Genomic DNA, 71,241 nt, shown 5'->3' with positions numbered 1-71,241 from the left:
ACACATATTTATCCATTTATATCTATTTCATTAAATAACTTTTATTTTAAGACCATTATACCCTTTTTCAACACCTAAAACTCCTGTCACTTTCCAATCCCAATAAAATCAAAATTCACAATTCATTTTGTTTCATTCGATCTCTTCATCATCATAATCAACAACAACAAAACCATTTGAGTTTAATCCTCTTTCATTGTCATAATCGTCAATATAAATAGCAATAAAAACAATTTAGTTGAATTCACCTAGACACTTTTTTTTTTTTACAAAACCCACCAATCTTTGCAACAATCATATCCTCCTCCGCATGCGGTTGTTCAATACCCGACACTACTACTCCGTTGCTGCTTCGGGCTGCGAGAAGAGAGACGACCAGCTCTCGTTGGTGAAAAAAGCGAGGTAGATATAGAATATAGGGATAATTGCATATATACCCAATTTCACCATCTAAATTACAAAAATCCTCAAGTAAAAATCTAAATTGCAAATATACCCAATAGTTTCTTTTAAACACACATATTTACCCATTTATATCTATTCCATTAAATAACTTTAAAGCTATAGTTTTAAATGGTTTTTCTTTTACACTGAACCTTACCAAATAATTTTAAACACACATTATCATTTCAAATGGTTTTTCTTTTAAACACACATATTAAATAACTTTAAAGCTATAGTTTCAAATGGTTTTCTTTTACACCCAACTTCCAAATAATTTCACTTTATTATCATTTTCACTTCCAAGAAAAAAAATCACTCCCTGCATCTTTCTTCCATCACTCCAAAAACATACCAAAAGAAAGATGCATCCATTTCAGGTGACTTACATATTTGAATTTTGAAAAGACACCGCAACCGGAAACGACATAACAGCCGTCATCTCGATCCGGCGACTTACATACCGGCATACATAGCAACTGCGGGATCCCAACCATCTCTTCATCATCATCTTTATCACAAATAGTCCATCATCTTCTTCACCTGGATTTTCTAACTGGAGTAGTAGCGGGAATGCGGACGGAAAAATTGTCGGCAGTGTGTGAGTTTTAGGGAAAGGGGGTTACTGTACAAATTGGATCAATTTTTTTAAAATTAAAAGAGAAAAAAATACGTGAAATTATGTTTACGCTTACAGAATCAGGATTTCTAAATAAATCTTGAATTTACCTTTTCCGTTCATATATGTCATCGTTGTTTACCTTTATCATCGTCGTTGGAAATGAGATGATGGTTGATAAATGATGCGATGGTGCTAGACTTCTGAGAATTTGGTGATGATGATGATGATTTACCCTTTAATTTTATTTTATCTATATAATTATTAAAACAGTAGGAATCCGAATGATTTCAGAGGGTCTAAAAACTAAAACCTATTTTATAAAATTGCCAGATAGGATTATAATCTATGTGGCATCCTCTTACTTTTTCTGATTATATTTATCTTATTTATTCATATTTAAGGAAAATATTACAATGAAAACTTTAAATAATTTTTAAGTTCGGCAATCTATATTGTCTTTGCGATATATATGCCAAAAAATTTAGTTTCATATTTTATCATCTTATTTCAAATCTTTCTTGAATAATAACACAATATTTAATTATTTATTTGATTTACAACATGACGAAGTATTCAAACACAAGCCATCTCTTTGGCAAATACATACCATCATGACTTATTTCATCATTTAATAAACATTAAATTAAATATACTATTGTGGTATCTATTTTCTTTTCATTCTGAATGAATCTTAAATCTCCCTTCCAAAAATTTTTTTTAGGCCTCTTATATTATCTCCTGATGACAGACCTATTCTCTGTACTATCAATAGGATCAATTATAACAAGTCACAGTATAGCTTTTGTGGATTTGTCAATGTTTGGTTATCAACATAATAGTGATAACTGATGATATTGTTGACATTTTGATTAAAGATACGTTTCATAGTTAGTTTATGTTGATGTTGATAAGATATAATATAAATTAAGTCAAAATAATAGTGATTCTTAATGAGATATTAGAAGAGTGTCCGCGCGTTGCAGCAGCAACGGTTTATAACGCGTGAGATGCCGTAATGGTAGTACAAGCTGTTTAGGTTACTTTCATGAAATGCGACAATAATGCGTCTAACCGTAGTTATCTATCTAAATATAAGTCGAGGATTGGATGCAAAAAGTAATTAGGTGAAAAAATTGACAATTTTAAATATATTTGTTAGGGTTATTTAGAGGTAGTTTGGAGATATTGAAAAAAGTAATGAATTTCCTAAAATAGGAAAACCAATTTGTTTTATAAGGGATTATTGATATGTTTCATTTTTAATTTATGTAAATATTGGTGATAAAATGTAATATAATGTAATTTAAAGTAATACTGATCTAGGAATTGAACATGAACTACATATCAATATTTACATAATAATAAACTTATAGAATAATTCATTAAACAGATATTGGGAACCTATATATGTATATATAACTTTTTTTTCCCAAACAAACCTTTTCTATGTATTAAATAATTTTTTTAATTGCCGCACATCGTGCGGGTAAGATACCTAGTATGTATATATAACATTAAACTTCACCAGCCATGTAAGCACAGATGATGAGTCAGCTCCCACATATGTTTGGCAAAAGTAGTTGTAGCTTGTAGATGTAGCTTTTAGTTGGAGTTGTAAGCTGTAGCTTTAAAGCAAAGCTGTTAGCTATAACTTTTATTTTATAGAATTGTTTGGTATGGTAGCTGTAGCTGCAGCTTTAAAGTGTATTTGTGTACTTTTAATGACTAAAAGCTTCATCGAAAAGCTAAAGCTCTTGAAACGAGAAACGTTTCATTTTGAAGCTTTTTCTTTTAAATAAAAGCTAAAGGTAATTGCATCCAAACAAAACTTTTAACACAACAGGAGCTTTTTGTTAAAACTTAAAAGCTAAAAGCTTCCCAAAAGCTCTTTAAAAGCTCTTGCCAAACATAAATTGAAAAAAAAGGGTTATTAACCGGTTACCTATTTACCCGGTCACCCACTACATTTTTTTTTTTTAAATTTCATTCACAACTCACCTTGGCAAATCACCGACGGTGTATATTTACAATATTTACAAAGAACATTAGGAAACCTTAAATTTACACCAATCGTCCCACGAAATTCCTTTGTGTCTCGACCTAGTCTTGAACCACAAATAGCCCATCGATTTAATGCCTTGTAATAAGTTATTGATCTTGAAAGGAACATTGCCAAACTTGATATCGTTTCTTGCTTTCCAAATACTCCAACATCCGATGATAATTATGCCTTTTATTGTCTCCTTTTCCTGATTACTATTGCCTGAGTACTCATGCATTGCCATGAGGTCTTTCAAGTCAAAGACGAAAAAAGGTGCAGTCCTACACCAATTATGTACCATGTTCCAAACTTTCGCTGCTACCGCGCAACTACAAAAGAGGTGGTCGACAGTCTCCACGGATTCGTCACAAAACACACCGCTCAACTCATTAAAATCTCCATGCACACAATTACGATCCATAAGTGCCTTCATAGTAGGGATTCAATTCAATAAAGCTCTCCATATGAATAAGTTGCATTTACGCGGTACCCATTTACACCAATATTCAAAAACCAGTCTGCCCCTAAAGTCGGTGTCTCTTAATAAGAAATCCTTCACTGTATAGATCGTTAAATCAACATAACATAGACTTTTTAACATAGTTCACTAAATTCAGAGGTCATTATCCTTTTTTTTATATTAAATAAAAAAAAACTTGAAATCTACGGCTTTCGAAGATTTTCAATACTCATGTCTCTTGATGCGACACTTTATTTCATTGTGCAAACTTACTACTTTTTTGGATGTGCTCTCTCCTGTTCTTCACTAGTCAAGCAAAGGGTTTAGGGTTGCAACCCTTGATTTTAATCAAGGTTTTAAAATTTATTGATTAATTTAAATCATGTATTTTGATTTTAATTTAAAAGTTAATATTTTTTAACTTAAATGCTTCTTTAGGAAATAACTCTTTGCTAAGCTTTAAGTTGTTTCCTAGACTTTTTAACATTAAATACACATACATTAGAAGTGTAGCTGCTAAAACACATAAATTAATGAGTTTGGGAGGTGGGTATAACTAATATGTTTAACAAAATTTGTTGCTATGTGAGTTTTGTTCAATATGTGAAACAAGCCTCTCATAATATCTGAAATGGCGGGTGGTTGATATTTGATATTGTGCTTTTTAAAAATTATGTTTTTTTCAATGTTATTTGTGGTTAATGTATGCTATGAAAACACAACTTATGAATAAAAGAAAACAATATATTTAGTTTTGTTTTACATGTGTTCAAGTCTCATTTTACTTTATAATGTTGAACTTCAACCTTGATAGTTGAATGTCTAAAAATTTAAAAATTTATTTATCTTAGTCGACACAATTTTAAAAAAAAATAGTATTAATGAAAGATCATATATATTTAAACAATATAAAGCCACTTAACAAGTAAAGTATATTTATATATTTTAACCATACTTCAATACCAGATCAATTTTATTCATAAATTTAAAGTTCTCATAATGTTTTGGTGTTCCTATTAGGTTGAAGTTCAGCAAATTTATCCCAAAAGTGCTTAAAATATCATATTCCCTTTATTACTTGAAACTTTTATAAGCAATTGATTCAAAATATTTTCACCAATGTCTCATCTACAAAATAACTTGTTGGAAATATTTTGTCAAAACATTCATGAGGCGGGGTCGCGTTTGTTTTACCGAATTTGATGGAATTTAATGGAATTGAAATTGAATTTCATTCCTTAGTGCGTTTGGTTGTTCAAAAAAGGAGGAATCTCATTCCGTAGGATTGTAAACATTCCATCATTTGATGCAATCTCCATTCCTTGGGGATGGAGGAAGGAATTTCATTCCTTCCGTCACTTGAATTCTCAAAAAATCAAAAACATTCTGTCAAATTCCATTCTTTCATATTCTAATTTCTTATAAAGATTCTATTCTTTCTAAAAACATTTTGTGAACCAAAAGCACCATATGCTACAGAGACAGAGCTAAAAATTTTTTTTACGAGGGGACAATTTTAAAAGTTGTTTGTCATATTTATAGTAGTCGTATCCGAACATGTAAAAAAAGTTAGGCCCTAGCTCGAGAATAGAAAATGGACCTTCAATAAAAGTTTGTTCCCCACAACAGGTGTAACACTCATATTTTCACAAACAACTACATTATTAATGTACTACACATTTACATATTCAAACAAAGAAAGCTTTTTATTAACCTTTTTTCATTCTTTCTACCAAAAAAAAACACTAAAGGGTTTTATTGATCTTACTCAAAATCAATGCTTCGATGACCAATGAATTATAAAAAATAAGCTTATGATAACGAAGATAACATTTGTATTAATTTCCCATTTATTTTTTAAATAAAAATTACAAATATATTCATTTAAATTTTAAAGAATTACATAAGTATTAAAATTGAAGTGGGGGCAACTGACCCCACTGCCCCATAGTAACTCCGTCCCAGATGCTAACACGTGTCGTATAAAATTTGCCAATGCACACGTTAAAACAATTTAATGCCTAGATAAAATCCGGTGTCCTCTCTTTATCTACCAATATATATATATATAACAAGGTGATAAATTCATTCCTAAACAAACAAGAACCTTTGGATGGATTTCATCTTTGATTTAGAGCCATTAGATCAAATTTAATTATTTTATCTTTCTTAAATGACAATATTAATACTTATACTTTTATGATTATACAAAAAATACCCCTTTAAATTTAATTTACACTTTTTGATTTTCCATCATAAATTTACACTTTTTACCCAATAATTTTAATCAAGAAATCAAAAATAATAGTTAACATATATATATATATACCCCTTTAACTTTAATTTATACTTTTTTGGTTTTCCATCACAAACTTACACCTTTTATCCAATAATTTTAATCAAGAAATAAAAAATAGTAGCTAATATTTATATATCTAATAGAATAATTGTTAATATTATTATTTTAATATATTATTATATTATATATAATTAATGACAATTTAAATTTTTATAATATCATAAGTTGACAAATTTTAACCAGGTACGAATTAAAGCACTAGAAAACATAAAGTTATATTAGCCGTCGATTAGATTCCTCTTTACAGTGACCAGACACTTTTGTAATAAACCTTAGTCATTGTTTCTCATATATATTTATGTGTTATTTAACCACACTTTTGAAAAAAGGGATACATCATCTATCAGAGGTCTCGCTAAGTAAAATTTTCCTTTTTTTTGGATAACTTCTATTCATCCGGATATGTCTGCATTGTCACTGCACTTGTGTTTTAACGTTTTGCTCGAATAGTTTAGTTATACACTAAAATTTCTAAGCAATTTAATTGTCAATCTATATATTTCAATAAAATAATAGTCAACATATTTTAATTGAAATATTTGAGATATGTTTCATTCAAAATATATAGATCAACTTTCTATAAAAATAGTAAGCTACTCCCCCTGTCCCATCAAAAGTGTCCACTTTTGAATTTTTAAAGTCTTTGTCTCGCAACTTTGACCTTAAATATTTTTATTTACAATGTATAATATTTGATGAAAGTTATATGAGTTGATAGAGATTTCAATATGTTTTCATTGAGTATAACTTATCAAATATTATATAATGCAATAAAAAATATTTGTAGTCAAAGATACAAAAGAAAGACTTTGACAAAATAAAAGTGGACACTTTTAATGGGATGGAGGAAGTATATTTTAAACCATGAAAAGGTAAAATTGAATATTAATAATGTTGTCACACCCTGTATCTACAATATTATATTATATTATATTATATATATATAATGTCTGGTTTAGTCAAATTATCAACGGCAATGTTTAGAAGGCCGAGTTTAACTTAGGTGAGTGACAACTTTGAGAACATCAACTTTTAACATTGATCTGCAATTTTGGAGCATGTGGTGACAGAGAAGTTGCACTCTATTAAACAAAATAAAATAAATTATCGAAATTAATGATATATAATTTAGCTTGTAAATATGCGTGACTATTATGATTAATATTATAAAAGAATTTGAAAAAAAATATAACGTTTTTATATACAACTATATCATCAATGTACTGTACATTCACCCAAACAAAAAAAAAAAATTCCAACCTGTTTTTTTTTTCTATTCTATTAAAAATCAAAACAACTTAAAAATTTTGTTCTACCAATAGAGAGGTTTATCTCAAGACTATTGTTTCCAACCAAGTGATGTACTACTTTAAAGAAGAGACTTATGACAACAAAGTCAACGTTTGTATGTATTCTTTATTTATTAATATTTTGCAGGAACAAAATTACAAATATACTCTTAAAAAGTTTACATTGTACAAAAATTGGAGTCGGACTACATCCATGGTTATATTTCATAAATTTTGCAAAGTTATTATACAATAAAATCTAAACTCAATACTAATGCGTTGTCTATGATGGATTCTAACTCGGCAATTCAAAACATTTATGATATATTATTTTTCTTTATTTCGATTGATAAAGATCACAATTTCATTTTTTTTTTGTGTGGAAGGGGTAAGGGAGGAGGGGGAGGGGGGGTCGAACTCGGAAAATGAAATGTAATGGATCTACTGGAAGACAATTGTCAGGTTAAAAAGGGAGTGGTTTAGGTTTTGGTGGTCTAGATACTCTTAATTTAGCATTGATATGTACAAATTGATATATGATATGTGGTTCAAAATCTGAATTACGTTAGGTTTAAAATCATCAATGTCATTCATAGTTCTGAGAGTCTGCGTTCTTGTATAAAACAAATGGTAATAATATATGGGCAAATATATGTTCCTCATTCTCTGAGGCACACTCAATTGCTAGCCCCCTTAAGATGTTATTAAAAAATAGTTGGGAGTGAAAATAAGACAAGATTCACCAAGTTGGAGTGGGACTCCATCCAAGGTTATATTTCAAAAATTTTGCAAAGTTATTATAGAATAAAATCTAAACTCAATACTAATGCGTTGTCTATGATATATTCTAACTTGATAATTCAAAGTATTTAGGATATATTATTTTTCTCTCTTTCTATTGATAAAGATCACAACTTCATTTTTTTGGTGGAAGGGGTAAGGGAGGAGGGGGGGGGTCGAACTCGGAAAAGGTAATGGATCTACTAGAAGACAATTGTCAGGTAAAAAAGTGGGTGGTTTAGGTTTTGGTGGTCTGGACACTCTCAATTTAGCATTGATATGTACAAATGAATATGACATGTGGTTTAAAATCTGAATTACGTGAGGTTTAAAATCATCAATGTGATTCGATGTTCTGAGTCTGCGTTCCCGTGTAAACAAATGGTAATAATATATGGAAAAATATATGTTCCTCATTCTCTGAGACACACCCGATTGCTAGCCCTCTTAGGATGTTATTAAAGAGCGGTTGGGAGTGAAAATAAAATAAGATTTTGGAATGTTCATTGGCTTGAAGGTGGCAATCATGCAACTCGGTTTAGAAGATTGTATGCCTTGGCACCATATAAAGAATGTGTCATGTGTGATATTTTTTATGATTTGAAATGAAACTTCGAATGACATTGAGATATTTGTGATGACATGGATAAACAATAACTTTTGGCATTGAATAATTTATTTAATCAGTAAGACTTAATGAGCAACACAATAAGTGTTTGTGAAATTATCAAGGTAAAAAAAAATGTTAATAAAGTGAAATTGAATATTTTAATTTGTTAACTATTAATTAAGAAAATAATATTTTACATATATATAAGTATAAAAATATATTTACTCGCGTATTACGCGGAACAATAATCTAGTTTAACAAGACAATTGAGGAACAAAATGTCTTGTTGGTCGAAATAAGACTAACAATCTCATGATGGGGCATATCAAACTTGTTCGTTAAACATCTAAAAAAGCATTTCATGTTTTATTGATATTTTTATATCGGATGTCAAAAAAAGGTTCTACTAACTTGTTGGTTGAAACATATGTACGATATAGTCATATAGATGTATTTGTAGATGAAAAAGGTGTAAAGTTTTATTAGAAATACACATGCTCCTCCACGTTTTTGAAAAAATGGTCAAACGCACGCTATTCAACACGCCCCAATGTCTCTTTTAATCGACATGGGGATGGAGTTAATGACCAAAATGGTGTATTTGGAAAACTTAATTACCAAAATGGTGTATTTTTAAAAGTATTTATCAAAGTGGTATTCTTTATAAGAGAATGTCTATAAAAATGGTGTCTTGTTTATTTTTTTTAAACTTCTCTTTCTTTCCATCAATTTCAAAATATATTGCAAACGTGATTAGTATAAGCGAAAAAAAATATTACATGAGTAAAACAGCAATATATTTGTTATTGTTAACATATATGTAGTTTTAAATATTCTTAGCATAAACTAAGAATTTATCAAAATGAAACCACAAACCTTCATGGCTATCATTTCATTGTGTAATATATCTTAGTAAAACAGCAATATATCTGTAAAAATGGTGTTTTTTTTCTTTGAAGGCATAAGCTTTTCTATGACGAAATTGATTTTGTTATAACGTACTGATTGGTTTAAATTAATTCGTTATTTACTATTGACTATTCACGGATATTTTGCCCTTAGCCAAACAAAGTTCTAGCCCAAACATCATTACTTTTGTCGACATTGATCATTACTTGAAAGTCGTTAGTATATTATAGAGTGCAATGATATGAGCCACTATAAAATCATAAGTGTGTACTACAAAAAGGAATTCAAACCCTAATTTATGATCATATTCTTCTCTTTTGATCTTTTCAATCTTATTATAGATTTTAAAGAGGAATATTGCAACGTAAGTACTAGGCTGGTTGGCTTGCTAGGAAATTTACAAGGATGATTATTGAACAACATAGGATACAAGCAGAGGCGGTATCAGGAAAAAATTTCAAAGGGGGCAAACTTAGAAAACTTATGAAAAATAAATCTAAAAGAGGTAAAATGTTAAAAACTTATAGAAAATTTTTAAAATTTTATGAAAAATTTAAAAATACATGACAAAATTTAAATTTAGAGGAGGGCATTGGACCCCCTTGCCCCCCTTTAGTACCGCCTCTGGATACAAGTAATCACGAGAATTGATATTTTTATTAAAAAATGACCAAAAAACTTTTTTTAGCCATATTTTTGTTTCATAAAGATACAGAAAAAATATAGTTTATGCTAAAAATATTCAAAACTACATATATGTTAACAATAACAAATATATTGTTGTTTTACTCATGTAATATTTTTTTTGCTTGTACTAATCACGTTTGCAATATATTTTGAAAATGATGAAAAGAAAGAGAAGTTTAAAAAAAATAGACAAAGACACCATTTTTATAAATATTTTCTTATAAAGAACACCACTTTGGTAAATACTTTTGAGAATACACCATTTTGGTAATTAAGTTTTCCAAATACACCATTTTAGTCATTAACTCGATGGGGATGCAGATTTTCCAAACAGATGCCGCAAGCCCAAGTTGCCTATTCTTAAAGGGTCGGAATGGCGAATGTCAATTTGTTGTACCAATAACTCGATAAGTGAATAGTGATGTGGATCACATCTTTCACTCTTAGTTAGCTTTTGTTTATTGTAGTGTTGTAGAGGTTTTTAATGTGGTTTTTATTTAATCCTCGTTTAGCATGTACTCACCCTTTTGCCATCAATAAACAATGCAAAACGACAAAGAAGGGTTAAACGACAACATTTTGATGACAATTGAGAGTAGTTAAATGAAATATCCAACCATCTTGGTGGGATGTATCATGTGATCCTTGTTCTTCAACGATTCAAATTTCAACAACCTTTTTACATGTATTAGAGTGGAGGAAGTGGGACTCAGGTAGGGATTGAGTTGGGTACTTCCGGTACACCGCCGTCACCAAATCGGGTAAGGTGGTCGGGTAAGGAATTAGGTAAGTAAACCAAGTTGGTGATGGTAAGTAAATCTATTATAGTTCTATATATTAAGGTTATATTTTTCTCATGCTCCTTGGATTTGGTGAGCACCTCATTTCTTCAAGAGGGGAAGTTTGGATGTAGGTTTTTAAAGTTACTACTGTATTACAATTTCAAGAAAGAGAGAAAAATACTATGTAATACTTTGTATGTGGAGTTCCTACTTGGTTTGATAATTTTAGTTCATTATAGCAGTTCAAGTTCCACAAATAAAGTTCCGAGTCAATCCTAACAGAGTGATTAGAAAAACACAGACAGTAAGTTCATACAGTTTCAAAGAGCAAATCATCAATATCATCATGTAACGACATATTAATTACGAGTAACTTCCAATATACATACATATATCCAATATGTAATACAATATAAGAAATACACTAATCAATCTTTTAGACCAAAAGAGACCCTTCCATGATTGTAGTGGCTTTACCTCGAAGAAGTACTCTTTGATTCTTCTTATCAAGATGAACATGCAAGGTGCCACTTCTAGGTGATGCCTAAGTAAAGTCAAAACACACAAATAACATAAGAGAAAAACACAGTTCGTCATGGGCCAAATACACTGACATCAAATGTAAATACTGTAGAATTTTAACCAGAAAGGTTTGCAGAGCATACAACGAGCTCATGAAAGCGTCTTAATGGACCACTTGCATGAGCAAAATAGTTTTATCGAATTACCCAGGTGTCCAGCCCAAATTCTGGCCCATGGACCTAATCTGGAATTGCCCCAACACTTCAAGAATTTGTAATGTTCACTTTATTCTATTTCTAAGGTAAATTGCAGGAGTTATTTACACCCATACTATGATTTAATAGTTGGGATTCACAATATATGGGTTAACTTTGTACTTCGAATTTTTGGATGAACCTCCCAAATTAGCAATGTCATATATATGGTATTGTTATTGTTATTTGTTATATCCAACGAAAAGCATTATGAAATATAATGATAGCTTCCTTTAAATTTGTTTTTATAAGTTTGTAATAGAATGTAGTTCTTTCTGTCTCGCAATAATGGTATCTGTGTGTATCAGGCAATGCCTGAGCCCAGTCCTAGGCCCAACACGAGCACAGTCCAAAAAAGTCTGCCCTGATAAGGCCCGGACCCTCACCTTGCCCGTCCCAACCTTAAATCAGTCCATTATCTGGTTCTAAGACTAGTTCAAATCTGGGCCAAAAGCCGTACCGGTCTAGCCCAACCTGGTCCTCAGCCCGGTCAAGGAACAGTGCTTCTTATAAGCTTCTATCATTCTGCCTCCTTATGAATTTTTGCATGTAGAGGTCTTGCTAGTTAATATGATCTTACTTTACTACATATTATGTTGCTGCATTTCTTGGATTTAGTTTTCTCCTTATTTCTTTGATACGCTATTATATCCTAGTATCCTACAGTTAGTGCCTCTTAAACAAGGAAAGTCAAACTCGAATATTAATAAATTCAGTAATTGGTCAAAGCACAAAATGAAAGAAGTAGTTATAAGTTTTACAAATCTAGAAGACGGACAGGAACAAGATCAGCTCAGGCCAAATCGGACAGAGACCGGGGTAGGCCTAAAAAGCCTGATAAACACTGGTTAAATCCCAGACCAAACTAAGCCAGGCTTTGTAAAAGACCAGACTTTAGAAGGGCTGGACCGGGGAAAAGAACAGGAATAGGACCGGGCCGGGCCATGCTTGGCTTTACCATCTCTTTATGTGGGTGGGAAAGAAGAAAATAGAGCTACAGACTGACTGACTGGGAGAGTGAGAAACAATACCTGATATGCAAGAAACTCACATTTCCCCAACTTCTCATACCAATAAGATGCTAAGGCGCAATGTACAGATCCAGTAACAGGATCCTAAAAGAGAAATAAACATAGTGATAGTCAAATTTGTTATTACTAACCCCAGTCTAGCAAATCAAATACGGGCAATTGTTATGATTTCTACTTCTTAATATCATTGTGTCAGATTATTTATGAATGGTAGCTCTAAATATTTATGATCGAGTCTGCTATTCTTAGTTTCTAGGATACTTGTGGTGGTGAGTGGTAAGTTAGTGAGGACTAAATTGAGCAACTAGCAAAAAAGAAATTATGAACAACTTAGGAGCATAAATGGGTAAACCGAGGGATTCCCCTGTTCCAGTTATCCAGGGAGGACAAGTTTTAGCTCAGATGTATGCAGCCCAAACGGGGCATCTCCATGACCATTTCCGAACTATTTCCCTGGCTACCTTCAAGATATTTTACTTAGGGATGTTCAAACATGAGACCTTTTGTAAGAGGCATTTGGACGCCTAACCACTCAGACACCTTGGTGGTTCTGAATGTGCACCAGGTCTAATTCCATCATTTGGGGTTCAAGTTTCCTATACATATGTAGCATTCATATCTTACAAGGACTACCTAAAATTACACTCGATTTTATGCTACAAACATTTGGGGCGTACCATCATCTATTAAAGCTACATTGTATCCTTCAAATGTGTTTTAGCAAAGAAAATCATTTCAGATAAGTTACCTCATTAATACCAATTTTAGGACCAAAGAAACGACTATAAAAGTCAAACCCTGACCCATTAGGTGCAAGTGCCGTAATTATTATTCCTGTGCCTGGTGCTTCTTTGATCTTATTAATTTGTGGTTCAAACTCCACAACTTCTTTTGCTGATGGAAGCACCACCTACATAAAAGAAGACACACAATATATAACTTTTAACTACTCTAATAACAATTCTTTATTTCCAAAGAAGCAAAAATACCATACTTACAAATATGTCATCAGATGCAGTCTTCTTTACATCAACAACAGAAACGCCATTTAGTATTTCAGAAACTTCTGAAATCGCCAGATCATTGAAATCTAAAACAGGCACGACAGGGAAATTCAATTCAATGTAGAAACTGTTTGGTCTTTCAACATTTGGTGAGTCATTGATCTTGCTAGCGGGAACTTTTTTGGCCGTCAAAATTCCAGAAAGGGTTGAGAATTCTATTGTGTTAGCATTCACCAGGCCAGACTCGAAAAGAAAGTGGGAGGCTGCTAAAGTTGCATGACCGCAAAGTTCAACCTATCGACAGAACAGATTAGTTTAACATTAATACAAATATCTTTATATCAATTATATACAATTTCAGAAACCATGATTAATGATCAGGCATCATCTTATGATAAATCAAGATATAATGTTGTCCTTTAACATGGAACTAAGAAAAGTAACCAACTTAACAATATATAGCGTACTAACTCATTAAAACACCAAACCCCTCTATCTCATTATTCAAACAACAAAAGCAAATCAGATCTACCTGTAATTAAGAACTTAAACTAAGAACTTATGGGTGTTTCAAAATTGTAAGTATTTCTAGTTTACCTGTAATTAGATTCATTCCCCGTTCTATGCAGCTCAAAGATGCAGAACAATTGTAACTAAAACAAAACACTTTCCTGCCAATTCAGGACCATACAATAATACTACTACACAAAATCTTTATTCTTCTCTCATCTCCTAACATGCATATTCATATCTCTCCAAAATCAGGAATAAAGTTTTCTAATCAACTTTTTCAAATACTTCCGCTTCTACATGAGACACTCATTACGTCAAAACAACCAAATTTGAATTAACAAAGAGGTCAAAAGTTTTACTTCATCATCTTTTTTCTCGAAACTCATAACAAACTAATGACTCAATTTTCGACTTCTCGAGAGAGACTTGAGCTCACACTAATCTATATATGATGACAAGTTGACAACTACTTATACGGTAAGGTCCCAAAGGGCCAAAGGTCACTTGCTTTTATTAAAAAAAATTTTAAAAAACGGGTTCTGTAAAATCATGTTTGCAAAAAGCTCGTCTCAAAAACTTTTTCAAAATGCGTTTTCTCTCTTAACACATCATCTACCAAACACACGTTCCTGATAATTTAAGCTTTGAAACCAAGATAATCAAATAATCTCCCCAGAAAACTTAATCTAAAGAGAGTTACACGTATAAATGGTAAAAAGGATGAGCTTTTTCCAGATCAAGTTACCAACGGAGGGCGAGTTATTTAACTCAAATGTATACATCCTAACCGGGGTATCCAAATGACAGTTTCCAAACCCTTCCCTAAAACCCTGCAATGTTTACATGTCCGAACCTCAGACCTCTTGTAAGGAGATTCGACAACCGGACCACAATCTCAAACGCGTGTATATCCTCTAAAATAAATATATAGAAACATTAATTCACTTTCACAATGTATAATACTATTTACCCTTAGTATCAGTACTAAACCTAAATGAAACTCTTTCAGTCTTTCTCAAGCAAACATGCGATGTAACTAATTAAAAACTTCAAACAAATTTTCTGTAAATATTGACAGATACGGAATATCCTAATCGGAATATCCCCATTCCCCGTGACAATTTTCAAACCCTTTCCTAGAACCCCCTAAAATGTTTACATGTCCAAACCCCGGACCTCTTGTAAGGACACAAGGACATATAAATAAAACTCGAAAACATATATATAGAAACATATACTCATTCACATTCACAATATATACTATCTTTCCCTTAATATTAGTACTAATCCTAAATGAAAATCTTTCTCAAGTAGACTTGTAACTACGTAAAATCTTCAAACAAATTATATATAATATATATATTTATATATATATAATATGAAATGAAAACAACCTCGGCAACAGGAGTGAACCATCTGAGGTGGAACCTAGGAGGAGGATTGTCGGAATGTTGACCAGCAACAAGAATTGGAGTCAAATAACATGTTTCTGAGATGTTAAATTCAGCAGCAACTGATTGCAACCACTCATCGTCTTTCTTTATGTCGTCGCCTAACCAACACACTGCTGCTGGGTTTCCTTTGAATGCCGCGTCACTAAATGCATCCACCTGACACAGTTTTTGTTTTCACATATTTTATTTTCATTTCATTTTATTTACTTATAAAGCAGTTTATATAAATATATGTTTACGGAACTTACAACTGAGTATTTGACCAGCTTCTTCACCATTTTTGTTTCCCTTTTTTTTTTAAACAGATTGTTGTTTCAGACCAACTCCCACCACTCTCCGCTTAAGTCAGAGTCAACATCTGTGTTTTCCGGTTTCACCCTTTACTTTAGTACGAGAGCAAGTACCCGCGAGTTACGGCGATGAGATGATTGGGGTGATAGGTTATAGAGTGTAGGTCATAGGAGCTAATAAATCATAGAGTGTGATAGGCTAATGCCTTAGCCGTATGGGCTACACCCTTGGATTTAAAAATTCGTCGAAAGTATATCGAATGACATCTTTAATGAAAGAGTATGAAATTTTGAGAACACCCATATAACTTTTTATAATTTATCCATATACGGTTTTTGAGATAAAAGATTTTGAATGAATTGGAGGAATAAATGATTTATGAAGGAGAAAGAAAACAAAATAATGGGTTGACATTTGATAAGAGGGTAAGGGTAATATAATTATTTTAGTTAAATATAAAATTGATAGAGAGACAATTTGATTAAGTAAATGTTAAAACTTAAAATTTAGACAGAAACTTTTTGCTTTATAATATACGAGAACGGTACCCGCGCGTTGCGGCGGTAATAGAGGTGATAACGGGGTGGTGATGTAAGGGCATCGACAGCGATGGCGATGATGGTATGACCTACATGACGGGCCTCGCCCTTAGCCGTATTGGCTTCGTCCTCAGATTTAAAAGTTCGTCAAAAGCATATCGAATGACCACTCTAATGAAAAAGCATGAAATTTTAAGAACACTCATATAATTTTTATAATTTTTTAATGTACCGTGTTTGAGATAAAAGATTTTGAATGAATTAGAAGAATATAATGATTATGGAGGAGAAAAAAAAAATGATTGATTGAGATTTGATGAGAGAGAAATGATATTATAATTATTTTAGGTAAATATAGAATAGATAGAAGGAACATTTTGGAGAACTACTTAAAATCAATATTGAAAATTTAAATTCAATGTTGAAAATTTAAGGAAAATCTGCTTTATAATATAATATAAATATAGATACTTTAGGATATGTGTACTTATGTCCGAATGTACAAGGAAAATTTAACAAAATAACTTAAGTACACACAAACAAACGAAAACACATGAGTCAAAAATACATCGAGTCGTATTTTTATAGAAGCATGATAAACTTTTAAGGATCTTGTATTTTTTTCGTCCAAGTGCAACAAAGTTTTTAAATGAATTAGATTATTTTTTATTTATTTTAATAACAGGAAGAAATGTGTGATTCAAGATTTTATTTTTTTTTCTTTTGAAAGAGGTGTTCTCAATCTAATTTTTACCTTATATCACTACAACAAAAATCGTTTTTAGGGAGGACAGTTATTAAGTAATATAGCAGAAAAAAGAAATACAAAATAGTTATTGGGAGGGCAGTCCTCGCAATACAGAAAATACATTTTTTTATATATAAATATATTTAAATGTATAAATATATGTATTTATATTGTTATACCGTATAAATAATAATACTTTGTATTAAACTACAGTAATCGTATTTAGCATTCGCGAGAACTGTCCTTGCAGGATAAATTTTGTCCTTTATTTGAAGGTGTCCTAGCAATATGTTTTAGCGAGGAGTCGAGGACAGTCTTCCCTATATATATATATATATATATATATATATATTTTATTTTTTTTGGCCATTTTCGACATGAATCTGCTGTGCAGCTTCAACTTTATATAATTCTCGGATCTCAACGAACCTTTCAAAATCATATGAGCATAGGCGTACTTTACACCTACCAATAGATCGATGTTGTAATCAATTCTATTGCCATCATTAATTACTAACTTTATATTTCTTCATTGCTTTCCGCAAGTGAGTTAGTTTTTTAGAGACTCGTGACTTCTGGTCTATGAAACTTACGTACGTTTTGCATTCAACCGGTTTACATTACATAAATTCAAACTCCATATCAAGTAATCAAACTAAAATGCCTTATTGCAAAAAATATATATAAAAAACCCAAACAAGAACTTTTGAATGTATACATTTGGGAAATCCGTGAAGGATTCACTTCGTAACGAGGAGATCTTCCACTATGTTTAACAAATTAAAGAGAAGGCTTGATCATTCCAATGAATATGAAGCGAAGCCTTGATCACTACACGTCCTTTTAGGTGTTAAGGTTTGTAGTGTGTTTATCTTAGACCAAAAGAGACCCTTCCATGACTGTAGTGGCTTTACCTCGAAGAAGTACTCGTTGATTCTTCTTATCAAGATGAACATGCAAGGTGCCACTTCTAGGTGAGGCCTAAGTAAAGTCAAAATACACAAATAAACATAAGTGAGCAATGCAGGTCGTAATGGGCCAAATACTCTAATATAGGGGAACAAATGTAGGAGTTAAACAAGACATTTATTATCATGGGGAACATGGCAATGCAGTTGAAAAATACAGGAACATCAAATGTGAGTAATATTTTGTCCAAAAAGGGGTGCAGCACCCACACTAATACATTATGATTTAAGGATGGATTATGGTTAACTTTGTACTTCAAACTTTTGGACGAACCTCCCATGATTAGCAACGTCACACATATAGTACTGTTATTTGTTAGATCCATAGAAGAGCATTATGAAATATATTGATAGTTTCTTTTAAATTTGTTTTTATCAATTTATGCTAGGATGTAGTTCTTTCTGTCTTGTAATATGGTGCCTGTGTGACTGTGTCAGGTGAATCCCGAGCCCAGTCCAAGGCTTGACACAAGCACGGTACAAAAAAAGTTTGGCCTTACAATGCCTGGAACCTCCCCTTGCCTAGCCCAACCTTAATTCAGTTCAATATATGGTTCTATGACCAGTTCAAATCTGGGCCAAAAGACAACCTGGTCTAGCCCAACCCGGTCAAGGAACAATGCTCCTTGCCTCCTTATAAGCTTCTATCATTCTACTTCCTAAAAAGTTTTGCATGTACAGGTTTTGCTAGTTTGTACTTACAACATTTAAAGGCAGCACCAGGTAGGTCACTTGGTCAAACATTTTCTGCTTAAACTTTATGAGGTATCTATTACTGTATTACCTTAAGTTTGGTGTGGGGGAGGATAAGGAAAGATACCCAGTTATCGTTCATGATTATCAAATCAATTTCTATTGCTCTACTGAAGCCTAAAGAGCCTGATAAACACTAGTTAAATCCCAGACCAAAACAGGTGATGCTTTGTAAAAGGCCAGACTAATAGAAGGGCTGGACGCAAAAAGAAAAAACAGGAAAAGGACTGGGCCGGGCCATGCTTGTTTTTGCCCATCACTCAGGAAATAGAGAGACAGAGAGAGTGAGAGCGAATACCTGATATGCAAGAAAATCACATTTCCCCAACTTGTCATGCCAATAAGATGCTAAGGCGCAATGTGCAGTCCCGGTAACAGGGTCCTAAATGACATAAACATAGTGAAAAGTCAAACAACTTTGCTATTACTAACCACAGTCAAACAAATAGAATCTCGGACGGTTAATAATTGAGTCCGCTATGCTTAGGTTCTATGATACGTGTGGCAGTGAGTGGTAAGTTAATGAGGACTTAATTGAACATTTGGCAAAAGAAAATTATTGAACACTGTAAGAGCATAAACAGGTAATTGTAGGGGTTTCCCTGTTCCAATTACCCAGGGAGGACAAGTTTTGACTCACATGTAAGCGGCCCAAACGGGTATCTTCATGACCATTTCTGAACTATTTCCATGGCCACCTTCAAGATATTTTACCTAGGGATGTTCGAACATGAGACCTCTTATGAGAGCATTTGGACGCCTGACCACTCCGCCACCTTGGTTGTGGCTTTGAATGTGCACCAGGCCTGATTCCATCCTTTGGGGTCTAAGTTTCCTATACATTTCTAGCTTTTTATATCTTATGTTTTATAAAAATCACTTTAAATCGAGGACTACCTAAAATAATAGTCGATCTGAGCAGCTATAAAAGTTTGTGGCGTAACATCAACTGATTCATCTATTAAAAGCTACATTATGTCCTTCAAATGTGGTTTAGCAAAGAAAATTAATTCAGAATAGTTACCTCATTAACACCAATCTTAGGATCAAAGACACGACTATAAAAGTCAAACTCTGACCCATCAGGTGCAAGTGCTGTAATTATTATAGCTCTTCCCGGGGCTTCTTTGATCTTACTAAATTGAGGCTTAAATTCCACAACTTCTTTTGCTGATGGAAGCACCAACTGTAAGAAAGAATAAAGAAAAGATAACTTTCTTAAATTTTACTCAGACAAAAACAATAACTTCCAGAACGGGGTATGGGGGATGTGACATACCCAAACGGTGGATAGAGGATGACCTCTGACAAGAGTGTGCGGTTGTGCGTGTGTGTGTGTGTGCTTTTGTGTGCATGCACTGAGTGTGTACGCTTGTGTAGATGAGGGTATATGACTACATTACAATATATGACAATAAGGATTAAATCAATATAGGCATAAGCTAAAGAAGCATATATAAGAATATAAGGGCATATAAATTTTAAGCAAACAGTTGAACCAAAATAAGCGATAGTATAGGAATCTGTAATACATACAAAAATGTCATTGGATGTCTTCTTTAGCTCAACAACAGAAACACCGTTTAATAAATCAGAAATTGCCAAAACCTCGTGATCATCAAGATCATAAAGTGGCTCGGCAGGAAATTCCAATTCAATGTAGAAGCTGTCTTGTGCTACACCATTTGATGAGTAGTCTACATTGCCAGCGGAAACTTTTTTCACAGTCACACTTCCAGAATGTGTTGAGTATTCAATTGTGGTAGAATTCACCAAGCCAGACTCGAAAAGAAAGTGTGTGACTGCTAAAGTTCCATGACCACAAAGTTTCACCTATCGTAAAAAAATAATAAGTTAATATAAATATTTGTATAAAGTGAATACAAACTCGGAATGATAACTGGCAATCTACCATAGTCATTTTCAATGGCGAATAACAAATTTTATCCACCTTGGGACTAAGAACCTACAAACTCTTGATATTATGGGTCACTGCAAAAAACAAAAGCTAGCCTAAGGCCCTTTGGTTACCATCGTCTTTAAAATGAATCAAGATGCACAATGTAACAAATCATGGTAGCATTGAAGATACAAACTTTACGCTGATCGGTGAGAAACATCAATTAACAGCAACAACAATACTCAATCCGATCAAGGGCAGGGTATGAGACTGATCGGTGAGAAACTACCATATTATTCACTTGTCTTGATATTCATACAAGAAACAAGGACAGTTTTGGAAGATGTATTTTTTTTCCTACATATTTAAAAGTGGAAATGATTAGAGAAGACGTAATGAACATGATAACCTATGTAACAAAATATGCAATATGAATATAAAGGAGATAATATACAATATATATACATAAAGTTTAGGTTTGTACATAGTTGTACCATATACTGCTTATTAACCTGTATATACCCAAACTTTCAAATTTTGTATATGTACAGTACTTTTGACCAGACTCCGAGAATTATTAATGAAAAAATGTACCCGGAAAATAGATAATTATTTTCCGGAAAAGTCATATTGATTTTATCAAAAGTACCATACTTGTACAAAATTTAAAAGTTCGGGTAGATTTATAGGTCCATAAAGTACATACCGAAAAGTTTGGTTGTCATCTTTTTTGTTGCCTTAAACCCAGATAAAGAAAAAAAAAAGGAGGTCAGATTAGTATAACAACCTCAACAGTAGGAGTGAACCATCTAAGGTGGAACCTAGGTGGATGATCCGAATTACCATGACTATCATCAACAATGGGAGACAAGTAACAAGTGATAGCAATATTAAATTCAGAAGCAACTGATTGTAACCATTTATCATCTTTCTTTATGTCACCTAACCAACACACTGCTGCTGAATTCCCTTTAAAAGCTGTGTCACTGAATGCATCCACCTGCACTTTCATTTGTTCATCTATTTATATCATAAAAACTACAGTAATAGTTACAATCATATATATAAGTTTGTGTATGTATGAAAATGTAAAGAAAGGAAAGATAAAAAAAACACGTATCATAGTAAAGAACTTGCAATGGAGTACTTGACGAGCTTCTTTGCCATTGTTGTACACCAGTAGTTATTAACGCCTACCAATTTTCACCAGATTAGTATTTACAACTTTTTTTTAATAAAGCTTTCAACACCTACTACTAATGTTTTAAACTTCAATGCATCTTTTATATTTGAACTAGCAGATATAACTTGTTTTACAATATATGGGAATATATTCAACTTCTTAACTCCTTTAATATATTTCCTTCGTTTTTTTGTGTAGATCAAGTCAAATATTCAAACTTTTTTTTAACTCGTTAACATATTTTTTCGTTTTTTTGTGTATATCAAGTCAAATATGGATAGTTTTTCAAAAAAATAATCAAAGTATATATAAGATGGAAAGTAATATCCATACCATTTACTTTAATATTTTCATCACAAGTATAAGATGATCTTATGGTTTATATGGCATCTATTTATAGTCCGTGCTCATTATTATTAATATTATCGCCTTTTATTCAAATTTGAGTATGACATATGTTTTTGGTGACGGCTAGTAGGCACCATATCAAATCAAATCAAAATGAGAACATAGTTCATAATAAGATAAAATACATCCATCAATTGATACACTTGATAAGTTGATAGTAAAGTTGCTTCTCAGGCGCAGATGCAATGGCGTTTTTCTTCAATAATTGCATACGATATGTATACGCGACTAGGATCCTGGATTCAAAGTTATGAATTCATTCTCCCAACCACTAGACTACTGGACATTGGAATTGTTTCAAGTAAATAGACAAAATGCAAAATAGATCTCAACTCAAAATATTCAATCGAGAATAGAGATATTAACCCTCAAGCTTGATACATGGTTCATGTAAAACATAGGGTATCATTATTCGCAGAACGGCTAAAGCCAACAAAGATAAATCAAAGGATCTTGTAAGACCCGACCCCTATCGATATTAATATTAATAATTACAACATTGAATGAAATTACAAAACATAGTTTGGACAAAGGATGACGACACCCACCCATTTAACAGCAATATACAGGGAAGATGAGCATTCACACTTCACAGCATTGAAGTGAAGCTTGAACCAAGATCCTTCACACTTCCACCATAAGATTACCAAGGGGTGGGCAAAACAGATACAAAGTTACATCCAGGTATAATTTAAAATGGTACAAACTTAAGCTATCTATTTACATGGGTCGGAATCAGTTAAGGCCTAAGCGCCTACCAGAACCCATCTTTTGCCATTTTCATAAACAGGCAAAGAGTGATGGTTGGGAGCTCATTGTTGCCCACTTTTTTCTTCTTAATCTTGGTCATCTTCAACACCTTTGTCCCTTTGGTCTCCGACTCCGTAGTGGAGACCAAGTTGTAGAACTGTCAATCACATGGAGATTTAGAAAATGTGTATATATGCGTTTTGAAATGATGGTAAATAAGTTAAATCAAGCAAAGTTTGTGATGTGCTTCTACTGTTTGTAGTTGTGATTAGATGATCAGATGCCCCTTGGCAGATTTTACTTATTTCAAGAAAGTAATACATACATCCCCAAGGAAACACATTTTTGTGCATAAAGGAGACATTTTGTGAGATGGGAGTAAAGTTAATAAATTTAGATATAAAGACAGGGTGGGTAACTTGGTTTTCATTTCAAGTTTATTATCAATTTTGTTGCAGTTGGGAATAAAACTCGTCATCCAAAACTGATTATTTGGCCAATTTAATCTGATAAGCAGAAGCAGATTCTGTTTATCAGAACATTTGAAACTGATTATTATGACACCAATCACACCACGCCGTAACAACCAGATTATTTGAAAAGCACATACACCCAAAGTCTAAGTTACCATTCAAAAAGTTCTTCAAAAGATTTGAGTTTTCATATCAACTATTTTGAATATATTAAAGACAAAAATTGGAAACAAACTCACTGTTAATTAAACAAGTTTGAAGTAGATATGGATCTTACCTCACAAACACCGTGCAGTAACAACCTATGGAAAGGGTCTTGCACATATAGCACAAGAACCTCCTCTCCAGCAGCCTCTGAGACAAAAGCTCGTATGTTCTCCTGTAAATTATATTTATAAAAACGTTATGTGGAGATGGAGACAAAAACACTCTAAGGGGGGCCACAACAAATTTGTGTTTCACTAGATGTTGCTTTTTTACTCCTTATATGATATATCTAATGAAAACTGTAAATACAAACTTATAACATGCTTTACTTGGAATACTTTTCACTTTTAGTCATATGAAAGACCAGTGATATTTATTTGGGTCTTCAATATTCTTTTGTTGTGTCATTGTTGAAGTGCATTTCAGTTGAAAAAATAAAAAAACAACATATTTATAGCAGGAGAGAAGCATAAAATACCTCATAACCATTGACAAGTTCCGGAAGGAAGCTTCGGCGAAATGCCTCTCTAGTTCTGCAGTCAACCCTGTGCCATGCAGTCAATGCAGCTATCTTATCAGCGTCCCCACGACTTTTCTTCTTTGATGAGGAACCCTTGAGGGCCTCCACTGCAACAGCCTACCAGAGATAACAAAAGCTTGAAAGACTGACGCACTATGACAATTAATTAGAACCTGCAATTTCATACTACCTTAGAATGTGTGTTTTCGTCTGGTGGGCAATTATTTTCATATGGTGAAATTTTAAATAAAAAAAACTTAAAAAGGTAACTGGGTTAACGGGCTGACAGATAGACAAAGTACACTTATTTACGATACAACTCTATTTAATAATTTTACTGAAGAAAACTATGCTACTAGAATGATAGCATACTTTTTATAGTCATATTTAACGCATCATTTATTTACAAATAAAAAAGAAAATATTTATTGATAACATGTTTCAGCCAAGGCCATCCTGACAATACTATTTCAACCCATGAATTTTTTTCTACAAGTTACCAAAAAAAGGCCATATCATGACGAAAGGCAAATAAGAGCAAACATAGTAGCATATTGTTCTTGCTGATATTACAGACTTATTCAAGCTTACCTACCAAATCAAGGCAGTACGAAAGATAGGGGGCAAAGTTGAATTCAAAAGCAGTATATTTGCATATTGTCAATAGAAACATGAGTAAAAATCCTTAGCTTTGCCTAAGATGCAAATTTTGGAAAGAAAACTTGAATATAAGAAAAGCCGTGTAAAACCTCTTTATCCATGTCTATATTCCTAAACTTGTCCCACTCCACCACGTTTGTCATGCTAAATGCTGACGGTTGCGCCTCATCACCTGTAAAATGGATCTCCAATCAACTATATATGATGTTACATTGTTACCACGTATACAAATAAAGGGTATGGCATGAGATCAACCAAAGAATATATACAATATTGTATATTACATGCATTCATATCTACCCTAATGTGCATATACAACTCATTCAAACCTGACATTTCCAATTAATCACCCACATACAGTACTGACTTTGTTATGCCTGAGGTTTGAGCTTCCTTTTGGCATCTAATAATGTCATAAATTTGAAGTTTAAAATCTTCAATTCATTGGACTTATTGTTGTTTTAAGGAAAACCCCAAAACATTCATCTACATTCGAAGATTCCGTTTATCTATTCATTGATTTCATTAAAAAAAGAAGTAAGTTTCATTTCCTCAAGTACAATAGCTGAATTTATTGAATAAAAGCGTTCATACATTAAGTGCATGTGCTTTATAATCTACTGCAAGAATAAAAACAATACAAGTAGCCATCACCCAAACTTAACATATATAAAAGTGCCTTACCCCACGGTGGTGGAGCAAACAAACCCCTAATCTCATCTCCAGTCAGACGGGGTACAAGCTCCAACAGTATGCGATCATTAATCCATCTACGTGCTCGTCTGTTGCTAACCTGGAAAGAATTTAATGAGTGTCAACCACATAATTTCAGTAACAGGGATGCAGAAATGCACCTACCAGAACAATCACGAAACTAATAAAAGTTATATGCAATCCAAAGCAGAGAGAAAAAAGATACTAAATGATACGCAAACTAAAGAAATATTATGTTGATAGCAACAAAGGAGATCTACAGACACAAGATACTACATACGGTATGTGATTCATGACACCCCGATAAAGTTACAATAAATACGACAAGAAATGAATGACACTAACCAAAACACTTAAGCAAGAAGTATCTACCAAGTAGTGATTCTCTAATTCGCAACAAGATCAAAACTGCAAGTTCCGTATGAGGATGATATTAATTAGAAAAAGCTTACTTACAGAACCAATATCTATCACTAGATATTATTAATTTATTATAATTGGTGTTTGAGGATGTATCATCTTCAGACCAAAGTCTATCACATCCATCCAACTTAGGATATTTCTATCATCTGTAATCAACTTTCAAAAATTGCTATGTATCCAGTGGTGGTATAATTTTTGACAGGGCATCCATATAAGTTGCCACATCATCAAACATAGCATCAAATACATACAATGACAATATTTGAAAGATTCAAACTTAGAATTACACTACATAATAATAACATTAAAAGTTGGACACATTATAGATTTCGGACTATATATAGAGATACATTTCCAAATACACTAACCAAAATGCATTTTAGAGGCTATGTTTATGAATGCTTATTTAAAAGCTTATCGGCTTAATCCTTATTTCTACAACAGTTAAGCAATAACAAAAAAAATCTCCCGAGAAAACGGCTTATTTGGTTACTACTCTATTTTACAAGGAATAAGCACTCTTCAATAAGCAAGTTGAAATCTTTTTTATACAGATAAACACTTTAAAATACGCAAAATCCAGAATAACGCCTTATTTATACAAGATCATATATTTTTCCCATTACATAGGATCAAAACATCTCACGCCCAAAAAGTTACAAACTTTATGAAAAATAATCACAATAATAATAACAACAAATACAAAGAAAGGTAAAACTTTAATTAAAATATAAATAAATGAAAATTACTTTGTCATTCAAGCTCTCAAGATATTCAATTTTTTTCTCAAGGGCAAATCCTCGTGATTTTGCATCCCCTGCACACAAACACAAAAAATCACAATTCAATTAAATTAACTATATTTTTAAAAATAAAAAATGAGGGCCGAAATTAGGGCAAAATTTGGGGGTTGGACCTTTGGGATGATCAAAAGGAGGATGTTCGCCTTGAACATAAACATCGGGTGTCGCCATGATTGAATTTTGAAATCTGAGAGAGCTTGTTAAATTAGGGCGAAATAGATTTGATTTGAGCCCTAATTTAAATATAGAAATTATTAAGGGGAATATGCTGTGACGCAAATTGAATAGGGAGAAAATATCACAAATGGTCCTAGTGGTTTGTTATATTCGTATTTTGCTTCTTATATTTTTTTTCATTGCAACTGGTTTTTGCTTTTTTTGTTTTTATTGTTAGAAGCCCCTGACATTAACTTTTTTTAAATCTGGCCGTTAAATCTCTCACGTGCATATCACAAGAGAGCATTTTGGTCCATTTATATAAGAAAACCACCTTCATCTTCCTCCACCTCCTAGTCCTTATTCTTCTTCAGGCCACCACCACCACCAAAATCCGTCTAATTGGTCAATGCCCGAACAATATACATACACAAATCAGGATAAGCCTTACAACCATATAATCACTCACAAAGTTCCATATGCAAAATTAATTTGCCTCTCATCATCAATAAACAACACAACCATAAAAACAACATCTTTCTTAAATCTGTACGACACCCCCAGATCCCCAAGTAATGACAATCAAATAGATTATAGATAAAGGAGGATGGGGGAATATATAAATGAGTAAATGATAAAGGGAAAAAAAGAGTTTTCAATCGGGTTATCGAAGCCACTATAGCAACCAGTGTCGGAACCATTGCAACCTCCGATAATCTCCTACTGACAACTATCAACCACCCCCGTTATACCCTTCAACCACCACCACTTCCGCCATTTTAGCTTTCAATCACCATTGTACTCACATTTGACCACTGCTCCTTTCATTTCACTCCCATTTTTCTAGGCAAAGATCTAAAGAACAGATTCTACTACTTGTAATAATAATAATAATACTCGTAACAAAAATGTACATCCTAAATTTTATTGAGCCATTGAAAATTAAACTTTATTATAGTTTTAACATTAAAATAGTTTCCTAGTATTTTATTTTTATATACGGGGTTAATTTAGTTGAAACTTTATCGGATAGCGGATAAAATTCTCACTTAAAAATTAGGGAGGCGTGGCATAAGGAGAACATGCCAGCCATTTTACTCCTTTATGAAATCATATTTCACTTCACCAACCTTCTTCTTTTTTTTCTTTCAAATCATTTCTTCTAAATTCTTCCTTTAACAATTGATGCGATTCTTCTCCACCTAACTTAAAGAAATTCATAATAATAATAATAATTTTTCTACCTATCTTCTTATCAATTAAATTTAGGGTTTAATATTGACTGAATATCGTAATAATAACATCCAAAAGTTCTATCAAGTTAAAATTGGGAGATGGTGTCATGCATATGTGTGTATATGTTGAAAACGACAAGAAAGGGGAAGAAGGAGATTTGTAATTCTTACATTCTAATTGTTATTGCTCAAAGGTATAATTTTTATTCTATTATAATTAAATTAGGGTTCTTACAAGTAAGTAATTTGGGGTTTTGATGAAATAGGTCATTTAGATTAATTTCAATTTAGGGTTCTTGAATTGATAAAAATTGAGGATTTTTCTTAAAATGAGTTATTTACTTAAAATCAAGCTAGGATTCATGAAAATTGTTAAATTGGGATTTTTTAAGTGAGATAGCTATGTTGTAATGATTTTCTAAATTCTTGCTTTTTATGGAGCATATTGACATGTGGTTGCATGAATATTTTGATAAAAGTGTTTTTAGTGATTTTTATGGCCAAAGTTAGAAAATGAAGATTTTGAGTAATAATGGAATATGACTATATAGAAGTGATTATGAGAAGATGAAAATAATGATTTTTGAGTAAAATGTGTATGGTCATATTGATGAGATAAAGAAATGATGATTTTTGTATTAAAATGAGTTATGGCCATGGTGTTGTGAAGTAAAATGAGATTTTGAAAGAAGTCAACTTTAAAGAATGATGAGAATGTGAATTATGTAAAAATAGGGTTGGGCATTGATACGCTAGAAAAGATTGTAATGTATGACTTGTTAGCCTTGTGTATGAGGTAATTGAGCTTGATGACCTTCTATGTGTAAATTGTAAATTATTGCTAGGTAGAAAGCATAGATTGTTAGATGGTCATCATGGATTTGGTTGTTACGAAGGAGGTGAGTACTCTTGCATACGGTTATATGTACGTTGGGTCGATTACCATATGATGGTGGATTCCGTGTGTGGTAATCGATTCGGCGTTAGGGCCTAATTTGAGGCCAGGGCCTAAGAACCCCATAGTTGAATTGAGATGAGGCCTAAGAACCTCTTGTTATGTTGATATAAGGCCTAAGAACCTTTGAGGCCTAAGAACCTCTTGAGATTATTGTTTAGCGTAAAGGTGAGTATGCAAGTGATGGTATGACGATACCATTGACTACATGTGATAGTCCTTTGTGTATTTTTGCCCTCCTTCGTGTGTATAAGCGTATGCAATGGTATTCACTAAGCTTTGCTTACTTTTTAGTTGTTTACCCTTTTTATAGGTTGTCCCGGAAGTTGGAAACAAGATTTAGTGCTTTGAAGAATATGGTGATTTTAATTGTGAAAATGTTGACTTTTGCGGTAAAATGTAGTTTGTGGTTAGAACCTATAGTGACTCCTTTGGACTACTGGCTCTTGCTACTTTTGAAGTATTTTTGGTAAAGTTCGTTATGTATATTTATGCACATAATAGTTTGGAGTCATGGTCTTTTGCAACATAAAGGATTTGATGGTTTTGAATGGTTAGCAAAATGGGTAAATGACCTATTTGGTTGTAAAATGAACGCTTGATCAAATGGATACTTTTGATGGTACGAATAAGTATTGCAAAAGTTTGTACCACATAACTTGATACCGTCATAACTTGATCAAATGGATACTTTTGATACCGTCACTAAGCAGTTCAGCTTTATAAAATGGGAAGTGATATTTGTACCATATAATTTAATTAATTTACCACATAGTATAAGTATTGCAACTGAAAGTACAAATAGTAAATGAATAGTTGTGGTAAATTAATCAAGTTATATGGTACCAATATCACTTCCCCTATAAGATGGAATGGTTGATCAAGGTGTAGAAGCATGGTCAAGCAGGAACGGAGTTAACTATCGAGGTAATCACTTGGAAGGTTCAATAGTTGAGGATCTGTGCCAATCAGGCATTTTGCATAAAAGTTTCTTATAAGGTAAAGTGAACTTTTTATTTGTGCTAAATGAGACATCAGGTACATCATTTATGTAAATACTCTTACTTCCCAGATTTCAACCATCTTGATTATAAAATGTAAACCTTAGACTTAGAGATATTCATTTAGTAACAAGCTTTCTGATTTGAGCTACATATATTGGCCATTTCGTCATCAGTTATCGCACCTTTTCCTGTCTTGTTATCATATTCAACACCATTTACAAACTTTTTTCCTTTTTATGGTGATCAACTTAGGTATCCAACCCATTTTGTGAGCCAACTAATCCCGAGATGACCACCTTCTTTGCTGGTTGCCTGGAGTCGTCTCTGCTGGTAAACCTCCGTAGCCACAAGGGGTATTTTCTTTGCTCCTAGGATTCGACCTAGGGACCTCTATGTAATTTCATCCTTCAAACCAAGCCTTTACCACTAGATCGTCACCCATTTGTTTACCATTAACAACTTTCAGCAAATAACAAAACGATTACATTAGAGCATTCTTTCAGGTCCGTTAAAGGTATACCATAGATAGAAATTATGAAACGAAAATGATTAATTACTTAAGAAGAGCACTGGTCATAAATTACATAGATATTCTTCATTTATAGAGTACAAAACAAATTGGGTGTACTAGCCTACTGACGTTAGTTTTGAATCTGAATCCCCATTGCCGATCCAAAGCAAAAGACTGGTCAGCTACTAATCTAAAAAACGTTAGGAGGGAAATAACAAAAGAAAGGAGCTCTTTCATTTCTGTCAACTTCTTGTTTATAATAAGGTTGGGCATTCTTTTTCTCCGTATAGGTGGGGTAAGAATTTACATGAGACATGCAGTGATTTAAACAAGATCATCTGCCGTGTTGTCCACTCTAGCTATCAGAGGTCTATGGAGACTGAGTGCTGAATCTATAGAAACAGGCAGCCCGGGTGACTCCAAGTCGAGGCCATCTATCTCACCATTCTCAGCCAATGCTTTTTCCAGAGAAGCTTTTGCAACTCTAATGATGTAAGCGATCAGGATCACTATTATCACATCAACCAACAAAGACAAAGGATATCATCAGTATTGAAACAGCCAGGGAGAAATGGGGGTTCAATAATTGTAGACACATGAGGCGGCAAATTGGCCAAGGTCAGGCAATTTTGATAAGTGGTGATAAAGGGTGACTATCTTTATAAATCAAAAAGGGCTGGGTTGGGTCGACTTGAAATGCTTTCTGTCCAAACTATAGATTTTTAATGAGCCATTGTATCTAATATGATTACGAGAATATATTATCTCAAAATAATCCAACTTTTTGAATAAAATGCATAAAATAGATTTGAACATTAGGGGCACATTTATTTTTACCATTTCGACCCATAGACCCGTTTCTTCTTAAGCTAGCTTTACTTATATTACCAGTTCCAGTCTTCCAGATAATGCATAACCCAGATGGATTCAATCATAAGTAAATCAGTGTTAAACTTGCCACCTCTAGTAAACACTTGTGATTATGATTTACCTGATAAAATAAGCCCAAAAGCCATAACCATCTGCAATTACAAAAAGAGTTCGATCAGTTAGATATATAACATGAAAAATGTAGACTAATCAATAGAGGATATTAAACTTACCAACCGAGTTTTTGATATCTCGTGCCATCCATGTGTAACATCAGATAGGTCCTTCAGAGTTGTCCCAATATACACAAATACAAATGTAATTGGCTGCAAGCAGCAAATTAAAGGTCATAAACGTGAAAGTCAACAATAAATGAAACATCGAAAAAGGTCCATCCACATTATATCTACGATTTATTCACCATGTTAAATCACATAATAACAGCAAAAAGAGTATCAAAAACATGAACAGTTGAAAATTAATGATACATTGAAAAGGTCCATCTACATTATATCTACAATGTAAAGAAGCATACCATCATCCCCAGCCAAGTGGCCAACATATACTCCCACAAGGGAACAGGAGTAACAGACAACAGGTAATTCAGGACATTAAACGGAAGCAAGGGAACAAAGCGGAGCAGCAAAACAATCTGTGAAACAAACGGAGAAAAAAGTCAATAGACATAATTAATAGAAGGAAAAATCCATAGCCGACACCCGTATACGAAATGCTTTCAAATACGATAATATGAAAAATTCTCTCTCATATGCTACAAAATATATATGAACCAGGACAATAACTTTTGAGTAATATAAAGAGGAATCAATAGACTATGTCTTAGAAGTCGGACATGGTTTAAATTTTAGAAAACCCCAAATCTGCCACATAGACTTGAACAGGATACAAGTAATTAGCATTCAGTGATGGAACTCTGTTACAAGACTGCAGGTTAGAGTAATAAACAAGACATTTGCAACCAAAACAGAACATCTTGCAGCAAATTGTATTGAGCCTATCAAATATGTTTTCAGAATGAAAAGCTCCGATGTTTATCTATTTAAAAATGTTACTCACAGAGAGGAAACAAATAATCGTTTCTATTGAACAATCAGATCTGTCATACCTTGAACCCAGATCTCTGTATTGCAATAGCAATGGCCTGGAACTTGGGATATTTCTTTAGCTTAGAAATGACATAAGACCTTCCTATCTGCATTTAAAGATGAAATTACAAGATGAAACACATTACCTGATAACATCTGCCAGATTATATAATAATTTTCTTCAAGAGGCCATTTTGCAGAGAGCTTACATGACGAGACAAATTATATAATAGTCGATTACAAATGAGCTTAATAATAAGAAATTTGAAACATGGCAGCAAAAGCGTTGTATCAATTAATCAAGCTTGAGCCCAGCTCAAGCTCATGGCTTAATCTATTCAAAGAACTTACGGTTTTGCCAACAAGGAAAGCAGCCGTTGCACCAAGGGTCGCTCCGATTGAATCAGCAACAAATCCTACTGGCAGTCCAAATAGATAACCTCCTCCAAGCTGAAACATATGTGAAAATGAAACTCATAAAGATGCTTTATAACTATGGAGAGAATTACTATGAAAACAATGAGTCCACTTTGTATATTGAACATAACCTGGCTCAAATACCACATTAAGATTAAAAAAGAATTGTATTTTATGTGAGATTTAGAATGATACAACGTAAATCTATATAGACAAACATATAAGTATGTAACCCAGGTCACTAGAATTCTGTGGGCCCATCATGCAACCTGGACTGGACTCTGATACATTCTGATATTATCCATGCAAGTCGGTATAATATTATGAATGCAAAACTGAATAATATAAACATAGCAATATACGGTCATTATATAAAGTGGACTAATCATTCATTAGTATATTCTTAACCATCCTTAACATTTAAGATTAAAAAAGAATTGTATTTTATGTGAGGTTTAGAATGATACAACATACATATATATAGACAAACATATAAGTATGTAACCCAGGTCACTAGAATTCTGTGGGCCCATCATGCAACCTGGACTGGACTCTGATACATTCTGATATTATCCATGCAAGTCGGTATAATATTACGAATGCAAAACTGAATAATATAAACATAGCAATATATGGTCATTATATAAAGTGGACTAATCATTCACTAGTATATTCTTAACCATCCTTAACATTTAAGGTGAACTGCTCAGAACTTGCCTCAATCTGAAAACGTTATTTTACTTGCATATAGACTGCTTTAAAACTACACATGTTGGCTATAAGGGGGCATCCCACATAGGTTTACACGTAGCAGTAAAAAAAGACGTTCAGGCAAAAACTATCAGTGTTTTCCTTGGTGATACGCCCTCCTTGAACGTTGCAGTTTTTCCTAACACAAACCTACAGGATAACATACCTATAGACACGCCACTCATTACAAAAAGATTTATCATATAATCCTGTTTGAAGTTCATTTTGATAAATAAACAATTAATTATGTACTATGGCCAACACTACGTCACTTACAGGCGCACTTATAATTTTTGTATTTGTGCCCTCCAACATGCTATTTACAAAAGAACTCTTCATAAAGAGGGAAAAGATAGTGTTCCATGTATGCTTCTTCAGAAAGATCCATAAAAAACAAAACAAGGGAGGAAAGATAAGATTTCACCATTTATTGACCAAGCCCCTGGTAAGCCAGGGGAAGTACCCAAAGGTGCAATTCGAACACAGAATCCCCAGTTTATCGTGGACTCACTCATAAGTTAATAGATCTAGTAGTAGTTCAGAAATTAAAAAAAAAGATCAAAAGGATTAAAAAAGTTTCCAGTATGCCATAGCTCATATTCACTCGGATTTTCATAGTTTTTCTCAAGCATAGAGCCATAGACATTCTCCTTACAAATTGATATCTGATTACTTCAAGTATAAAATATATGGAAAACAAAAATAAGTGCAGTTCTCACCGTAAGCACAGAAGCAGGAACCACAAACACCGTAAGAGGGATATATGCAATGGCACTACAATTTTATGAGCAAAATAGAATATAAGACATAATTATTTGTTTCAACAAATCCCATGCAAAAGTATGTCTAGATAATAAAATGCATCATAAAGAAAAGGTAACTGTAACTTACAGAACAATTGGACCCCAAGGACCCAAATCCTCCTTAACCCACACCAAAAAGTTCTTCAGAATCTGCAGAAAAACGTAACACAAATGAGAGATGGAATATAAGCTACAATGATAATATATAAATCGCATAACGTTATTAAACCCACTTAACAAGCCCAAATTAAACTTTTTTCCTCCATCAGTTTGTACTTAACTTTGAAAGTAAAATTTATATTCTACAAATTAAAGTGAGTAGCTAGGCTCATCAACCTCAGATATTACCTACAGAAACTATATCCGTGGCCCTGGGAAAATATATAATGTCATAATCTAGGACATATTTCGACAAATTCATTCACTAAAACCTTTACTTACAAACAACAAAACCTTGCAAGAAAAGGGTTATACACTTCTGAAGTAAACAAGAATACCAGATACGATATGCTAAACAAAGGGATCCAAATTAAACATGGAAAGAAGATAAAGAATGCATATAATGTCCAAATATAACGATATTCCGAAGTGCATATAGCTTACTTTGCCTTTTAAAAGCCTGCAGTTTAGCTTATCTAAAGCAACAAACACACTTAGGGAGTGTTTGGTATTTTGATTATTTTTCTGCTTATTTCTTGTTTTATAAGAAAATAAGCAATAACAAATACTTCGTAAAAATATCTGCATATTTTATAAGGAATAAACAGATATGTGCTTTAACTACCTGCTTATTTTCTCCAACGTAACAATTTAAAGCGGCCATTGGTCTATAGTCTAAACTACACTTCCTAATTTTATACGAGTAGAACTCTCACATTCTAGAATAACAAGTAAGAACTAAACTCATTAACTTGAAAAAAATTAAACTAATTTTCTTCAAAACATACGTCCCAACAACCGATCTATTTTTCATAATCTGAATATCTAACTCACCAAATTTATTTTGCCAAAACTTATATTTACATACAATCAATATATAAACCTTACAACAACAGGTTCCTATTTTATATCTTGTTTTCATATCTACCACACTTTGATTATATTGCTCTACAATGTATCTACCAGCAAAAACACATTTCAATACAATATATACATACAAAACCAAAATAGTAACAAAAATATTATTATCATATCAAAATACAATGAGGTTGGGAGGAAAAAACAAACCTTATCAACAGGCAGAGAAAAACAAGCAAAGACAAAAGCAGCAACAAGTAAAAGGAATATAAACGTCCGAAGAGCAGAAGACCATGTAAACTTCATTGCAGACAGTAACCTGCGACGCCACGGACGTGAATCCTCGTAATCGTCGTCTTCCGTCAGGTCTTGTTTTAGTGACGACCTTGCTCTTAATCCTACTATATTCGCCAGATTTGATTTTACTTTCCACTTTTTTTTAATATTATTATTATTAGTATTTAACAAATTACAAATATTTAACTAATTTATTCCTTACTACTACTACTTCTTCTAAAGTGGAATTGATATTGAAATTTTGGGGGTGATCGCCTTAGTCAGGATTCAGATTTCCCCAAAATTTTTGTATTATTTCTTTTTTATTTTTTTTTTCTGTGGGTCCCACATTACACAAACAAACGCGGTGAAGGCAGGCTTTAACTATCAACGACCAAATGAAAAATATATTATATATCTAACAAGTACACCCGCTTAATGCGACCACGATGGTGTAGTATTAGAGGCGATTGTTGGTGATGAAGACGGTGTTAAGTGATGTAAGTTATTGATGTAAAGTAATTGATGTAAAAGGTTAATGAAGATAATATTTTAGACGATAAGAGATTAACAGTATAAATTAATCATTAATGTTAACGGGGTAATGTAGGTGAAAATATTTTGACGAGTGCTAGGTAAAATTATTATCCAAGTTTTAATATTTCTACAAATAAAAATTTATTTATTTTATAATATAAGTATAGAAGTATAGATTAGTGTGCCTAAACTTCAAGATTTTTAAGAAACAACTTCAACTAAACAAACTAATAGCCATCGATTAAATCTTAACAACACTTTGAAAAACCACACGTGTAAATCAAGTTAGCATCACAAATTACAAAGTTGAATCCAGTAAAAATGGATGAGTATCCTTTAAAAGTGAGATCAAATTTATAGGTAAAGTTAAAACACTATAAATAATGTTGCATTTGTCCATATTTTTAGTGAGTGTAAGCAAATTAAAAATTTTGTCACGTTTTTATATGTGTGAAAATATATAGAACTAAAAGTGTGAAGAAATTTATTCACACTAAAAAGTGTGTATAACTAAAAGTTCACACTTTTTAGTATGGACGTTCATAATTATTTTGTAACACCAAATTTGTCCACGCTAACTAGAATGTGAGTGTGGACAAATGAAGTGTTACAAAATAATTATGAAAGCCCACACTAAAAAGTGTGAACTTTTAGTTCTACATATTTTTACACACATAAAAGTATGACAAAAGTGTTAATTTGTTCTACATTATTTTTACACACATAAAAGTGTGACAAAATTTTTAATTTGTTTACACTCACTAAAAGTCTGACAAAATTTGTAATTTGTTCACACTCACTAAAAGTGTGAATAAATACAACATTATTTGTAGTGAAACAATCTAAACTTTTCAATTAAAATCAAGGGTCAAAATGGATAGAGGTTCTCTAAAATTAAGATTAACTTTAGAGTTGAGTTGGACAATCCTTAACCATTGGATTGAAATTAATGATTGAGATTCAAATATCATCTATACTCCATATATAAATAAACTACCTATTTTTTTCAACCATTATACCTTTAAAATACCTATTATACCCTCCTACAAACAACTATTCATTTCACTCTTTTAAGTGATTTTCCTATACTACCCTTCCATCTATCTCCCAATTTCTATCTCTAATCCCCTCCTCTTTTGCTCTCACCTGAACCCTAATACTTAGTTTTATCTCGACGACAATCAACATCAACCTACAAAAAGATTGATTTCATCTCTCCCTCGCTCTCTCAGTTTAACTGCAAAAAGGTACCGACACATTTAACTATCACCTTTTCAAAGATACCGCCGCATCGCGCGGGTACCCATATAGTTTTTTTAATATTGACCTTTCATAGGGTTGAGATCCTCGCATCTCTGATTACTTACATAGTTAACTTTCACAATAACATTTTTCCGTCGCTTGACCACCACCACTATCATTGTATATGACTTTGATACCGCACCTTACAATGGAGGAACGAGTACAGGACCAAAATAAAAAACAGCAGCCAAATTGGATGAATGCAAGTGAAAATTGAGGCTAGTAAGCAATTAAATCATATCGTTCACACACTAAGATTAACAAGCTACAGGGGACATTTAAGTGATGAGCTACAAACTACTAGCAAGGTGATAGATATGTTCTCCTATAAATCAACATCATTTATACAGCAGGTTCTACTCTACAAAATGTTCAAATTCGATTCATATCTCGACAAGTCTTTACAATACAAACTTTTGTACAGTTGAAGACTTAAGTCCAGAATATTAAGCGAGAATATTGAACTAAGCATATATAGGTGGTAAGTCTTTACATCCTGATCGAAGCTAGAACATAACTTGCTATATTCGGTTATAATAGTTACCACGCGCTGTTTATAAATCAATCAAGTGAATTAATCGATCGATCAAATGTTAATTACATAAGCATCTTATTAGGATCTGTAACGACAGAATCTGAAGACGGTTCATACGAACAAACTCATCATGTACAAGAAATAAGGCAATATTTTACAGACTAATGAATGTTACAATCGTAAAAATTTTCCCAGGCTTTCTGCAGATCTATTGGTGGTGGAGGTTCTGGGAGTGCTCGGAAACGCCGGTTCATAGGAATGCTATTCCTTGCGAAATCACATAATATACAACACAATAAGTCAGTCATTTTTTCCCTTCTTTTTAAATATATGTTGTGACTAATGAATGTTACAATCGTAAGACGGATAAACTAAAGTAAAATGAAGTCATATATATTTAAGACGTTTTACATCATCAGTTCCATCTTCAGCATCGGATTCTGGTGCTGTTGATATTGATTTCTTTGTCTCAAACCCTTGTGCTTAATTTATCTTGCAGTAGTTGATGTTCAGCTTTAACATCTTCAATTCTTTCTGATCATGTTCAGCAACATGGTTTCTAATTTGTATTTAGGTTTAGACCCTCATTTTCTTGCTGCTAATTAAGCAAACGGTTAATTTGACATTCATGGGCCCTTACATGGGTTTAAAAATAGGGACAATAATTAGTACTGGTCGTACTAATTAAAAATACATACATACACGCCGTCAAAGAAAATAAAGAAAGAATAAAAATCGAAACAAGGAACATACCATCAAATTAAGTGACAACCAAAATGTGGCATGCAATAATGACTGCGACCTGTTTTTGCAAATTGAAACTAACAACAAATTTATTTCTTCTGCAGATTAACAAATTGATTCTCAGATACGACAAAGAAACCTCGCATAAACAAAATCAGATCAATAGAGGCAGCAAGCAATTCCAGATCCAAGTTTTTCTTTAACAGAAGAAAACTGATAATTAATTTGTAATGATGTGCAAATAAGGATGTATTTTTCTCTCTAATTATTTTGTAATTTACGTGATTTTATTTTTTTATAAATTAAAAAAAAAAAAGAAGACAAAGGACCTCCTAGAAAATGTTTGTGTTCTCCAAAATTGTGTAAATTATATGAAGTTTGCCCTAATGATCTCCTCCCATTCAAAAGCGTTTTCGATATCTAGATTTTACAGTAATTCATTTGAGAAATGAAATAAGATATAAAATTATCTAATCTAAAACTAGTAAATATAAACCGACGTATCTACGCCAATATTCATTCAATCACTTTAACATATAATATATATTAGTTTTCAGACCTGTTTAATGGACGGCTATTCTCAAAATATATTAATCATAGCTAAAAAATTAGAATTCAAATGTATTAAATAGATATACCGAAATCAATTTAGAAATTTGCTAGCTGAATAACCATTCCATCGGTCAAAATACTCTTAAAATTTTACGTCCATTCACCATTGACCAAACCATGTATGATAGTGCCCTGCAAATATCAAAAAAAAAACATGAAAAAAACTGGTAAGTTCTCTTAGTGTGTTTCTATGTGTTTAACACAATTTTAAAAAATAAACCTCAAACAAATTAACCATAAGAATCGAATAAACATCTTTGCATACAGATCCAAGAAAGTCGAGCCAAAAACCTTGCAATTAAAGCCATCTCTTGTTGTGTTAAATCCTAAACATTCAAAATATGTATCATTTTCCCCTTATAGAATAACAGCTGTTAAAAAATTACATTATTAATGAGCTAATTTCAAAACATATTTAAAATAATCATAGTCGATATATTAAAATAATCATAGCAAAATTCGACTTTTTATCTAAAAGCTTATAGAAAAATATAATCGTAAATCTTAAGTATACACCATTAATGAGCTACTTTCAAAACGATATCAAAATAATTAAAGTAATCAGAAACCTACTCATATCAAGTTTAGACTTTATATCTAAAAGGTTATAGAAAAATATAATCGTAAATCCTAAAAGTTAATATATATTAGAAATACAAAATTTAATATATAATATTTAGATTAGTTAAGTCATAACAACTTGATCAATACGAAACTTAAAGAAGAAACATACGAAAATTAACTCTATATAAATATTAATTTCAGTTTACCCCTTTTTTTCAACTTTAGTTAAATAAAAATTTTACAGTTTCTTATATTTTAAAAGTGTAAACTATATAACTTGAAAAATACATATCAACTCATCAACAAAGACCATCTCGAACGTTTTGATTTTCTTCGGGTTGTTCCACTCCGAAACAGTCCATACATGCACAACACGGAGTCGTAAATGATGGTTAACATGCGTTGGCTTAAGATCTTCAAGATAAACTAACGTGGTCATTTTTTTGTTGTTGAAAACAAAATTCATAACGAACATATAATGAACAACAAACTAAATGAAAAGAAATAATAATAACAATAACATAAGAATTCAATGTTAAAAAATAATAATAATGATTAATTATGTGCAAAGTATATAAAAAGAAAAACCTTTTTTGTATTTGATCGTAGCTTCTTTTTTTTTATCGTACGTGATATTATAGATTACCAATAAAACCGAAAAGTGTAAATTAAATATTTTTAAATTGGGTAAAATTGTAAATTGGTGATGGAATATCAAAAGGTGTAAATTAATTATTTTTAAGTGTAAGTTGGTGATAAAAAACCAAAAGTATAATTAATTATTTTTAAATTGGGTTAAAGTGTAAATTGGTGATGGAAAATCAAAGTGTAAGTTAATTATTTTTAAATTGGGTTAAAGTGTAAACTGGTGATGGGAAACAAAAAGTGTAAATTAATTGTTTTAGATTGAGGGTTAAAGTGTAAATTGATGATGAAAAACAAAAAAGTGTAAATTAATTTAGATTAATATTAAAAAGTATAGGATTAATAAAAATAGAGGATTAGGCTAAAAGAGGAGGATTAGGGGTGCCAAGTGTACCCCCAACCCCCTCTTTTAGTTATATTATAGATATGAGAAAATGGAGTATGTGGCTATTAGACATCCAAGCTTGAGTATAGAACCCCTCACATACTAATTTTTAATAATATATCTATAAATGCTTGGCCCCATGCTTTTTATGGATTAAAAAAATAAGATTTGAGGGGTTCTACACCCAAGTTTGGGTGTCTAACAGCCACATAAACCCTAACATATATATATATATATATATATATATATATATATATATATATATATATTATATGGGGGAAGGGAATATGAGGCTGTTAGGCACTTAAGTTGGGTGAAAAACCTTTCACATACCTTTTTTTAACCATAAAAATCATGGAGGTCAAACGTTTATTCAAATTATTAAAATATTGGTATGTGAAAGTTTTTTCACCCAAGTTGAGTGCATAACAGCCCCATACTCATTTTTTTCATATTATATATATATATATAAAAGTTCTATGATGGTAGTGGAAAAATTAGCGCATTCTTGACGATTTATCGATGGGTGCTTAATGGGTTTACTAGGGTAGTTAATGGGGTTCATTATTTTGGTGTGGTTTATTTGTGAGTTTTTTTATTTCTCTTCTTAATTTCGTGTATGTATGATGAATTTAAGAAGAAATTTATGGTTTTATGGATGATTTTGCAAGTCATTAGATGCAGGGTAAGGAAAAGTTTCCTCACTAAATCTAGTTGTTAATAAAGTGGGTGAGTTAACATTAATAAAATGGAATTGAAGTATTAATTCATTTATTAAAGTCTCGTTTAATTCATTGGCAGGCTAAGCGTTTGAGAGTTTTGGGTATGAAAGGCCCATCTTTGTTTGGCATCTGAAAAACTTCCCCTACACTCTCTTCACTTCAAAATCAAGTTTTACTCCTCTCATCTTCATCTACTTGATTATTACACGGAAGTTCAATTTTCTTCCTTTTTTTTTCTTTAATTGTATCATGCTAGCAATTATTTGGTCAAGGTATGTTAAATTTGTAGGATTTTTCTTTATCAGGTTTGTGATATTCATTCGAGATATGTGGTTTGTTTAATGAGTTTTTCGATTTTTATATAGAGTTTCTTCAATCCAAGTTTTTTGTTTCAAGTGTAGATGTTGGTGGATCATAACTTGAATAATGAAGATGGATAATTGAAGTCATATAGATTTAGGGTTTGTTTGACTGTTTCTGTTGCTTAAATCGAGTTTTGGAGTTTATTTGTTATCGATTTTTCATACTAACTATATTTTGTTTATATATTTTTTGTTTTGTTTTGCAGGTTTTAGAGATGGATTAAATTTATGTTGGGATTTCAAGTTACAATTTTGATATATGATCGAGGTAATATTTTGCTTATTTATACAATATTAAAGATATAACTAACTACAATATTTTATACCAAAACTAAAAATATATTGTCCTTTTTTGGTGTTATGTACAACATAGCAGATTTTAGAAGGTATATGGTTTCATAAGCGACATTTGCTTGAGTCTGTACAGCCCGATGCTAGGCCACATGTGGTCAGTGGTTGGAATTAGTGGATACCGGTCTCCTGATAAATTCAGGTTCGCCTGAAGCTTGCAACCCATCGTCATCTCTTGGAATGAGGTTGTGAGAAAAAATACGAGGTCGCTTACGTTTACATATCATGCATATTTCTGTGGTATGCTGTCCAGTTAACATTTGATGATGTGTTTTTCCCCCCGATTTGGTTGTTTTATGGTCGAACTTATTTACAAGACTCCGGTTTCTATGTTGTTGCAAATGATCAAACGCTTAAAGTTATATGACTGCCTAAACTGTTTTTTGGCCATAATGTTATATATGGCAGACGTTATTGGTTATGTGTCTGTCTTGAAGAATTTTGTCGTGAATAGCCAAAGTTCAACGACTCTTGGTTAATCTGGCCAACCACAGGTATGAATTCATGGATATGACTTCCTCACCCTACTGGTTACATTTAGATGCGAGTGGTTGTGCACGGGGGTCATGAGGTGTGGCTCAAGTTATGAGGAAAGTTAGGCGAGGACCTGATTGAGAAGATTGGTGAAAGGTCTGCTGTTATAGTTTCATCTTGACTTCAATAAATTCCAAATAAGCAAATACTATCTTGCTAAAAATTGGAATGTGTGGCGACATCTTTTCAACTGTGTGACCCGCGGCATGATCAGTTTTACCCTGTTTGACTTTCAAACCAAATTTGTCTATCAGGCTCATCATGACACTCAGTTTTGATGAGGATGTCGTTCCTGCATTGAATGAATTCAAAGTCGATATCAGTAAGCATCTTTGAACCCTTACTTAATGAAAAATACAACATATTCAGTTGCATACCGATTATCATGCCTTTTGGATTGTGGTGATGTTGGTCTGAGTGAATCCTCTATGCCAATTATACATACAGAAGCAAAGCTAGGTAAAATTGTTGAAATACTGGACCGATGACGTGATAAAAGCAATGATGTACCTATTTTCCTCTCTCTTTGCTACACTGTACATTGAGTTACTCATTATGTGCATTTTGTGTCCTGTTGGGTTTAAAATGCTCCAAGTTGTGACATTCAGGTGCAAGGTCGAGATCACTAATGTTCAGACTAAGAGGCGTTAAATAGTTTTAAAGGTATATCTATATTTAATTTTTATATTTTAATCACGGTGAGTGATGAATGTTGGAACAACTACTAATTTACCATGATATATCTAATGCATTGTGGCAGACCGATTCAGAGATTCGTAACTGATAGCTAATAAACGATACTTCTTGTCACACCCCACCTTAGGCGGAATCGTAGGATATGACGAAAAGATATAGTTATAGCACATGGACTTTATAATAGAGTCAAACTAAATGAAATTAAAATAAATGTAATTTCCACAAACGGAAAATCTAGGCAACACGCCTCAAATAGCAAAGAAGTAACAATTGCAAATAATGTTCAATGTTTTACATGCAATCTAGGAGTCCATGAAGGATCTCTTTATTGGTCTTCCTAAAGTCCATAAGCTCAATCTTCTTAAGCATTGTTATTACCTGAAAATGAATGCTTGAAAATGTCAACATAACGTTGGTGAGTTCGTAGGTTTAAAGGAATACAAATGAGTTTGCTGTGCATGATATATCAAGTTTGGACGATAGTGTAAATATAAACATGTAGTAGCGTACTAAATACTGATCAATGCCATCATAGTTATCCAACAACACAATCCCCATCACTCCTGTTAACAACTCAATCATGCTTTAAATACCAACAACTACCAGCTGGAGTATAAAGTTAGTCGATAGTTTTCCAATAGTCTTCAATAGATATCAAAAGACATCTATTGCATCAAAGAAATCAATACAAGCAAGCTAGCATACACATTTCATAATTACACGTATTTGTCCATGAAAACAAACAAGTTTTGAGCTAGTAAAGAAATGAAAAGTGTTTTGAGCATCATTTTTCCCCAAAGAAATAATATAAAAAGGGGCCACGAAACTCACCTCAACAAGCAAGCAGTTATGCAAGGTCCAAAATGATCACTAGAATCTACATAACACATATATAAGAACAACTTACAATTATGGACATGGTCAATAACTGTCCATTGTAACCCGTATTTGATGATGTACATATATGGCTACTTTCAAAAATATTCACAATTGATTTGTCATACATTATTAAGTTACAAGTCACATAACTTAATATAGAGTATTTGTTTTAATGATTTATGATTAAATTCTATAAGCTCATATTCGCTGAAATTTTTGGTAACTTTATCTATTTTTTATTAGGATGAAACGAACTATTCAAGATTCAAAATCTTAACTACTGTTACCTTAGAGGGTTATATACTTACATGAATTTTTACATAATTTATTTGGCACGTTAACTATTTTTAAAAATTCAATGATTACAGACTAGTCAGAAAAATCACTGTTTGCGCACATAAAAGTTTTATAAAAGTTAAGGGCCTTCGAAGCTTCAAAAAAATCCAATTTTTTTACTGTACAATATTAACATCTCAAAAACATTTCTGGAGAAAAATAATTTTCCAGTTCATAAAATCGACCAAGATATGACTATTTGAAGTCGATCAAAATCTGTTCAGAAAACTCAACTTTGCGCAGTTTTGTTATAAAATTTGTTTGACAACCTTAACCTTCATATTTTGACACGAAACCACTTCCACAAGAAAGTAGACTTCCTGAAATTAATTTTAGACACCAAAAACATGACTTAACCATCTTCCATGACCAAAATACGACCTTTCAAAATTAACAAACCGAATCTGTCCAGATTCAGAAATAACCCAAACTTACTGTTTTAAAGACTACTACAACTAATATTCATATATAAACTTTCAAAGCTTTCCAACACCTATTTTCATCTGTTATTATGACTTCCATGCCTTCATAATTGAATTTTCTCTAATTACATTAATTATTATGATACAATAAATACATAAACTTTTAACATTAATATGATTTATACTTCAAGCTTTTGATTTAACCCTAAAAAAAAAACCTTACATTCATTCTTATAAATTTGCCATAATATATATTCATCAAATAGGTTACTTATAAATAAAAATTAATAAATAAAAAGACTAATATATATGAAAAGAGAAGACAAGTGATTTTACCCCAAGATTGATAATCTTCTTCTTAGATACTTTGAAAAGAAAGAATAGAATATATTCTTTAAGAACTTTATTATTAATTGTAATTTAAATCAAGATTCAATAGAATTATAATTAAACTTACCAATAAATTATAGCTTTGATCTTGAGAGAGTTTTCCCTCTTTTTTTTTCTCTGGGTCGACGGCAAGAAGGAGAAGAGAAACAAAAATAGTTTTTTTTTTGTTTGTTTGTTTAGGTATTTACTTATATTTATTATAAGGATAAATGTCTTTGAGTTTGAATGTAATTAGGATATATTAATATATAATTTAACAAGAGTTCCAATAGAAATACAATTTCTCTTTTTTTTCTTTTTTTTTTCTTTTGGTCGTTGCCCCTCCCCCTTAAATGCTATACTTTCAATTTTATTTTATTTTTTTTGTTGTATAATCTTATTATTATTATTATTATTATTATTATTATTATTATTATTATTATCCTACTACTTGTATTGATTATAAATTACTTTGATAATTATTGATTTTTATTCACCACTAAACATCGTATAATAATTTATCAATGTCTAGAAATGGATATGACTAACAACTACGCGTCTAGAAATAGGGGAATAATTATAGTCATCTACGTTTAGGACGATTAAATGTCTAGATCCTAAACTATTGGAATACAAATAATAAAAATCTCATATTGGAAATGATCACCACATTTCTATGCTTATTATACTATATAGGCATATTGACTAGTCACGAAATTTGGAATGTAAGTTAGCGACTATAATAAATTACCAGTTTTGGTGACGGATGTCACACTTCTGTATGGTTTTCTAGTATAATAAGTGACGTTTCAAAGGGTATAGTAAGGTCGTGTTTTGATCAGGTGTCTGCTGGAAGATAAACATTTAGACCACAACAGGTCTGTTTCTGCATGTATCGTGTACAAAACATTAGTTCATTGGAGGTCTTTTGAGGCAAAGAAGACGTAGATCTTTGATAAAATTATATAAGCTTTGTTCGTGGTTTATAACCTTTCTTAATAAATACATTCCTTTTCCATGATAGTCATAGGATCTCTTCGAAAGCTACTTAATCAACTTAATTTAGCAAGAGCGACAAATGGACATGTTGGGCGGGTTGGGTAACAACTGGAAATGGGTATTTTTTTACCATTTGAAATGAAACAACTATTATTTTGGTTTCTTGATACCTTTATTCAATTTCCGAGTGAATTCTAACGATTTGGCCATTTATATTCTGATTAATAACATCAATTATGGATTATGTTGTATTTATTCGTTCATTTTATCAATCTTGTGTTATACAGATGATTGAATCATACGGCAATACATGACTTTGGCTGCTAACATGGTGGTAGGATTGCGGACAAGCATCCCATGGGTCATTTTTAATACAGATGATGCTCTTAATCCTATTGTAAGTCCCCCTCCTTACACAATTTTCACGAGAGTTAAAAGTTAATGATATATTTTTAATTAACAGTGTTTTATTGGTTTTAGATAGACATGTGCAATTGTAAGTATCCTCACAAACCCACACTTTGCACCATGGTTGGAGTCGGATGGTATGTAATTTTAAATTTTTGTTTGTCAAGATTGTGCAAACATCATGTTCCAAAGACATTGTTGGTGTCACTTTGAACAGTTAAGCCTGGACTCCAAATACTAATTTCATCCGTTTTCACTAAACCCACGTATTCTTGGTTTCAACTTTTTTGAACCAAATAGAATTAAATTGTTTTCGTTTTTCAAATAGAGATATGTCATATATATTAGTTTTATTGCATTTATGTCCAACACCAGAAACCACAAAATTCAACTTTTGCATAATTGTGAGTTATTGAATGAATGGATGGCGATGAATGTTAATTAACCTCCAGTATCGTTAAATGATACGAATATTGGATTTTCTAATGTTAAATTGTTACGTGGTTTATCTTGGGGCAGAAGCAATAGATTATACTGGCACAGGATGATCAGTTAAGTGGGGAAGGGGAGGGTGGTGTGATGATGAACCCAGTAAATCCAAGCCCAACAACACTATATTTGATAAATTATGTTATATCACCCTAGCCCAAAGTATAAAAAAACCTAACCCAACTCAAAAAAAACCCTAGGTTGTTTTTAGTGTTGTATTGCTGTTTGTTTAGCTATTTGTATGTCGATTTTAGTGTTATTTTAGTGTTGTTTTTAATGTAATTTCTAATGATGTTTTAGGCTTTCAGTGTTGCTGTTTTTACAAGTTCGTGCTTTTGTTTTTAGTACTCTTTTTGTGCTGATTTAAGTTTAACAACTTATTTTACTATTATTAAAAGTTGGTTTGTTGTAGATTTAGGGCTACTGATTTGAGGCCATTTAGTTGAGGTTTTAGTGTTGCTGTTTAATAATCCCGGAGCTACTGATTTGAGGCCATTTAGGTGAGCTTTTGCATTCTAAAACGGTTATTTTTGGTCACTGTTAACAAGTTGTTTTGGTGCAGAAGCTTTGGGTCTCTGTATGTGGATGTAATGATGTTCCGATAAGGCTATTTGACCATGAGGCAGTTTCGTTGTTTTTAACGTATAATCTTTTTGCCCCTACTATCTTAATTTTATGGATCTGCTGTCAACTGGTATAGTAAAATTAAGACAATCAACTTACATTGTGTATAATTGTATATCTCCTACTATGTGACATCCGTCACCAAAATCAGTAATTTATTATAGTCTTTAACTTGAATTTTTAATTTCTTAACTAGTCAATGTGCCTACATAGTATAACAAGTATAGAGATGTTGTGATCAAGCCAATTTATGATTCCTATTACTTAAATTCCAACACTTTAGGATTTAGTCACTCTATCTTCCTAAAGTTAGACAGTTATAATTATTTTGTTGATATCTAGACATATAGTTATATATCATATTCATTTTTAGATATCGATAAATTCTATCACGATAATTAAGTAAATGAATGAAATAGCCAAATTACCTACTGAAACAAATATTTAAATATCAAAATTATATAACAAAATATATCTAACAAAAAAAAACTAGAATTTGAGTTTGACATGGAGTTGTCCTCCTAGCTTTAGTCGACCGAGAATGGGAATTGATATCCCATACAAAGATTAATTTATGTTGACAAAGAAAAAAAAATCCATCAAATCCTAATTGTAGATAAATCTACATAAGTTAGCATCAAAATATAAAAACCCTTTTGTACTCTTTGAAATCACGGCCAAAACCAAATTTAATAACATGTAACAAATTTCATTATTCTGAAGCATTCGATCAAGCTAAGCACATCACCTCAAAATCAAATTCTAATCATCACTTTGAGCAATTCTTTGGTGAGTTTAAATAATTTTTTGTTACGGTTTAATAGGTTTTTATCATATAAATGTTATAGTTAAAATTCTTATAGAAGAATATTTTATTTTGTCAAGGTATTTAAGGATTGATCATCAATCTTGGGGTAAATCACTTGTCTTCTCTTTTCATATATATGTATATATAAATATATATATATATATATATATATATATATTTATGTATGTATATAAGCATATTTTTTTTTTTTATTAATCTTTATTTATAAGTAACCTATGTTGATGAATATATATATATTATGGCAAAATTTATAATAATGAATGAAAGGGTTTTTTTTAGGGTTAAATCAAAAGCTTGAAGTATAAATCATATTAATGTTAAAACTTTACGTATTTATTGTAGCATAATAATTAATGTAATTAAAGAAATCCAATTATGAAGGCATGGAAATCATAATAACATATGTAAATAGGTGTTGAAAAGCTTTGAAAGTTTATATATGTATATTAGTTGTAGTAGTCTTTAAAACAGTAAGTTTGAGTTATTTCAGAATCTGGACAGATTCGGTTTGTTAACTTTGAAAGGTCGTATCTTGGTCATGGAAGATGGTTAAGTCACGTTTTTGGTGTCTAAAATTAAATTCAGGAAGTCTACTTTCTGGTGGAATTGGTTTCGTGTAAAAATATGAAGTTTAAGGTTGTCAAACGAATTTTATAACAAAACTGCGCAAAGCTGAGTTTTCCGAACAGATTTAGGTCGACTTCAAATAGTCATATCTTGGTCGATTTTATGAACTGGAAGATTTTTTTTTCCAGAAATATTTTTAAGATGTTAAGAGTGTACAGTAAAAATTTGAATTTTTTTGAAGCTTCGAAGGCCCTTAACTTTTATAAAACTTTTCTGCGCACAAACAGTGAATTTTCTGACTAGTATGTGATTATGGAATTTTTAAAAATAGTTAACGTGCGAAATAAATTAAGTAAAAATTCATGTAAGTGTATAACACTCTAAGGTTACATTGGTTAAGATTTGAAATCTTGAATTGTTCGTTTCGTCCTAATAAAAAATAGATAAAGTTACCAAAAATTTCAATGAATATGAACTTGTAGAAACCAATGGTATATCATTAAAACAAATACACTATATTAAGTTATGTGACTTGTAACTTAATAATACATGACAAATCAGTTGTGAATAATTTGAAAGTAGCCATATATGTAAATCATCAAATGTGGGTTACAATGGACGGTTATTGACCATGTCCATAATTGTAACTTTTACATGTATATGTTGTGTTGATTCTAGTGATCTTTTGGACTTTGCACAACTGCTTGCTGATTGAGGTGAGTTTCGTGGCCCCTTTTTATTTTATTTATTTGGGGAAAAATGATGCTCAAAACACTTTTCATTTCTTTACTAGTTGTGCCAAAACTTGTTTGTTTTCTTGGACAAATACGTGTAATTATGAAATGTGTATGCTAGTTTGTTTGTGTTGATTCTATGATGCAATAGATGTCTGTTGATATCTATTGAAGACTATTTGAAATCTATCGACCAACTATATACTCCAGCTGGTAGTTGTTGGTATTACAGCGTGTGATTGAGATGTTGGCAAGTAGTGATGTGATTGTGTTGTTGGCAAGCAGTGATGAGTTTGTGTTGTTGGAAAACTATGATGGCATTGATCGGTATTTGGTATGCATACATGCTACTACATGTTTATATTTACAGTATTGTCCAAACCTCATTTTTTTATGCACAGCAAATTCATTTGTATTCCTATAAACCTACGAACTCACCAACATTATGTTGACATTTTCGAGCATTCATTTTCAGGTAATAACAATGCTTAAGGAGATTGAGCATAAGGACTTTAGAAAGACTAATAAAGAGATCCTTCATGGACTCCTAGTTGCATTTAATCATTGAACTATATTTGCTATTTGTTACATCTTTTGCTATTTGAGGCGTGTTGCCTAGACTTATCCCGCTTGTGGGAATTACATTTGTTTGGATTTCATTTAGTATAACTCTATTACAAATTCCATGTGCTATTGCTATATCTTTTCGTCATATCCTACGATTCCGTCTAAGGTGGGGTGTGACATACTATACATACATTTTTGATATATGCAAATGTTTATTAAAGTGTCTATACAAGTGAACAGCTTGAGAGAAGTAATTGAGAGCTTAATATGGATGCTCATATGCAAAGGTTTAGATGAAAGTGCAATTATGCAGTTGGGCATGAAGTATTTGACAGATTAACAGTTGAAAGATAGTGGAGTGAAACATAATTCAAGTTTTCAAGATAATGATGATGACTGATTTGGATCATAAATGCATGATTGCCCCATCTGTGATTTTTAGTATTAGAATAATATAAGTGGTGAATACATGAACTGATGGGGTATATGACTTGAAGTGATTTAGTGTGTAGTTTTTTTTTGTTAAGTATGATTTATATAGTTTGTATATTGTTGTCATCAATGGGCACGTCCATTGATTGACCAAAAGAAGTGAATTGTATAGTTTGAATGATGTTGATAAAAAGTGAATTTCATTTTTTAAAAAAAGGCAAAAACTTGAGCTTAAGTTTTTCTAATCCATACATATAACATTTGACAAAGAAAACAATTTAAGCCGTGCATCGCACAGGTCTTCACTTTATCTACGTTCGTACAAACCAACCCGTGAAGTCCGGCCGTGCAACGCACGGGCCTTCACTCTAGTGTGTGTGTGTGTGTATATATATATATATATATATATAGAGAGAGAGAGAGAGAGAGAATTGAGTTATTATGAGAACTCAATTTTTATCGAGAACTGCGAGAATTAATTATGACTATTAGATTAGATTAATCCATCGTTATTAATGATTATGGTATTTTTGTAATTATAATGAATACAAATTTAATTACAAATAAATAAGAAATTTAAAAATGGGCAAAACAGTCAAAATAAAAAAAAAACAAAAAAAACACACCACATCCGTAATGGCACATCGGTTGAGAAAATCATGGTCAACATTTTTCTTTTTAGTATTAACAAACTTTTTTTTACTTTCTTTTTTACTTAATTATTTATTTGTTTAAAATGACTAGCAAAATTTATAGAATACACTTTTTCTTAAATTGGTTAAATACAGGTACACATGTATAATACTTTTAATAACTATAAATTTTTTAAATGGTACATATATAAGTGGTCTTATTCTAAGTGTATAATAACATTAACTATAAAGTTTTTAATTGATACATATGTTTTAATTGGTACACATGTATAAAGTTTTATTATCACGCATATAAAAAATAAAATAAAATAAAATCTATGATGAGATATGAATTTATTATTTTTAATATGAACAAAAAATATATATATATATTTTGTCGGTTGACAATCTTATATCAGTTTTACCTTTTCAGAATATATATATATATATAATTCTCTATCTTAAATCGGTGATGTGACATATCTCTATGTTCGCCACATCATCTTTTTCTTACGTGGCGTTTACACGTTGTTTGTTGTTAAGAAATTGACACGTAAGCTGCCACGTATACATGTTGTATTTATTATATTTTTATTAATTAAAAAAATATGAACCAAGTCTCGAACCCATAACCATTACTCCCTCCGTCCCAATTTAAATGTCCAAATTTGACTGTCAAAGTCTTTCTGTCGCAACTTTGACCATTAATATTATTGTTTGTGTTTTATTATACTTGGCGAAAATTATATCATTATAAAATACATTGAAGGTGTGTATCCTCCCGCCCCTGCCATGTCTTGCTTCTTAAAGAACTTGTCTTGTCTTCATTTTTATTTATTTTATTTCTTGGATATGCTTAAACACTCTAATCAATCGGATTTAACTGTACTGAGGTGATGCATTAAAGACATGAAAAAGAAAAAGTAAGTAAAGAGGTAGATAATTACCTAGAAATAGATCATGGTAATTATTAAAGTTACGGGAAAACATGAATATATATCAATCTCAATGTATAGATGCAATTATGTTATGATTTGAGATTTCTTTTCTAAATATAGAATTAGTTTTGAGAATAATAATAATAATTATTGTCTAAATTTAGAGGTGTATTTATGAACACAATCATCCTATGTAAATGATAAGTAAAAAAATGTTATGGGTATGGTGGATTTTTTTATATGTAGATGCAGATATCAATGAATACTTGATTTCTGTTTGTAGCCACATGAATCTTAAAATGGGTGTTGATATAATGTAATCATTGGATAATGTATGGATACTTGATGCATGTAGTTTTGCTGTTTCACATGATTATTGCGTTTTTTTTATATATTACAACATTAATGATATTAAGAATATGTTACATACATTATGTTGCTTGACTGAAAATGAATGTAATTGCCCACCGACTTATTGCCAATAAAAAAGGAGGGATTTGTCTCCATCACATCATGGTCTTTGGCTCTGAAATAGCTCATATTGATAAATGATGTGTTTTCCAATAAATTTGACGAAATTTATCAAGTTTTAAAGATATTAAAAAAATGGTTATTATTTAAAAACAATATCTTTGAGATACATCGAATATCTTCAAATTATTTCATATAAACATGACATAAAAATTGTTCATAAATAACTAAAATACCTCTGGGTTATATATAAATCCAATCGAAACATATAATGGTGCATAGTAAAAATATTTTCGATAAGGATACATTTTTATACATCGTATGATCTTGCACATACATATTCTCCTTTACAATTGGTTTTTGGAAAAGAACCAAATTGTCCCGCTTAAATTATTGGTTGCACAGTATATGTACCTTATACCACCATACCGCAGCAAATTTGGTCAAGGTATATATTATAAAAGTTACCTTTAAAAAAAGTATAGCATAAAAAATAAAAGGACTAATTCAAAGTGTCACACCAACTCTCACCACCTCAACTACTTTGTCCATTTCAAGATAGTGATAGTAGGTGAAACATTCAACTAACAACATTACTATACATATATGGTGAATTTCATATATTCCCTTCTTAACCCATCTATATATCATATATACCCAAATCAACTTTAAAATATCAAATTTCTCCATTCTAAACTTAAAAATATCATATATCCTCAATTGATTATTTTAATCACAAAAATCATTTAACCAATATTTTTTAATTTCATAATGACTCTTGTACCCTTTTGACTTTCTTTTAAGTAGACTAACTATATAACAAACGACATGCCATTTATTTGTTTACATAATAATACTATAGAAAAAAAACAACTTTTCTCTCTTTTTTGTTTTAAACGAGGACAACACCACAAATTATAAATATTATCATCCATCTTTGATCCTTTTGTCTAGGATTACATTGTGTTATTGAAACAATTCATGAGCACTAGCGTAAGTGTAAACACAATAATGCAGACATCTCAAAACTACCTAACTAATCTGCAAGTTCGAAAAAAAAGGAAAGAAACAACCATATATACAAATGACAATTCTACAATAAAATATATCAAAACATTCATAACATGTAGGTTGCTTCTTATTAGCCTTATCATGAAAACCCCTTTATGGCTGCACCTAAAAAGCCATATACGCATAATCTAATAATACGGTACATTCAACATTGTTAGTTAAAAACATTTCAACATTTTAAACCTTAACATCGATCTTCTTGTTTGCCGCAAATAATAGGGTATTGTGGTCATTAAATGATTTACGGATAATGATTATTGATTCTTGTGATTTAATGATAATTAAAATATGATTTTGGGGATATATGATATTTTTAATAATGAGATGGATATATATGATATTTTAAAGTGGACTTGGGGTTATTTGATATTTATATTGTTTAGCAAGGGGATATATGATATTCTCTCTACATATAATATCTTTATCTTTATATATAATAAAGCAAGATTGTTTCTTATAAGTATTTTTAGAAAGTGTTAGATGTGACAAATCCATATTTCACCTAAAAAATCTTTTATTTAATTATGATGTCATATATAAATAAAATAAAAATAACCCTTTACATGTTTAATTAAAATATTAATCATTTATTTAAAAAAAAAAATTCTCTTATATAATATTACAAATAAAATGTCTTTTTTTTATTTAGTTGATTTATTAACTATATAATTATTGTGTTAGTTGAATTATTAAATTTATATCAAATTATAATATTTCAAGAACAAACATAAAATAAATTCTTTTAATACATTTTATAATTTTAAAGTTTTAATTAATATGTCCGGGTTGAACCCGGTTATTAAATACATATAATTTCACATCTTATCCCACAACAACCACCTAACCGAATCGAATGGAGCCATCATCATCATCATCTTATTCATCGTTTTTCCGATTACTTCCACTCTTAATTTTCACACAAACATTCTTTTCATCTATCGAACCAATCGAATCCGTCCACGTTTCGCAAGATCTTTACACTCACCCATCAAGAAACACTTCTATTTCTCCACCACCATCGTCGTCGCCACCGCCGCCGCCATCATCGTACTCCACTCCGACACTGCAACCTCCCCCATTACCTACACTCCCACCATCTCCGGTTCCGGCATTGTTTGTGATTGGTGACTCTTCTGTTGATTGTGGAACTAATAACTTTCTTGGTACACTTGCTCGTGCTGATCATCTTCCTTACGGCCGTGATTTCGATACCCATCAACCCACTGGCCGGTTTTCGAATGGTCGGGTTCCCGTTGATTATCTTGGTAACAACCCATTTTACTGTTTTTTTGAATTTCTAGTTTTTTTTAATAAAATTTTGATGTTCTTGGTATGATTTTGAGTAAAGTTGTTGGTTTCAGATTACGTGTTTGATGAAATGCATAACTGAATTACTTTTTATATATATATATATATCCCTTTTTAGACTTTATTATATGAATGTATACATCAAATCATACTAATTTAGTAATTCACACGTCTCTTTGATATTCCATGATTAGTAGTCTTGAACCGAAATTTTTAACTTTGTTTCTTGATACGGGTTTGTAACGAATTAAAATGAATGTAATTTTTGCTATAAGTTTTTCTTGCATTGGCTGATAAATGTTTTTTTTTATGTAAATTTGAATCAGCATCTTATCTTGGTCTCCCATTAGTTCCGAGCTATCTAGGTCAAAGTGGGGCAGTTGAAGATATGATACACGGGTTGAATTTTGCTTCTGCGGGTGCTGGAATCATCTTTTCCAGCGGTGCAGAGTTGGTACGCTTCAAAACCCAATAGTTTGTTTAGATAAGCTTTTAGATACGATATGGATCGTAGATGTTAGTTTCTGCTGTTTCTTATGTAATGGGTAATATATGTTATGCAGGGTCAACATATTTCCTTCTCTCAGCAGATTCAGCAGGTTATGGATACCTTTCAGCAGTTCATAACAAGAATGGGTGAAAAGGCGGCTACTGATCATATTTCAAACTCAATGTTCTACATTTCTATCGGGACAAATGATTTTATACATTACTATCTCCCTGATGTGTCGGGTGTCCAATCAAAGTATGTTTCATGGAGGTTTAATCAGTTTTTAGCCAAGTCAATGAGACAGGAGATACTGGTTAGAAGAATCCTCTATCTTCTCACTTTATAATCAGGTCATAGAAGTTAGCAGTTTGGACCCATTTATGATGGCTATGTTTTATTTCTAACGGGTTAAATGGATGAAATATTTTTTCAGAAAGATGGCTAATGAGGAAACGGGTCAAAGTTATCCCCTTGTCATATAACTAAACCTCCATAACCATTCAGCTAACCAGACTTAGTTTTATAATGATAAATTGCTTGATGATTATTTATAAAAAGTTTATACTTTTGGACAAAAAAGTGTCTCGTGCCCAGCCCATTTGACCCTGGAAACATTACCCAAGACGCCTGACCTAGCACATTCTTTCCATCCGAATAGAATCTATTCTATTATACATTTATATATGCCTGTTTTGGTTTAATCTTCCATTCATGGTGCAGAATTTGTACAATGCGAAGGTTAGATGAGTAGTGGTGATGGGACTGGCACCTATTGGTTGTGCACCTTACTACTTGTGGCAATACAACAGCAACAATGGAGAATGTATCACAAAGATAAATGACATGATAATGGAATTCAATTTTGTTACGAGATACACAGTTCATGAGCTTAATAAAGAACTCGATGATGCCAATATAGTCTTTTGTGATGCTTATTTGGGATCCATGGACATCTTGAAGAATGCTGAGCATTTCGGTAAGATCATTCGGTTCTATAACTTCAAAATCATATGAAAATGAAATAAAAAAGTCACCTTGATATTTGACTCTGCAAAATCAAGTTATTTATTTTAAAATGGAATGTATTCTGTCTCTAATAGGTCAAAGGGGTAAAATCTTAAAAACTTGGCTAAAATGGAACTGGGAAAATCGATTGAGACTAGTTTGAAGTGTTTCCAGATGCTTATGGCCTCAGAAATATTAATTTGGATAACTGTAATCATTGTTTCAGCAAAATAGTTTCCATAATCTTATTTAATACATCTATAAACCCTTATAAAGAGAATAAGGTTTAAGACTTTAAGCACTTTTTACAATATTCCTAAATTATCCCTAACCCTAAAATAAGTAACACATGTTCACTTCACACCACTTCTTTGTCTCCCTTTCTTTCATACTATCAGTTTCCAGTGTGACAGTGTCCATCATCACCGACACCGACCATCGCCTTCCGTATCCATCATCACCACACTTAACTATCGTTTTTTAAATGGTACCGCTGCAACGCGAGGGCACCCATCTAGTTAGTCATTAAGATTTTAAGATAATAGCACTGTTAATGAGTGGACCAACGATATTCAACCAATTTGAACTCATATTACTGCTGCCCAAGCTGCAATTAGCTTATGTCATTTAGTGTTACGAATTCGGTTTGTAAGGTTTTGTCGATTTGTTTTTGCAGGATTTAGTGTACGAATTCGGCATGCTGTGGTTTAGGAAGATACAATGGTTGGATAATGTGCTTATCAGCTGGAATGGCTTGTAGGAATGCTTCAAATCATCTATGGTGGGACCAATTCCATCCAACAGCTGCTGTGGATGAGATTTTAGCAGAGAATGTGTGGTCTGGATTGCATACCAACATGTGTTATCCTATGAACATGAAGGACATGGTAGCGCCAACGGTTGGATGATGGGATCAAGATAAGCTTTAGTTTCTGTAAATAGAGAGATCTTTTAGTGTTTCAGTTTACTTCAGCTAAGAAAGTATAGAGAGTATAAAGCTTTAGTTAATACATAGATTTTTGTCTCATTTCTTGTTGTATGAAATGTAAATTGGTTACCAACAAAAGGTGAATATCAGTTATGCAACCTCTATCTGTGTTTACTATGTTTCTCTCTGTTGACACAAAAATGAAGTAATTGTTACCATATTGTTGAAACTTAAAACTGAAAAGAGAGAACAAGGCATGATAACATGACTTACTCTCATGATAGAGCATTCTACAAAATACTATGTAACGTGACCATGGGATAGAGGCTCTAACGACTCTTTTGATCAATGTGTTATCAGTTCCCAATTTTTTAGACTTCATAGCATCAGGATGTCTATTTTTAGAGTGATTTACTAAATGTTACTGTCGATATAAAATTTGTTCCCAATCCAATCTTTTTTCTGCTTTTATTTTTAGTTTTAACAGAAAACTCTCTCACACACGCACACTCATCACCACACAATTTTAATACACATTTGTCCCAAGTGGTACTTGAAGTTAAATCCCTAGTCATTTAGTCGTGAACAGACCTTGGATACTGCCAGATAAAAACTATTTAGTCATTTTGGTCAAAAATAATATCTCTACTCCCTTATAAAACAAAAGCCCCCTTTTTAAATTAAACTACTCCGTCTTTGAAATACCGGATTTGCTCTTGACATTTTATATTATCTTCACGCATACTTAATCTCATACTCCATCAGTGCACTTCTATGGAAACAAATGCTCCTCCATCTGAATTAGGCTTTCATTAGCGAATCACTTATACTTTTACGTTAATAACCACACCGTTACCGCTGCTACCACCAACCCTCGCCGCCAACGCCGCCACATTGCGTGGGTACCCCTCTCGTAAACAAACAAACTTGATATACAAGATAACCATTTATTTACAACACGTCAAGAGGAAGAGCACACGAAAGTTTAAAACTGGTTTAAAATATGAACATGTTTTCCAATAACATCTACTGCTAGTTAAAAAAAAGGAAATTATCTCTTTCTGAATCCAAATTTTGCTACTGTATCCAGACTTCAGTTGGTCAAATTCTGATGAACAACACACGGCACAGACGCACAGTTTTCCAACACATCATATAAAACTGTGCATTATAAAGACTAGATATGAAAGGCTCCATGCATTCCCTCAAGAACTGCTCTAATGGTAGTATTTTTCCAGTTAATCCAGCAGATGTATGACAAATATCACATTGTTTATGCACTGAGAAAATGAAAATGCTTCTTCGTGTGAACTCGTTGGATATATCTGCATCTGATACAGCTCTCCTTAAACTGTTCATTCGCAAACTCATACACGAGAAGAAAGAATAATAATCAAGGCCCGAAAATTCATTTGGATGATTCCATTTGCTGAATGATACTCATGGAAGAAAGAATAATAATCAAGGCACGATCAAAAGTACACTGCTGCAAATAAGGAAGAGACGTGAAATTCGACTTGAAACAGGAAAGAATATTTAAAAAGTAGCAAAATACAATTCTTTCTCAAGCTGTTTTCTGATAAACTCTTTTGTATGTGCAGTAACCTTATCCACCTTGTTGCAAAGGATAAGAAGTGGAATTTTCCTCTTCACAACACTAGCTTTGGTCAAAATGTAGTAGAGATACCTTTTAAAAACAAAACGAAAAATGTTAGATTCACTTAGTGTAGCTTTTATTCCACGAAGAACACAACTTAGCATATAAAGGCCTGCATTATAAAGCCTTATAAAATGTATATTACTCTGAAGCAGCACGACAGTTGGGCAAAAATTCCACTGCGTCCACAACAAATATCATGCCAGCCACTCGAGGCAAGTATTCATCCAGTTTAGGGTGAAGACGGGAGTGACCAGGAACATCAACAAGATGAACCGCCTTTGTTTTACCTTTCTGAAAAGTCGCATTCAAATGTGATGAAGATAAAAGAATTAAAAAAAAATAGTATTCACTGTATAATAGCGGCAAGTAAAAGCTGATATTGAAGAATCGCTTTTCTGAAAAATTGCATTCAAAGTGATGAAGATAAAAGAATAAAAAAAAATAGTATTCACTGTATAATAGTGGCAAGTAATAGCTGATATTGAAGAATCTTATGTTAAAAGTTAAAACTACTAAATAATACATGAGTATCGGATTGACTCTCTTGCTGCACTATAGTATGCATTGGCCTAGATATAGCAAGATGAATAGGGAAGTTGTTCTATAAGGGTCAAAACAGACTCGGTTGAAAATACTCTGTTTTTAGCAACAGTCAGTTTAGGAATGTGCAGACCACCACCACTTTTTGTCATTTAAAATATTATTTAATGCGTTAAATATGCAAAAACTATGTTACAAAACAAATTTGCAGGTTGTAGCCTATAGGTATTAAAAATAGATACACTTTAGACGACTTCACAATTTCCATTTTAGTTACATTTAGTGAACTTGACCTATTACAAGTAAACCATAACTTAAATCAACCCCACCTTAAGTATATACAAAAAACAAACTTATATAAACAGCCTTTACATCAGCCTGTGACGGTAGGGTGGTTTACCTTGGAGGTCTCCGAGTTCAATACAAAAAGGCCCTCATGGGGTTCCATTGACGTGACAGTACCTTGGTGGGAAGATCCATCACGCAGCTGCCACACACATTAAATTATGCTAAGCTTAAACTTGAACAGATATAAATGTTGACAGAATGAATCTCAAGGCAAGCATAACTTTCTACGACGTTTACCTTGTAAAAAAGAACAGTTTCCCACCACCACTAAGCCCGCTGAGCACTATGGCGTTAGAAACTGTACGCTTGAGAACACATACTGCAAGGGGATTCAGAGAAACGGTTACAAAAATTGCAGAAAGGTACAACCTTTCTGAAGCAAAGTACAGGCATGAATATAAATTTATAGATGCGAGTGTATAACTGTTAACAATAGCATGGTCAATATAGTTCGTATATGAGAAATAAAGTACTCGAAACCCATAATTACACAGAAGGAAATAGAAAGAATTATGTTCCTAGAAGTATGATTACATGGTTCACAAGGAAGCTAATAAACATCCATAAGTACTTAACGGGGTATATTTAAGTGAAAATAACGGTATATTGAGCAAACCTAAACATAGCACCTGGACGCAAAACGTAAGCTTATTGTTAACTATGTCATGGCAGCTACTTAAAGACCACCTCTTACATATATAGATATTTAGATTCTGCAGTGAATAATGAGATATCTGGAACTTTCTATAAAAATTTTCTTCTTTCACAGTTGAATTTTAAAGTCTCTATTTTGGCCATTTATTGGGGATTTCTTATTCATGTATTTACCGTCCGATACATAAACAGTTCTGAATAATTTCTTCATAGATATTATCAGCATGCAAAATCCGAATTTGGAGATCACAAGCTATAGAGTGACCAATCAGCACCATATAAATGACACAAAGGAACAACCACATAGACCTACTATCCAAAACTTTGACAAATTACGCACTATCTTTAATATGAAAACTAATGAGAAGGGCCTGAGTGCCTGACGATAAACCAGCAGAGAAATGTCTAATAATAAAAAGAACTGTTAAACACGATGGTAACCAACTCTACCAAATTCCTAATGAAAGTAAAAACAACATAACATTGTGGTACCTGGTTATTGATGCATGGGTGATTTTGGAAATTTCCATTTACTCCCTTTAGAAGTTCCGCTAAACGTCCTAGGTATTTACAAGAAAAAACTTGGGGTACAATGTCATGATGCGTTGTGATTGCTTGGAGATGACTTCTGGGTAACCAGTACAAAGGACCAAATTGTAGGATCTAGTCAGACACTTACATTAGGGAATTAAAACAATACCTACTATTCCCATTCCCGAAGATGACATCTACACCAAAAAGATTACTTGAGACGCCAAAATTATGTTGTCGTTGTATTTATTTTGCCTTTATTTTTATTGTTACTCTTTTCCATCTCCTTCTCACTCTCTCCATATTCTCATATCCGCAAGAAAGATATTACTATGGTTCCATTTATGCAACCGTGTCATTAAAAAAGGACCTTGAATCTTCCCAATTGGATCCTTGTACTGCCATTGTTTTCCTCCTTCATTTACTTTTGGACCACTCTCCAGAATATCTTCTATCGAAGGCACATATCTCACTTTCATTTGTAAAACTTGGTATTGTAAGCTTCTGTCTCTTCCTTGATCCCACAGATGTTCAATATGCGGTACTAAACATGGTGAAGTGACATCTTAAAACTTTGTTTAAAAATTGTTACTCAACAAATTTCTACTTAACTCATAGTTCTTGCCCGAACTTTTAGATGTACCTGTACCTCTCCCAGATTCTTTTGAAGGGTAGTCTAGTCTTGTAAATATCTACATAAATATTTTTGAACAAATGAATAAAAACACATGGAAGTAACGAAGTGTCAGATATTCTGCAAACTGAAGAATACCTTGTTTTATTCCATCTTCATCTGCATTATCTTTGGATTTGTAATTTAGATCCATAGTATGATCACCATGAGCTACAGAAATATCTTGTATCCTCCAGGTACGTTCTTCCACGGTCTTTATAACTTGTAATTCAGTGTGTTTCTTATTACTCGCTATTTTCAAACATTTCCTTCCTGATCACATAAGAAACAAAAGGAGTTATGATCTAACATGAAATTACTAAACCATCATCATGGGCCAAATGGGTAAAATAGAAAGAGCTGGATGGGCCAAAAAGGGTTAGAAGTTGTCTAAACACTTTTCTCAAATTTCTAAAAGCCACAAAATCATTTTATTCGGAAATCTTGATTTTTGGTATTGAAAAGAATATAATTTCTGTAATCATGTTCTACCAACGTGACTCGACCAGTTCCAAAAAAAAACTACCTGTTTTGACCCCTTACCCAACCCGCCCATTTTGACCCATCAAGTTAAGTATCTCTCTCTAGTTGTGATGTCAAACGATTGCAGTTTCTTGAAAAATGAACACCACATACACAATTAACTAATGATCAGAATCAGTAAAAGTTTCAAGAAAAAGTTTTGATTTTTGGTATTGAAAGAATATAAATTTTGTAATCATGTTCTACCAACCTGACTCAACCTGGTTCCAAAAAAACCTACCCGTCTCGACCTCTTATCCAACCCGCCTGTTTTGACCCATCAAGTTAAGTATCTCTCTCTAGTTGTCATGTCAAACAACTGCAGTTTCTTGAAAATGAACACCACATACACAAATAATTAATGATCAGAATCAGTAAAAGTTTCAAGAATTTACCAGCAATCCAGCAGACACATAACCGAACCCGTAATCTATGCTCCTTAACTGATGTTCAATATTTATGGCTGGACGGGTATTAGGAAAAGCGGCTCCAATGAAAGGAGGATTTGGTTAGGAGTTGCACGAGCCGCTCCACACAATTACAGTCTTCTGTTGCTTGTTGTACCCGCACCACCCATGGACAATCTACCACCTTTTTTGGCACTTCGTTGCTTCATTGGACTTGGTTTTGAACCAAAGAGTGCTTCCTGCTATCAGTTGTCCCTCATGTTTCTTCTAGTCCATAAATACGAAAGGTTATCCTTTAGACATACATTATGCTCCCTAAAAAGAAAGCTAACAACCTTAGTACTATAATATCATACATACCCTTTGCTTCTTTCATTCTTCCTCTTTATATTGCCTCGATATCTTATTGTCCTCGATCATTGAAAGAAGCCGAACCTGATGTAAAATTAAGATCGCAAGAAATCTCTAATTCAAGTTATGTTTATTATGTTAAACGGGTCAACGGGTTAGACTCTTCCAAAATGATATCATAATCATCAAAGCATAAACCTCTTAATCAATTCGTCAAAAATACATGTTTTGTTCATATAATGTGCTATTTTATTTTTGAGGAGCTAACTATGTAAAAGCTTAAAAACTTAGGGCGGAAAATAGTTTGGGTGAACCTGAGCTTGTTTAATCTATATAAAAATTACTCATCCAACCCGCACTTTATTCATGTCACTAACAAACCAACATATATTAGCATCAAACTCTTACCTCATCATAAGTAAATTCAAAGCCTATTTCGTTCTCCCAGAATACTGTCTTCACCGCCAAAGCTTCCACCATTCCTGTTTCAAATATTGTCTTCTGTTTCAGACTGTTAACTACACACACACATATAATTTGGTGCAGGCTAAAGTTCGTTTATCTATGGAATTAAGCTGATCCATCCTGATCAGCTGAATAACCCGTATGAACAACTTAGGCTATGTACGTATTGGCTGGTAATTCGCTGTCCAAGATGATTTGCAAACATATTAAATTCAAATAATATTTTCCAAGTGAATAAAGTAAAACAAAAAATGACCTATGTACACCAAACCCAGTATTACAATGAAATTTAAGGAATTAAGGCTAAAGCAAACCTGATACAACTCTAGATTGGCAAATGTAAAACTATGTAAACCTAGACGACTGTTATTACTTTTGTGAAAAAATCTTATTTTCGTCAACATAGGCTTCCCAGATCCACCGGTGAAATCTAATTCTACGACCAGCAAAAATCGGTAAGATGATGAAAAAATGGTTAAACCAAACTAAAAAGTGCAAGTTCTGTATGGCCCGACTGTTATTACAAATGTGGGAAACTTGTAACTAAATTTAAAATCATCAAAACTTGGTACAGTCACTAATATCTACAATGGAAATGAATCTTTGGGATTATTTAGGCGTTGAGAAACAGAAATAAGCTCATATTTAAAAACACCTAAATATGTTCTTATAATAAATCACCATTAGAGATGCTCTTATATCATATACGAGCATAGTGTCCGTTAAAAGGTGATGGTGGGCTGGGGTAACAATATAAAAAGAAGGTGGCGTGGAGATCACGGATAAAAGGTCGATGAGAGTGTGTAATGATTAGAGACTGTGAAAAATGATGATATATAAGAGTTTTATGTATAAGTAGGGGTGTTTTGAAAAAAAAATGTTTACTTTTATGAAATCCAATACTCTTTATAAGAGAGTATAGATATAGTTATAACATTCTTGTTTGCCATTATAGTAGTTCTTTTTTACCTATATATTAATTGATTAAAATTTTATATTATTTAAAAAAGGTTTTCTTTCTTAAATATATATATTTGAAATGTCACGTGTAGCTTAAATAAAATGTCTCAAAGGTTTAAGGCCTTGTTTTTTTTTTATTTAATAAACTTAATAGTTAAGAACTTAATCATTCGGTTAAAATCATGTTTCTTTTTTAACTTAATACATAAAAATAACCGTCATTTACCTAAATTTTACTTAACACACATTTTTAATACATTCAGTCATTTAATACACTTGGGACTAAAAAAAATGGGCCCTAAATCTTATTTCAGTGATTAGGAATTGGGATACTTTATTACTTTTCCACGTCATATTGGGCCTCTATGGATTCATTTTTATTGTTAGTAACTATATGGGCCTTGGTTATGTTAATAGGTGTATATGGGCTTCTACTTGAGATCTTTTGTTTCATGTTTTTATTGAATTTGGATGTGTGGATTTTATTAAGGAAAACCAGTGGCGCGTCGAAAACCTACTTGGTTAGATAAAGTGGTTAAAGCTTTTATCTTTAGAATTAGAGGTCAATGGTTTGATTTTCATGTCCAACAAGGTTGAAGGTTCCTTTCTTCCGTTAATAGAACCTGAAAGGAGTCTCTCTACCTTTGGTAGGAGTAAGGTTGTCTACATCTCAACATCCCTTATACACATTCGAAGACGGTATTGGAACCCAAAACCTATGGAAGATACATTGAGAGTTACCTTACTTTTAGTGACATGTCAAGTCTCTTCTTCGGATCATACCCGACGATAACCACACACTGTTTAGGCATAGTGGCAGTGATGGTACGATAGATCCGAGTTCAGAATGTGTATATGATCTTGATGATAGTTCTGAATTCGAAATGGGACAAGTTTTGTTGAGATTGATTAGTATCTTAGACTGAACTAAATATAAAAATAATAATGTTCGGACATGTTGCGACATTAATAAATCGTATTCTTAACAATTAACAATAAAAATTACAATCTTTTAAAAAAAATTTAAATTAAACGATGACATGGAATAAAGAGTTGGATGAAATATGCGTCAAGAACGATGGGATTAATAGTTCAAGAAAATAAATCGTAACTTAAATTAGATTGAAGCATTGTAACTCATTTACGCAAATATTAAAAGTTCTTACGTAATTCAGCTATGACTTATGACCATGTCTAAGAAACAAATTTAAAAAAGTACTTTCTAGTTTTCTCAAGTGGTTGAGCACATGCTTTATAAGTAGGTGGTCTTGGGTTTAAGACTTGGAAAGTACATAAGAAGTTTTTTTAATAAAGGCTTGGCTTAGATATACCCAGATTCAAGTCTAATGAGACAGGGTTTATCTCTATTGATCGTCGTACCTTCAGGCGGATTAGTAGGGGGTTTTCCCCCATCGAGTATTTGAAATAGGCAAATCTACTTCGAGGGTGTTCTCTAACGCGGACCCGGTTAAGATAGCGTATGTTAGACCTCCCGCTGTCAAATCGCGACACGAAGTTCTCAAGCGAAATTCACTTTTAAAAAAAAAAAACAAATTTAAAAAAAACATACCTACAATTCAACAATTCATTATATCATAGTCGTCAATATCATGACTATACAAACTCCAAGCAATTTTCATAAAAACAACTTTCAACATTCTTTCAGAGTTTCATACAACCTGTAAAGAACAATTCATCAAGTCACTTAAATTTATGATAATACAACTACAAAAGCGATCATTAAAAAGACTTGAGAGTTAAGACTCGAGACTTGAATGAATTCGCTATCATTTGTAAGTTGTAACATGCAACACAACGTACACACTAACAATTTAACAAATTCAACTATCAAATATCATTAGTCAAAGTCCCTAATTAGTAATTACCATGACCAGACAAAAACTAATACTAACACTCGTTCAACAACTTTCACCATTCAAATCACTTGACAAGTTTATGACTAGAAAAAACTACAAAAATATGTGCGTATAGACCATTCAAACAAGTTTCAAATGTAAATAAAATTTTTCAAGCCACCTACAAATTGCTTGAATAGTACTTGATGTAATATTGTTTAAACTTTAGACTTTGATCCATTTAACTTGTTTGAATTCATAAGTTCCTATTCAAACCGCAAAAAAGTATCATCTTTTTTACCACTGATTTTCATTTATTAAATTTTTCGGTTGATCCGTATTTGAACAATAATATGTTTGTTTTGTATGAATTCTATATATATAATTATACATATTTTTATTTAACTATTATTATACAAAATTATACGTTTTTTAAATATATGTTTTTTACGTTTTTTATCAGCTAATGTGGAGTTAGCAGGGGCGGAACTACATTGACACAAGGGGTAGCCCAGGCTGCAGGTCCGCTAAATTCATGTAGTTAAAATTTTTCAAAAAATGATGTATTTTTTAATGGTGCTACGGATCAAATAAATATGAGATACCGGTCTTGTAACTAACTTTAAACTTTTGAAACATTTTTTTTTTATCAATAAATGTTTTAAAGATGTATCTGTACAACTAAATAATAAAAAAACTATTAAAAATGCCAAAAATTCTAAAAAATCCATTAAAATAGCCAAAAATCTGTTATAAAATGCTAAAAATTGTAACAATTTTGTCGTTATCGTTGTTATCGTTACTTTATGCCGATACAATGCTAGTTGAAAAAAATTTGTGCTACCAGTCACTTCCGGTTCAGGTTCTGCCACTGGGAGTTAGCCCACTTGTTAGAAGTTATGCGATAATCAAGTCAATTTGATATGTTTCACTAGAACTCTAGCTAGCTATGGCAAATTTGCATATATATATATAGGGGTGAGTTATTTTGAGAACCATCAAAAAAAAAAAACGCGAGAACCAATCCTGGCCATTGATTTTGATCTTGATGATATTTAATTTTCTCTCTCCTCATTTTCACCCAATTCATTCAAATGGTTTTATCTCACAAACCGTACATCGTCAAACGAAAAAAAAAGCATGGGTAGTCTTAAAATTTCGTGCTCTTTCATTAGAGATGCGACTTGATATACTTTTGACAAACTTTTAAATTTCGATTTTTTTTTTAATTTTTTTTTTAGCGATAATCCTACACATGTGTAGGACAGGTAAAAAAAAAATTCGAAAAAAAAAAAAAAATTTCGAAATTTAAAAGTTTGTCAAAAGTATATCAAGTAGCATTTCTAATGAAAGAGGACGAAATTTTAAGACTACCCATGGTTTTTTTTTCGTCTAACGATGCACGGTTTGTGAGATAAAACGTTTTGAAAAATTTGGATGAAAGTGATGAGAGAGAAAAAAGAAGATGAGATGTATGGCCCAGATTGGTTCTCGCGTTCTTTTTTTTTATAGTTCTCAAAATAACTTTCCTATATATATATATATATATATTATATTTATGAAATGAAGTGTTTAGAGTGTGGTTGTTTCCTGCCGGTCTCTTCAGCTTGGAAGTCCCTACTACTTAACTCGATTTATTCTTAATGTTTCCCTAAAGAGAAACACACGTACGTTTGATGAACAAAACTTTATATATGGTGGAGAAAATTATATTTCTAGTTGATTATTTAATATACTGAATATCTAACACTACATCTCAAGCGAAGCGTGTAAAGCTTAATTATTTATACAAATTATATTGATATATATATATATATATATATATATATATATTGATTCTATTTAGCAACTTGGACTGTTTGGTTCATATGTTGGTAGAATGGAACTAATTAAAAATTCCCTATGTTAATTGAATATAATAATCATGCCCCTATGAAAGGAATTATAATCTAATCTTATATATCTTCTTATATTAAACAACGTACAGTTGGTTAATTTTAAAGCAAATCACTTTATCATCATAAATTTGTTTACCTGTATATTAGAAAGAAAATAATACCAATATATTATTCTTTTTACTTTCACAATAGATCAAAATTACATTATCTTCGTTAACGACTATGATAACAAAATCCTTATTGTATAAATATGGAGTTAGATGATTGTTTGACAATCCATGATCCTCCCAAGTATGACATGGAAGTATGGAATGCCCAAATTTGTACCAAGGCACCACCCTCCTATCGAATTGTATTCTAATAAACTAACTAGTTAATCAACCCGGGTTCAACCCGGACATATTAATTAAAATTTTAAAATTATAAATAATATTAAAATATATATATATATATGATGTTTGTAATTAAAAAATTATAACTTGATATAAATCTAATAATTCAACTAACACAATAACTATGTATAGTTAATAAATCACTAACACAATAATAATTTTTTAAAATAAAAATGACTACTGCATTAAGTAAATTAAAAAAGACAAATATTATCCAAGATAGATTTTTTTCTTTATATAAATGATTGACTTGATATAAATCTAATAATTCAACTAACACAATAACTATATATAGTTAATAAATCACTAACACAATAATAATTTTTAAAATAAAAATGACTACTACATTAAGTAAATAAAAAAAGACAAATATTATCTAAGAGAGATTTTTTTTTCTTTATATAAATGATTAATACTTTTATTAAAGATTATGACATCATAATTAAATAAAAAATTTTTAAAGTGAACTATGGATGTGCCACATCAAAAACTTCCTAAAACTACTTATAAAAAATAATCTTGTTTTATTATATATAGAGATTTATTCCCCTACAAATTGGACCGATAGAATCATGTGATTCAAAAACCGAAACTAAGAGCAAAATCCGAAAAAACAGAAACTCCAAAAACTTCAATTATGGTCTTTCAATTTTCATACCCGTAAGAAAGGTACACGCATTTAATTTTCCTTTGGAACAACTACTCAGCGTTGGATGTAAGAAAGTCTGACTAAGACCACCTAGTTAAGACAACCAATTATCCTAGTTTGAGTAGGCCTTCATTATTAGTCGATGAGAAATAAGTCTGAGTTTGAAAGTTAGCTTCTAAAAACGTGATGACCATTGAATAGTAAAATAAACAACTTTTATATATGTCCTTGGATCGATCTAGTCTAACTGAACATTTAATGTCTCTTAGCTCTTTCAGTCAAATGTTGGTTACGAGTTCTAAACTTTTAAAAGGCATTTTGGGAAGTCCTTGCCAATGAGGTGGGACATGGAGGTTTTTTCCAAGCATTTAGCTGGTTTCTTCCAGAACGGTAATGGAACTTCCACCGCCAGTCATGCCCTCGGATTGACTGTGTCGGTGACGTGGTCGATCTCTACAGGACGATAAAGACTGAATAGATATGTCGCTAAGTCCAATCACCAATGTTATTCAAAAAAAAAAAACCTTTATATCTATACAGTTATAGGGTAACCCGTAATCAGAATCGTTTAATACGATCCAGTTTCAGATGGCTAGTGAAAGAAATAAATTGTTGAACCCCGAAAATAAAGTCAAAATTTTTTACTAGCA

The 71,241-nt window shown here is 32.0% G+C and overlaps 4 protein-coding genes, 3 long non-coding RNA genes and 1 pseudogene across 8 annotated transcripts; 3 read left to right on the top strand and 5 right to left on the bottom strand.

The window, feature by feature from the left end:
- Positions 1-11,298: 11,298 nt before the first annotated feature.
- On the bottom strand, positions 11,299-16,118 carry LOC122581842 (uncharacterized isomerase BH0283-like). The gene is made up of 6 exons (XM_043754149.1): positions 16,007-16,118; positions 15,699-15,914; positions 13,786-14,085; positions 13,536-13,697; positions 12,788-12,871; positions 11,299-11,524 (listed from the first exon to the last, which is right to left on the bottom strand). The coding sequence occupies exons 1-6, from the start codon at positions 16,034-16,036 to the stop codon at positions 11,417-11,419; spliced, it is 900 nt and encodes a 299-aa protein (XP_043610084.1). The 5' UTR covers positions 16,037-16,118; the 3' UTR covers positions 11,299-11,416.
- Positions 16,119-18,004: 1,886 nt separating this feature from the next.
- Positions 18,005-27,378, bottom strand: LOC122582329 (uncharacterized isomerase BH0283). Of its 2 annotated transcripts, XM_043754699.1 has the most exons (11): positions 27,212-27,378; positions 27,045-27,112; positions 25,843-25,951; positions 25,248-25,330; positions 24,457-24,615; positions 24,049-24,150; positions 21,745-21,957; positions 20,594-20,890; positions 20,082-20,243; positions 19,356-19,439; positions 18,005-18,317 (listed from the first exon to the last, which is right to left on the bottom strand). In XM_043754699.1, exons 1-11 carry the CDS (start codon positions 27,267-27,269, stop codon positions 18,210-18,212), a joined length of 1,443 nt encoding a protein of 480 aa, XP_043610634.1. In that variant the 5' UTR covers positions 27,270-27,378; the 3' UTR covers positions 18,005-18,209. The 2 variants fall into 2 exon arrangements, with proteins under 2 accessions (XP_043610634.1, XP_043610633.1); XM_043754698.1 differs by lacking the exons at positions 18,005-18,317; positions 19,356-19,439; positions 20,082-20,243; positions 20,594-20,890; positions 21,745-21,957 and adding an exon at positions 22,988-23,455 and having other exon boundaries at positions 27,212-27,354.
- Positions 27,379-30,980: 3,602 nt separating this feature from the next.
- On the bottom strand, positions 30,981-36,570 carry LOC122581896 (TVP38/TMEM64 family membrane protein slr0305-like). Its single transcript, XM_043754213.1, has 9 exons — positions 36,133-36,570; positions 34,994-35,055; positions 34,822-34,876; positions 33,287-33,385; positions 32,956-33,042; positions 32,365-32,481; positions 32,063-32,155; positions 31,951-31,981; positions 30,981-31,468 (listed from the first exon to the last, which is right to left on the bottom strand). Exons 1-9 carry the CDS (start codon positions 36,226-36,228, stop codon positions 31,284-31,286), a joined length of 825 nt encoding a protein of 274 aa, XP_043610148.1. The 5' UTR covers positions 36,229-36,570; the 3' UTR covers positions 30,981-31,283.
- LOC122580923 lies at positions 31,464-39,499 on the top strand. Its single transcript, XR_006320921.1, has 3 exons — positions 31,464-31,577; positions 38,768-38,871; positions 39,421-39,499. It is a non-coding gene; the product is annotated as an uncharacterized LOC122580923 (long non-coding RNA).
- On the bottom strand, positions 38,762-39,442 carry LOC122581897. Its single transcript, XR_006321058.1, has 3 exons — positions 39,326-39,442; positions 38,984-39,167; positions 38,762-38,839 (listed from the first exon to the last, which is right to left on the bottom strand). It is a non-coding gene; the product is annotated as an uncharacterized LOC122581897 (long non-coding RNA).
- A 2,813-nt stretch (positions 39,500-42,312) lies between the features above and the next one.
- LOC122583912 lies at positions 42,313-44,331 on the top strand. The gene is made up of 5 exons (XR_006321349.1): positions 42,313-42,516; positions 42,646-42,705; positions 42,813-42,874; positions 42,983-44,154; positions 44,252-44,331. It is a non-coding gene; the product is annotated as an uncharacterized LOC122583912 (long non-coding RNA).
- Positions 44,332-55,802: 11,471 nt separating this feature from the next.
- LOC122582148 lies at positions 55,803-58,862 on the top strand (annotated as a pseudogene).
- Positions 58,863-59,616: 754 nt separating this feature from the next.
- LOC122583034 (signal recognition particle receptor subunit beta-like) lies at positions 59,617-62,862 on the bottom strand. Its single transcript, XM_043755470.1, has 6 exons — positions 62,380-62,862; positions 61,471-61,552; positions 61,286-61,372; positions 60,488-60,636; positions 60,291-60,372; positions 59,617-60,171 (listed from the first exon to the last, which is right to left on the bottom strand). Exons 3-6 carry the CDS (start codon positions 61,331-61,333, stop codon positions 60,094-60,096), a joined length of 357 nt encoding a protein of 118 aa, XP_043611405.1. The 5' UTR covers positions 61,334-61,372; positions 61,471-61,552; positions 62,380-62,862; the 3' UTR covers positions 59,617-60,093.
- Positions 62,863-71,241: the final 8,379 nt, after the last annotated feature.

The sequence above is a fragment of the Erigeron canadensis genome, chromosome 9 (assembly GCF_010389155.1).
Source record: "Erigeron canadensis isolate Cc75 chromosome 9, C_canadensis_v1, whole genome shotgun sequence".
Taxonomy (NCBI): Eukaryota; Viridiplantae; Streptophyta; class Magnoliopsida; order Asterales; family Asteraceae; genus Erigeron; species Erigeron canadensis.
This window is presented reverse-complemented; position numbering and strand designations above follow the sequence as displayed.

Bases quoted from the DNA above. Each gene is read 5' to 3' on its own strand.
- LOC122581842 (XM_043754149.1), bottom strand. From the start codon at position 16,036: ATGGTGAAGAAGCTGGTCAAATACTCAGTT. The intron at 14,086-15,698 runs GTTGTTTTCATT...TTCTGTCGATAG, and splicing joins GGTTCACTCCTGTTGCCGAG to GTTGAACTTTGCGGTCATGC. The intron at 11,525-12,787 runs GTATTGTTTCTC...GACTTTACTTAG, and splicing joins GTGAGTTTCTTGCATATCAG to GCATCACCTAGAAGTGGCAC.
- LOC122582329 (XM_043754699.1), bottom strand. From the start codon at position 27,269: ATGGCGACACCCGATGTTTATGTTCAAGGCGAACATCCTCCTTTTGAT. The intron at 20,891-21,744 runs GTTGTTATACTA...TTTTTACGATAG, and splicing joins GGTTCACTCCTACTGTTGAG to GTGAAACTTTGTGGTCATGG. The intron at 18,318-19,355 runs GTATTCGCTCTC...GACTTTACTTAG, and splicing joins GTGATTTTCTTGCATATCAG to GCCTCACCTAGAAGTGGCAC.
- LOC122581896 (XM_043754213.1), bottom strand. From the start codon at position 36,228: ATGAAGTTTACATGGTCTTCTGCTCTTCGGACGTTTATATTCCTTTTA. The intron at 34,877-34,993 runs GTAAGTTACAGT...ATAAAATTGTAG, and splicing joins CCTTGGGGTCCAATTGTTCT to TGCCATTGCATATATCCCTC. The intron at 33,386-34,821 runs GTGAGAACTGCA...CATATGTTTCAG, and splicing joins TTCCTGCTTCTGTGCTTACG to CTTGGAGGAGGTTATCTATT.
- LOC122583034 (XM_043755470.1), bottom strand. From the start codon at position 61,333: ATGGAACCCCATGAGGGCCTTTTTGTATTGAACTCGGAGACCTCCAAG. The intron at 60,373-60,487 runs GTAATATACATT...TGTTTTTAAAAG, and splicing joins AACTGTCGTGCTGCTTCAGA to GTATCTCTACTACATTTTGA. The intron at 60,172-60,290 runs GTTACTGCACAT...CCTTATTTGCAG, and splicing joins TTTGCAACAAGGTGGATAAG to CAGTGTACTTTTGATCGTGC.